General features: G+C 39.8%; 2 protein-coding genes across 5 annotated transcripts; one reads left to right on the top strand and one right to left on the bottom strand.

Moving 5' to 3' along the window:
- The first annotated feature begins 16,062 nt into the window (after positions 1–16,062).
- Positions 16,063–64,256, top strand: TRPM5 (transient receptor potential cation channel subfamily M member 5). The gene is made up of 25 exons (XM_063317893.1): positions 16,063–16,115; positions 19,105–19,255; positions 19,962–20,142; positions 21,929–22,092; positions 22,295–22,466; positions 24,110–24,174; positions 24,877–25,068; positions 26,212–26,314; positions 27,167–27,285; positions 28,189–28,539; positions 29,948–30,079; positions 32,740–32,863; positions 36,822–36,967; positions 39,293–39,405; positions 41,175–41,267; positions 50,660–50,918; positions 52,090–52,208; positions 53,308–53,440; positions 55,742–55,916; positions 56,708–56,876; positions 59,089–59,267; positions 60,350–60,482; positions 61,089–61,161; positions 61,896–61,986; positions 64,111–64,256. Exons 1-25 carry the CDS (start codon positions 16,063–16,065, stop codon positions 64,194–64,196), a joined length of 3,576 nt encoding a protein of 1,191 aa, XP_063173963.1. The 3' UTR covers positions 64,197–64,256.
- Positions 64,257–65,549: 1,293 nt separating this feature from the next.
- Positions 65,550–70,455, bottom strand: TSSC4 (tumor suppressing subtransferable candidate 4). Of its 4 annotated transcripts, none has more exons than XM_063289349.1 (3): positions 70,380–70,401; positions 69,122–69,233; positions 65,550–67,365 (listed from the first exon to the last, which is right to left on the bottom strand). In XM_063289349.1, exon 3 carries the CDS (start codon positions 67,273–67,275, stop codon positions 66,223–66,225), a length of 1,053 nt encoding a protein of 350 aa, XP_063145419.1. In that variant the 5' UTR covers positions 67,276–67,365; positions 69,122–69,233; positions 70,380–70,401; the 3' UTR covers positions 65,550–66,222. The 4 variants fall into 4 exon arrangements, with proteins under 4 accessions (XP_063145419.1, XP_063145416.1, XP_063145417.1 ...); XM_063289346.1 differs by lacking the exon at positions 70,380–70,401 and adding an exon at positions 70,344–70,363; XM_063289347.1 differs by lacking the exon at positions 69,122–69,233 and having other exon boundaries at positions 70,380–70,455.
- Positions 70,456–72,089: the final 1,634 nt, after the last annotated feature.

Here is a 72,089-nt window from a genome sequence, read left to right as displayed (position 1 = left end):
TGGGGCCCGGGCGTTTTGTGCGGCCCCGCCTCTCGCTTCCCGGGGTGTGGTGTCGGCCGCCTGTGCCGTCTGCTGGCTCTCCGCTGGCCCGTGTGGGTTCGGTCCTTCGCTCGGGGTGTGGGCTTGTGCGGGGACGTCGTTGGGTGGCGTGGGGGGCATAAGCGCCTGGAGCATGGTCCGGAGTTCCGTCAGCTGAGCCCGCATGGCCGCGAGTTCAGCTCGTGCCTCCTCGTCCACAGCCCGCGCCGCCGCTGGGGCCGGTTCCGTTGGCGCGTCCTCGGGGGTGGGTTGCCGGTGGGGTTCATCGTCCCTCCGCCGCGGGTCCGCTTCCTCCTCCGTCTGATGGGTGTCTCCGTCGTCCTCCTCCGTGTTGAGCACCGTGGGGCTGTCGCTCCACGCCCGTTGCTGGGGTGCGATGTGGGGCGCGGGGTCCTCCGCTGGTTTCGGAAGTCGTGCTGCTCCCTCCCGCGGTCGGGTTGCCTCCGTCGCCATCTCCCCTTGGGGTTGGAGCTGAGGCTCGGGTCGGGTGGGGTGGGCGTCCATGGCTCCGGGAGTCCGCGGTGCCTCTGGCCTCGGTCGGTCCTCCTCTGTCTCTTGCCGCGCGGCTCGCCCTCCTTGCCCGCGCCGTTCCGGCCTCATCTTGCTGGTCTTCTCGCCGTCTACTCCTCCCGCGGCTCGTTGTCGTCCGGTGGGGCTCGGCGAGGCTGAGTTTATGACTCTCAGCTTTATGTCATGCGCTGCCTACCTCTGAATAACGTTCAGACGCTGGTTTGCAAAGCAGGTTCTGGTTTATTTCAGGTTAGGTACAACGTTGGTAGAAAAAAGCTGAGAGTGACAGGAGCGCGCCGGTGCGGGGTTTAAATACCCCGCGCCGGTCAGCGCCCCCTCGCTCTCGGTCACGTCACCCCCCTTTGTCCCATGCGTTGCCCTGCCATTGGTTGAGGGTTTCCGGGATCGCCCATCCTCAGGTTTCCATTCTTCTGCTGATTGCTTTCAGCTGGGCGATCCCCGTTGTATTGCCGCTGATGGCTTGGGTGGCTCCGTGATTCGTTTAGCTATTGTTTGTTAGCCGTTAGTCGTTGTGGGTTGATGGCTACTTAACTTGTGCCCCTTCACTTATTTCCTTGTCATTGTCATGAGTGCCATTGCGCTGATGACTTTAGCTCAACGGCACTCATGACACTACTTAAATACAATAAATGATAATATTTGAGGTCTGAGTGCATTAGATTATTTTAAAAGGTTTACGATTAGTTATTCACTAAGTTTCAATGAATCTTTAAAGCTGCTGTGCAGAATCTAGCTACCTGCGCTGTGACTGCAGACCACTCATCTTTGAGCAGAAACTGGAGATATTCAGTGCTGGAGCAACCAGAGTACCTAGTAGTCACCCGGAAGATAAATGTTGTTCGAATGTCTCTATGGAATGAGCATCGAAGAAGGACACGTGCAGTGGTTTCTGCCTCTCTGGAATCACAGGGATAGAGCCTTTCAGTCAATGGTATCTTTTTATATTTGCCCTCTAGGACTGCTGAGGGGAGTGAGCTCCCTCCTTTCCATGATACATGTTGTTTAAGAAGACTACCCCAGATCATTATTTGAGTGGCATATCTTAACAGTGGATAACCTTGAATGCCTGGAAGAAAAGCTATTCAGGCACTTAATATGGATTGAAATCTACCTACTTTTTGACGGTTAGCTTGAGGATCGGGATGCTGAAATATAATTGCCTTCCTAATTTTGTTGTATAAGCCAAGAATATCTCTATCAATATTTAGTGCTAGGCATAAACGAGCCAGTTTGGTCTAGTGGTTAAGGCAATGGGCTAGAAACCAGGAGTGTGAGTTCTAGTCTCGCCACAGGCACAAAGCCAGCTGGGTGACCTTGGGCCAGTCACTCTCTCTCAGCCCTAGGAAAGAGGCAATGGCAAGCCACTTCTGAAATCTTGCCAAGAAAACTGCAGGGACTTGTCCAGGCAGTCACCAGGAGTTAACACTGACTCTAAGGCACCAACATAAAATAAAACAAAAGCTATGTAAGTCCTTTTCAAACTAGCTTGCTAATCAAAGCTTAGTACTCTCAAAACAGCTGTCATAAATTACGAACAATTTCAGCAGGTGCTCATGAAGCAAAGATTAGAGTTACAGGAATTAAAATCCTGTCCCTAAAACAGTATGTTCATATTCACTAACATATATCACTTGATCCTTTTACCTAATAGGTGTGGCTCTATTTAACAAATTAGATTTCAATTTTTAAAAAACAGTTTGTTCCTTTTTTGCCCACCAAAATATTTTTGGCCATCAGTGAGTTCTATAATTATATCCAGGATGTCTTTGAATACATTCAGTGTGATGTATCTGTGCAACATTCGTGTAACTGACTTGTGGATTAATAACAATTTGTAGAACCTGACTGTGCAAATTTATCTCCTATCAAGCAAAATCTTTTTGGACATGAGACTTTATCTCTAGTGGAGGGCAAAAAAAGGAACAAGAGCCAAGATGGAAAACTGATTGATGATATTGCCCTAATTTTAAAATTTACTACTCTGCATTTGAGAAAGGAATAACCATTTAATGTTGCTTAAAAGCTGATGACTTTTCTATCAGTGCTTTAATATGTAAAGTTTGTTTCATTAAATAAATAGGGAGAATTCACAAGTTGATTTTTCCATTTAGGATATCAAAATATTTTGTACTGTTTTGAAGCCTGTTAGCGAAAGAAGATATGCAATGTTGAACAAGTGATGAATTTTGCAAATAGTGGGCTTTTTTTGCATATATCGCTAAATAACATTCTTGGGGATCCCTCTAGTGGCTAAAGTGGAAGAATAAAAATGCATCATTTCACAAAGCACAATCTGTTTTGCATAAAAAGTAAACAAAATGCTTGACTCATTTATGACATTAGCTTCGGAGAATGTTTACAAAGATTTCTCCTAACTGTTTATATACAGTTTTGATAGTTTACACATACAATTACTAATCAGAAACAACTGTCTTTTATATTTGTTAATTCTGGCTATTACACATAAGATGCACAGAAACTACATATATAATAGACATAAATTTCTAAACATAGTATACACAGAGATTAAATGGTTACTTACACATCCATTTACTGCAGAGATGCAAGAACACAGCCAGAAATGAATTATACTGCAGCAGTAGTAAAAAAAAAAATTCCATAAAGAGGTTATATATATGCCCTTGCAGTTCAAAGAAGTGGGTAGAATAAAGTATCCTAGACTGAGTCTTAAAGCAATTCTTTTCCTAGGGGAAAAAATTAGGAGATTCTAGAAATCATATAGAGAAAGTTTAGTATCTTATATAACAAAATGAAAATTAGTAGCTGAGAAAATAGGTAGGTTATTGGCATTAAGAGTCATTTTGAGATGGGTTGTATGAAAATACAATAAATAAATAAAATAAATTAAGTCAGGTTGTAAACAGACTGTCAAACAACTATATTCTGGATTTGCTGATGGATCATAGGCAAAGATACATTTATAAAATGTTTCTCTATTTTGAAAGTTGCTTCGATTACAGTTGGACGTTGGACCTAAAATGAATAATAAAAGGCAGAGTTGCAAACATTAAGAAAACTGCAAAATTGCCTTTTCCAAATGGGTATTCTCCAATCCAGTTGGATTTCTACTCCCATAATGCCACACCAGTATGGCTGGGAATGATGTGAATGGTAATTAACATACCTTGATACCCCCAGATTCAAAAGGCTGTGCTAATTGGTTTCTCACAGGTATTGCAGACAATGTCAATTCTATAATTCTTAACAGTGTAGGATAAAATTTTCAGAAAAGTTAGAATATTATAAGAATAAAAAATGAGATAAAGTTTCTTTAAAAATCCGTGCAGATTTGGAGCTGTATACCTGTAAATGGATGTTTAAGTCATCATGAGCCTGAATGGAGTTGGTGACAAATAGATCCAACAAACAAATTAACACACTTCTTAAAAGTCCATAACTGTGTTTCACCAGACATGGGTCCCTATAGTTGTTCCCATTAGCCTATACCACACAGTCTATGGGCAGGAATAGGAAAGATATAAATTGAGGAAAGTTCAATCTTGAAGTTGCAAAGCAGGAAACAATATTCCTTTTACAAAAAGAGAATATGGACTAAATGTTTCCTAGATTTCTGTGGAAATAGGCACTCTAAAAAATTATCTTCATATGGATTTTAGAACTATCTCAGATTAAGCTCCTCCAATAATTTATCCAATTTTGGAAAATTAAAAAATGGTAATGTAGACTTTGGTTTATTTATGTGCCATAAAGTCAGTGTCAACTCTTACTAACCATATAACAGATTTTCTCCAGGATACCCTGTCCGCAAACTGGCCCCTCAGGTACAGACTTACTATAGTGTAAATGCTATTAAAGAGAGCCAGTTTGGTGTAGTGGTTAAGGCACCAGGCTAGAAACTGGGAGCCTGTGAGTTCTAGTCCTGCCTTAGGCACAAAGCCAGCTGGGTGACTTGGGCCAGTCACTCCCTCTCTCTGCCTTAGGAAGCCACTTCTGAAATCTTGCCAAGAAAACTATAGGGACCAGTCCAGGCAGTCACCAGGAGTCAACACTGCCTTGAAGGCGCATATACCCAATTGTTATTAACATTTAAAGTGTTCTGTTTTTATATTTTTAAAAAATGATTTTTTCTACAAACCTTGGACCTAGAGAAACAAGCTATTTTTTATACAACAGTCATATCTACAGGCACAATTAAAAACACAACATACCAAAATAAACATATCACTATAAGTATAAAAAGGCATATATCATAGACAACTGTTCTGAACTATAGTATAATTTTGTAAAGCTATCCCTCTCTATGCTTTTCTTTAAGAAGCTGAATATAAGGCAATTCAAGATAAAGCCTTTTTTTGTTGCTTTTCCTATGATTTCTGAATACAGTTTGAAGTTGGCTATGATTAATCCGTTCTGCATACACAAAAACTTATAAATATACATATTTAGGCAGAATTTTCCCTGCAGTAAGCAGTTTGGCAACAACCTTCAAGTGTGAGATTTCCATTACAAAGACCATAGGACTGCTGTCACAGATGGATGTCTCATGTTGTTTTTCCTTCCGTAATGGCAAGTTCAGTGTATAACTGATCCCTTCTTTCACTTTCCCAATCCTAGGAAGCAAGGTATGCTCAACGACATTATACAAAGAAGAGGTGAAGGTGATAGTTTAGTCATCAGAAAAGAAATTCACCAAAATGACAGAAGCATCAACAAATTTTTACAAATGTGGAAGTGATCATCATATTGATGTTGTACAGGAAGTCCTTGTTTGGCAACTGCAGGTAGTCCTCATTTGGTTTAGTGACCGTTCGCAGTTATGACAGTGATGAAAAAGTAATTTTGTGACCAATCCTCACATTTACCACCTTCACAGGTCTGTAAAGCAAAGGAAAGCTGAAGTAAGATCATAAAAACAGTAATGGTTTTGCTTAATGACCACTTTGCTTAATGACTAAGTTGCTGGTTCCAACTGTGGTCACTAAATGAGGACCACCTGTACTCCAAATATCCATATGACTGCAGCTAATGGCTTACATGGTGACTGCAGATTGGTTCAGGAAGAGTGACAACTGCAAGGAAAAATAAGCAAAGCAGAAAGAAAGCTACATTTTCCATATCCTCTGCAGTGGACCATTGTATCTCTGCAGCCGGAGTAGGCAACAGTTTTCTATTTCAGAAGAAAAAAGAAGGGAGAAAAATCAGAATATATCCTATATAGCAGGGAGGAGGCGTGTGTGTGTGTGATCCTGAACCACACCAGCCTACCAGACCTCTGTACTTGAGATTTGGGCTATCTGGTATTTGGGCAAACAACCCTCAACTTCCACACCCACCCTTCCCATCCCCTCCTGCCCCTTGGAGAATCGATGTCATGAGTACGGATGGTGAGCAGGAGGGGGCCCCTATCCAGGGGGAAAAACGCATGCGTAGTTTAGGGGCTTTGATCTTTCCTTCAAAGAAACTCAGAGCAGACCCGCCTTGAGTTTTGGGTTTATCTGTCTGGGTTTCCCATGGTCTTTCAGTTTGGCAGGATTTTCTGTCTACTAGAGTAGGACAATAAACACCAGAGACCTAGATACCATCTCAGCGTGGTTCTTCGCTCTAAGATAGGACATCAGTCTCCTTAGTTGCAATGGCATGTGGGAAAGACCTTGGGAGATGGGGCGAAGACAAGCTTCCTAGGGGATGGACAGATAAGAGGGAATGTAGCCGGCAGCTGCATAGTGGAAGTAGCAAGAGGCTCAGAAAGGACCCTTTCTAAGTTCTCAGGCTGTAAAGGTGACGGTGGGAGAATGGTACTTTCAGACTTGCACGATTCTGTTAATGCAGCCTTACAATAAAGTAGAATTAGCTTATCTGGTCTTGTTCCCTGTCTGGTAAGGCTGATGTTAGTCCACTGCAACATGGATAAAATATGTTTTGTCTTTTGTCTCATTTAAAATTACAGCTCAGCAGCAACTTTTAGAGGACTCTGAGGGTTGAACCCAAAGCCTGGAGAACCACCTGAAGTCAGGTTATTGCTTTTCCAAGTGCTTTTGATGATGGCAATGAAACAGCTTTTGATAGTTGTTTGCCCGTAAGTGCTTTGGTTACAAGAAAGAAAGATTTGCCTACTTTTTGCATGTTCATTTATTTGACTGGTTCTCTCACCACCTTGAAACCAGTTATTTGATTAGATTCTTTTCCCACAGAGACAGACGCTGGCCATTTCTACCACCATCGCTGCCACAAGAATCAGAAGCAAAGCAAATCTGAGTAAAGCAGGAGCAGCCCCTTTCATAATACAAAAAGAAAAAGCAATTATGCTTTAATTACCCTGCGCAGCTGCAGCATTGCAAATCATGGCTACTGAAAAGAATTGTCAACAGGTAAGACAATTATCATTTTTATTTATTTATGTATTTACTATTCCTTCAAGACAGTGTTGACTCCAGGTGAATGCCTGCTCAAGTCTCTGCAGTTTCCTTGCCAAGATATCTTTCAGAAGCGGTTTGCCATTGCCTCCTTCCTATGGCTGAGAGAGCACGACTGGCCCAAGGTCACCCAGCTGACTTTGTGCCTAAGGCGGGACTAGAACTCACAGACTCCCAGTGTCTAGCCTGGTGCCTTAACCGCTGCACCAAACTGGCTGTCTGTTTTTAAATATACAGAATTTAATTAGATCTTTTTTTTTAGCAGCAAGCTTTTGGGGGGATGGGGCAAAGACTGACTAAAGCAGCATTGTGGGTCACAGCACAAGTTCTATCTTTTTTCTATATGCATCACAACATTGCACGCATACCCAGAAGGTGCATAGCTTGCAGTGTGATGCCATGACTCTGCTTTCACCATTATAATAAAAGTAGCAAGACCCCACAGATTCTGTTTCTTAGGCATACAATTTCATGGGACTGTAATTTATACCTGCATACCTGGGAGTAATGCTCATTTAACTTAATAGGTCTTATACTTAAGAATACATAGATATGATTTCCCTGTGATTTTCCAAAATGATGGAGGTGTTATTTGTTTGTTTCCTTGGTTCCTTGGATCCTTTAAACACTGGGCAGAAGTATAACAACAAATACAGACAGATGATAAACTCATCATTTTAACCATTTCAATGGATTTACTAGCCTATCTTCATTTTTATCCCTTCTTTAGCTGATCATAAAACCTCTAGCTATTGCTAGTCTTATCTATGTTGTTGCTAAGAGTCTACAATGACTTGATGGCACATATTCAATCAATCAATCAATCAAATTGCTGTATCTTGCTACAGAAAATGTAGCAATATTTAATGCTGTTGTGTCACTCACATCTAATAAAAGATAGACATAGAATATATCCAACCTTTTGGGATAATGCTTTAAGCATGGAGGTATAAAGTGACAGTGGCTGTCTGCTACCATGAATCACCTTAATGACCAGTTTAGCTGAAAAAAAAATGGTCCATGCTAACCAGAAATAGTAATCTCTCAGGTTTGGACAATAGGCTTAGAAAAGCCACAGATTATGATTAAAAATTTATATAGGACAAAGGATAAAATGACAGCATGTTTAGTCATGCTAACCAAGCCCAGCAGCTTAGTATATTATGTGAATACAGGCATATTCTCCCAGTTTGTTCCTCTTTTGACATTTCAGGTTTAGGCCAATGGTGCTGAAACTAATATATCATGGAGAAAGTAAGATAATTAGCATAACTAACATATAACTAATATATAACTATATAACTAATATATCATGGAGAAAGTAAGATAATATTTTTTGCTTGTTTGATAACGGCTAACCGTTATCAAATTCATAATAGATTGTTCTATTTAAATTGTAATTTTGGTGAAACTGTAATGTTTCAACTGTAATGTTTAAATGTTTAAAAGGTTTAAAATTCTGAGTAATGCGTTTCTACCAGATAGATAAGATATTAATGTTTTAATAAGCTACATTAAAAACTGATGTTGGAACAGTGGCTGGAAAATGAAGAGATATGGGTAGTAAAGTATGAGATACAGATTAAACTAAAAGCCTTCAAAATTGTTTGGAATACTTCCAGAAAGTACTCAGTCAGGTTATTCTAAAAAGTGGGTTAACAGTAGTTAAATTGTCCTAGATACTTAAAGTTCATTTTATCAGAAATCAATGCAAATGAATGGAAAGCAAACACAAATAACCTCAACAACTATGGGGCAATGTAATTGTGCCATGTTACTAAAATATAATAACTTACTAACTGTTGCAAACTAGTCTAACAAGCTGACACCAACTGGAAAACAGAACAGCTAACACCGCCTACGCGTAAGGACATGACTCAACCTAAGCCAGACCCAACCATGACCTCAATCAATCTTTATGTAATTTACTTATTATAATTTTGAAATAGGCCATTTGGCACTAATGATCATGCAGATAGTAAGTAGTAAAAAATAATAATAAAACCAATTTTGTTATATCTTTTTATGTGAGATACCTTGTTATTTTCATTTAATTTCCAGTTGGAGTTGTTAAATGATAATATTACCCTAATACATCCCAAGGCTTCCTCATTTTATTTAGTTCTCACAAATACTGTAGAGGCTTGTAATGCACTGCATATATTTAGCTTAACAGTAGCAATCAATACACAAGGGGTGGCCTTCAGCTGGTTCAAAGAGAGAACAGAGACTTCCATTTTGAATGGACTAGCTATTAAAAATTAATACCACAAGTCCATGTGGGTTGAAACCAGCTAGCTCTCTTTACTAGAGTAACAGAGAAGTATTATAGAATGACTCCTTCAACTTATTCTGGGCACAGGATATAAAAATAATTTCCAGTTAGTGAATATGGGATTTTAAATGCAGCCAACCTTGTTTTTTCAATACTTTTTCAAACTTTTCACACTTTCTAATAAATATCCAAGTTAGGTGAAAAATGAAACTAGCCTTGGATAGTGCCCTTTTCAGAACTCAGCCTGAACAATCCTGTGCTTCATTAGTTGCCCGTGAAGGAATTAATATGTCTCGAATTGTTTGGTTTTAGCTGACAGAATGGGAGGGCAGTGCCAGCTAGCTCCTAAACCCTAACTGAAATAGGAATTTCTCTGGCATTCCAGTGTAAGCAACAAGCCCGATCTCCATCCTCCCATCTCTTCTCAAAAGCTCCATGTGAAGAGCTGCTATTTTCCAAACAAATGTTTACAGCATTCCTTGGCCCTTGTTCATGAGCCCTGTACTCTGGATCCTGGGAGGTGACTGTTCATTCTCACTTGGGATTCTGCAAGCAGTCACTGGGTCATCAATAGCTTGGCTGGGGTCCCTCTGCGGTGTTGGGCAAGCAGAACATTTTCTGCTGCTCCTGAAGAAATGAGGACAAGGACCAGGACCAGGACCAAACCTTCCCTCCCTGGCCTTGGCATCCATTTCATTGAGTACTTGAGAAAGGCATGGGCATTATTTCTTTTAATATTTTGTGTTTGTTTCGTTCACCTCGGTGTGCAGTATAAATATCCAAATGCAAATACTATAAACCCACCTGGCCTCTTCATTTCTAAGAGAAGCAACTCAACACTGTATACAAAAGGTAGATATTTGACTATTGTTGTTTTAGCACAACAATTTGCTTATGTGCTTTTCTTATCCTGAATTGTAGAGCATAAAAGAAGTGTGTGGAAGTGTGAGTCACCTGACTAAATTGAAAATAAAGAGGAGGTAGAAGTTGGACAATTACAGAATACAGAACTAGACATCTAAACTTTATGTTATATTAATTTTTTTATTTATTGTTTATTAATTTTCAGTGAAAATTAATGTCTGTGGCCTTACACAAACATGCTGGGTTTAGGGATTTTAACTTCCTCCTTCCCTATTTTATTTCCCAGAACTACCTTTTCTCTATCACTCTTCCCTTCAGGATTTCACTTGCATATACTTTTCCTTCTCAGCCCTGTTTATCAGTAATCAGGCACTCTTTAGGAGTTTTTAAATTCTTCCACATTTGGTCTTATTCAAGTTCCTTCCCTCATTTTCCTCCTTGTTCTTCTCAGCAGCACTCCATTCTTCTCTTACTGGATCTTGTGGAGTATGGGATCAGGCTTTCCTTTCTGATGAGTTGATATTTACTTTGAGCACACAGAAGTTGTGCTTTTGTGAGCATTCCCATGCTGCTGTGTTCCTTTCCTCTGTAGTTAAGTTACTGAAGAGTTTGTGATCATACCTTAGAAAAGCTAATCACAGAGCGGCAAAATGCATCCATATGGTCACCCAGAGAACATGTCCATCAAGTCACTACAAGTCAGGCTCAGTTCAAGGGAAACTCAACTTTAGGGTGAGAGTCTTAACTGGTAACAAGCACACAGCTGCATTTCCTCCAGAAGAACTGCTTTGCCATTGTACCTCCAGGGAGGTTCAGTAGTTCACAGAGCACTACAATCATTTAGAATGATTGCTTCTAAATAGTATTGCATTGTGTTGAAACAAAAGGTGTTGTACTACTTATGCAAGTGCCTGTGGGCCCAATTCAGTAGGCTGATTCTTAGTATTAAAGCCAATAAGAACCTGGGACCCAAAGTATGTGAAAGAATACCTTTCCTTATAACATTTAAACTGTGCATTAAGATCTGCAGGGAAGACTTTTCTTAAAGCCCACACTGACTCTTTTGAATAATTCAACCTAAAAAAACAACCACCTGTACTGTAGGGCCTAACTAATATCATCTGGAATAATACCATAGCAAGAATTTTGCCTGTAGTTTATTAACTTCTATAAAGTACATTCACTGAGAATGTTTGAAAAATGGATGTGAAAACTGGGAAGAGGGAGATTACAACAAACCTGGATTGCTATGGAGATATATTTCATAAGTAAATCTGAAGAGGAAGTATATACAAATACCATATCTCTTTTGCATGAAGAAGAAAGACCATGTGCATTATGATGACAAGCTTTGTTCAGGCAGCTTCATCTGCTTTGTTTTTAAAATGGAGGAAAACCCCTGAGATCTGATTCCTTTTGCATACTAGCGCTTACAGTAAAAGCTGGTTTTCTATAGAAACATTGACATTGCACTAAGCTAAAGCTGTTTGTCAAGGCTTGGTTGATTGTGACAGAGCAACCTTGTCATGATCAGAGGGACACACTTAGTGGCTTTCAGGGGACAAAGGCCACAGCAGGCAGAATGTAGCAATCACTGCAGATCATGATTTTTCTTGTGGAGTATGGGATGGCTGGGGTTTTAGATTTTTTTTACTTCAAATGTATACAGCCTTTTTATTCTTTTCTATCCACCTGAATGTTGGAATGTAATTATGGAAAAGAGCTAAGGACTTTATCCATCCATCAGAAAGATAAGTCTCTGAAAACAGAAGAGAACTACATCTGCTGTGATAAGATAAACCAACCAGAAACAGTTCAGCTTCAAAAGCGAGATGGGTCTGTGGAGGAAAGAAATCTTGGGAAAAAAATTCCTATTGGCTCAGAAAGTTGCTGATTGTTAGAAGTCCTATCAGCCAACTTCCTCTATCCTTTATAGAAAATTTATAGCTAGAAAGCTTTCAGCTATTGGCTCCCAGCTCTCTGCCTGAAGTCTCTGACAGAAGAATGCCCACTCTTTGACTCAATGATGCCCATGTATGTGGGGAGGTGAGTCAACATTACCAAGATGGTGGATGGAGCCTCATGAGAACTGAGCTATGTGCCTCTGAAACCTCTGACTTAACAGTCTTCAGGAAGCTGCTTCCAACTCTGCTGTGTTCCTGGTTTATCTAGGCTTAGTTAAACTGCTGGGGTTTGATTCTTTGATTGACCATGGATTCTGCCTCATCTCCTGCTTGAACTTCATGTATAAACCTTGGTTTGTTTTCTGTTTAGCTGTGAATCTCCAGCTTTCTGCACACTTACTTCTTAAACAGCCCAGCCATGACAAGATTCCACACATGCAGTGAAGATGAAAGCTCTTTGGACATATTATTTCTTAAAGTAGTTACACATTTCCTCTAATGACTTAGAAAAGGTTAACTATATTGAGGTTTGAATGATGCACACATTCAATCATTAATTCCGCACACCCACCCCATCACAGGTTGCTCATGTGAAGTCCTTCAGATTGCGAGAGCCCAAATGACCCCGTATAATTTCCAGCAACCCTGCACCCAAGAAAAATTTTCAGAACATAACTGCAACTGAAATATAACCTTTTTCTAGGAATTGAAATTCAAAGACTTGGCCAGCAGAAGTTTTCAAAAGTATTTGAAAGCTTTACAGTTTTCAAGTATTCTTCATGAGGCATGATGGTTAGAAGATAGGGAAACAAGGTGGGAGAAAAGAAAAGAATGTGGCCGGTCCTGTCTCAGACTATATTTTTAGATAGCAGGAAAGGAGAGCTTACAGATATTCATATCGTATCTTACCAGGTACAGAGTGGTACAGAAGAAGAAATAAGCAAATTTTGACAGCCTTCCATTTCTAGTAGTAGAAATTCCAGCTCTTAAGGCAAAACTCTTTCCATCCTATCAGAAAGTTAGGCTGTCTTGGGGTTCGTCTTCCATGACATGCTATGGCATAAAGACATCTGACTACCCATTTGTAAAGGACGTATCACGACATGGCCTTTTCCTCATTCTCAGCCCACCATAGAGGTAATTTAATTTGTGTTTAGCTGTCCCAGTTTTAAATGGGTATTTTCCCTCTTCTCCTGACACAAGTCTTGCTTGACAAACTGTGTGCAACTCCTTGTTGACTATGTGGTTGATTTTATGGTCAGGGGCTGGGATCTGCCCAGTTCCCTTTAAGCCATGTTGCCTTATCTCCGGTATATTGTTTTCCAGGAGCCAGTTTGCTTTTGGCAGTAGGGCAATCTGGTTCTTAACTAATACCCCTGTACCAAAAGCCATCTTTTCCCACTTCTACCAGCCCATCAGACATGTAAGCCAATCCAAAAGCTTCCAGGGCTGCATAGGGAGGCAAAAGAAGTAGGAAGAAGAGATGTTTCTCTACCAAGTCTCCTGGTACACAGAGCTCCTCTACGGGATCAAAGACCTGAAAGATCACTCCCTCCCCTTTTGGCCTATGACAGCTGATCCCAAGGCTGCTAGGCCTGGGCAGAGTGTCAAGACAAGGGTGGGGAGCCAACTCTCTGTCAAGTCTCTGGTCTCACAGAGTTGATCATGAGGTATACCTGGCAAAAAGAATCAGTTCCTTGGGGTTAGTGCCTGTTAGTCAGTCTTAGAAGTGGCTGACAAATTCTGTTGGGGTGGTGTAAGAAGCAGGGGTGACCCCACAGCACCCGTCATGTATTGGGATATACTAGATATGGGTTTAGGGTTCTTTCAGAAGAGAGCTAAACATATGTATGAAAATAGTTCTAGAAACAACTCACAGCAGTGATACCAAGGCAAAGTGAGAAGGAGCTCTCTCACTGCACCTAACAGCCTCTCCCCTACAATCAGCTGTTTTTAGAACCATTTTTAAAGACACATTTAGTGCTCATCTGAATACTACCTAACAGGGGCTATGGGGGCCATGTAGTGAAGTAGGATCTCTCCCACTTTACTGCACTGCCCTACTGGTGCTTGTCAACTGCTTCTTGGACTGGCAAACTGATGTGCTGAGCTGTTGGCTTTATGACTCTATGTATCAGCTGTAAGCCCAATGTCTGATCCACAGGGTGATGGGGGAGGTGGTGCAGTTGCAACAGCCACTGTCATGAGCACTGATGGTGAGCAGGAGGGGGCCCCTATCCATGGGGGAAAATGCACGCATAGTAGTGAGGAGTTGAGCAGTCATTCGAAGAGACACAGAACAGACCCGCCTTGACTTTTGGGGTTTATCTGCATGAGTTTTCTCACGCTTCTTCAGTTTGTTAGGATTTTCTATCTAATGTAGCAGTAATAAAACACTAGAGACTTATTCCTCATCTCAGCGTGGTTCCTGCCTGTTAGGACAGCCACTCTGTCATGGGTTTAGCAGTATTCCAGAATAGCACTAGATTCTGTCCAATAGTGCCAAAACTATGCTGAACACATATGCACAAAGCATATGCAAAAACAGGGCAAGTTTTGACAGATGGCTATACTCACTGGTATCTGTCAAACCTCACTGCTTTATCTACCCCAGCCCCAGCCCCAGCCTGCCTTAAAGAGAGTTGATACTTTTCCCACTGGCCGTTGACATTTAGTGGAAGGGCATACAAAGCCATGGGAACCCACCAATCACTTTCTTTAACTTCTCCTGCATTAAAGCGGTAAGGACAACAAAATCTACTGGCCTTGTTTACTAAAGCAGAATAGGATTCAACAATCAGGGCAATGAAATTTATGTTGGCCTATTTTTCTTGATGACTCAGGGAAAGGGGAAATAAACATGGACGCAGACATGAGGAAGAGCACTTTTTAGAAATTAAATGGAAAGTAATTTACTGGGTAGACTCATCATCAGCATCTTACCAAATGCTGTTCTGTGCTGCCACCTGCTATCTGTCCTTGAATACTGCAATACACTGATTGAATGAAAAGTCAAAACAATGGTGTTAATATTGGGATGGTTCCTGGAGCGGTATTTTCACACAAAGCTGTGTTCTCTGAGTGGAAAGTAGATACTTACACACCACAAGTTCTGTACTGTGATCTATACTTTATATAGGGCTGTAGACGCTGCTTCAGATGTAATGTAATTCAGATTTAATCAGCATTTAGATTCAGGTCCAGTGGAGAGAGATTTTCCTTTCCCCTTAAGTCAACATGCTAACATTAACATTGCTTAGTAAATGTTAACATGTTGACTTAGTGGAAAATCCTGCCTCATTTTCCCCCCAATTTTGGCCTGTATCTCACTGTGTTCATTTGTGATTCATTTTGATTTGAATCATATGGCCGTCACCAAAGCCTAGTCAGATCATGGGGTAAATACAGGCAGGGATTATGGCATGCCTCTCAACAGACATCAGTTTAAGAGAAAAGTGACACAAGAACAGTGACAACAAAAAGCTCCTTCAAAGACCAACTTGCAAACCTGCCCGCTAAGAACACGTAGTGTCACTTTAGTTATGTCTTTTGGAAATGTTTAACTAGTTATTTGGCAATGTCTATTTGTGTAATCTCTAGCTCCAAACATCAGGAACACTGCTGATTTATTTCTCCCTTGAGAGGGAAAATGTGTATGCAATCTTCTACCAAAAAAAAAAAAAAGGATCCATCAGTCTATGCTGAAATAAACCTTGTGACTGAAATCCACCATGATTTGGTGCCATCTGTCATTTGTGCAGAGTGCCAGATTATTCCTATTTTATCTTTAATTAAAACTCAGTACAGCACTTTACCCTACCAAATCACATTCAAATATACCTGAAGACAAAATTATCCACCTCTCTGCCTTAAAATATAGTTCCACCCTTCCTACTTTTCAGAGCAGTAAAAAGTTCCAGGGTGCTTACTCATTTGGAAGGCAATCATTGGAAGCTTAGGGTGTTTAGATTATTTGACACATAAATAATTTAGAGGCATAATTTAAACTCTCCAGCAGACAGACAACTATAATTCCTATCCACATTAAGCATAGATGGTCCAAAGAAAGAGGTGTTGGGGAGTAGGAGATGAAGAGGCCAAAACACTGTGAGTTAAATCAAATATTAAGTTGACATTTATGGAGCAAAATTTATGCACTTCTTAAGTTTAAGTAACTGAACATTTGATCAAGCTGCTGACATTGTAGGGCCTAAAGATAAGCAGGCCACATTCTTCCTTCCCAGATAGTTGGATCCAGACAGTCATTTGTAAGACAGAGCCATGAAATCAGTGGGACTTAAAAGAAGATAGTGTTAGTGTACTTCCCATTGATTTCAGGGCATTTACATTAGGTTTAGTATGACTAAGCCTGGATCCAACTTATTATTGTATTTGGGCTGTCACACACATAAATAAGAACAGGGTGGAGGGAGTATTCAGCATTTTAACTGCCATAGTCCTGGAGTAGAAAGCCAATGGCCCTCCAGAAGTTGCAGAACTACAACTCATGGTAAATCCTTGCCAATGTGATCAATGGGATGGAATGTTGGGAGATACAGTTCAGTGACATTTGGAGTGCCACACTTGATCTATGTATGTATGTGTAGATAGATAGATAGATAGATAGATAGATAGATAGATAGATAGATAGATAGATAGATAGATAGATAGATAGATAGATAGATTTCTCTCCACATCTTCCTTTAGCGCCATGTACCTTTGCTGAAGATGTACTATGTACAATGAATCTCCAAACTTTTTCAGGGGTGGGGGAAATGCTTGAGAGCCTACATGGAGGGGGAATTTGCTGCATGGAGAGGGAATTTACTCTGTTACAGATGTTTCCCTGGTAGCCAGATACTTTTTGATACTGTGGAATAATAAGAGCCAGTTTGGTCTAGTGGTTAAGGTGCTGGGCTAGAAACCAGGAGACTGAGAGTTCTAGTCCTGCCTTAGGCATGAAAGCCGGCTGGGCGACCTTGGGCCAGTCACTCTCTCTCAGCCCAACCCACCTCACAGGGTTGTTGCTGTGGGGAAAAGAGGAGGAGGAAGGAGTATTAGGTATGTTTGCCGCCTTGAGTTATTTATAAAAAATAATAAAGGCGGGATAAAAATAAATAAATTTTATGCTGCTATAACTTGATTTTTTTCTTTTCCATTTTCCCCAGACATTTGTTTTCCAAACCTTTAAAAGGAGAGAAAGCATCTCAAATGAACAGTTGGTCTTGAGGAATAAAGTGTAAGTTTTTTTGTGATGATCTGAGAGAATACAATAAAAAAGGAACACACTTATAGTTCTACACGTATGAACACATACATACATACATTGTCTATCTTGCAATTCCCTTTTAGGAACACTATGCAAAATACAGAAAAAGGCTGTAAGCTACTGGACGAAAGAAATTAAAGTGGAGTAGAAGAGGGGGGAAAATGAAAGCTAAATCTAGTTTACACTAGCACAGTTCACTTGTTATACTTTTCCTTGCATCACACCCTTTTTCCACCCACCACTTCCACACATGGCTTCATATTTTGTCTTCTTTAAAATTCTCACCTCTTTCTTTGTGAGGATCTTATCAAATCCATCCAGCTACGACTTTCTCTGTCTTCTTCTCCCACTCAGTCCATTTAAACTTCCTGTGTATCTTTGTTTTGTGATTTAATCATTCATTCATTACTCTTGTGGCACAGGAGAAGTTGAGTCTCAGACTCATGTTTTATACTCATGTTTCATTCTGTTTAGGTATTCCTGCCAATTGCATTACTTGATTTCTGACCAAGACCAGGTAGTTTTTCTTTTGGCAGATACAGATTCAGCTGTGATACATAATATGATCAAATTCTGTGCTGTGGCTTATAGTGTCTGCCAAAAGTTATTTCAAGAACTAATTTACTGATGACCTAATTAGGCCCAGAGCTTTATTTGGTTCACACTGCTACCTTTTTTGTGATAATGTTTCTTCAGTTTTGTTATGTTCTTGTTTTGGACAGTTCAATGACTATAATAAAGATCATGATCACATTTATTCAATGCCCATTCATTCTTGACTCTATCTCTTCTTGTGTTACCATGTACATTTTAATGTACCCCATACCCATTATATTCAACTTGTTTTTGCTTTTCTCTGGCAATACTCAGCTCTCACATAACAAAATAGCCAGACACAAATCTCATACACAGCCATTTTAACTTCATTTACCCCTCTTATTTTTCAACTTGCAATATTCTATACACTATGATTGTCACCAGATGGGCCAATAGCTACTGACCTCTACAGCCTATCATGGCTTTGATTAACTGAGAATTTCACATAATGTTTGGTAAAAGAAGTAGAAAGTAGACCAGGTTACTAGCCTTAGTCATATTTGTGCCACATGCAGCATTCTCTACTTGTGATAAAGTCAATATTTATTTATTTCTTTATTTATTTAATATCCCGCCTTTATTATTTTTTTTATAAATATCATTTAGTTTTGCCAAACTTCAGTCTAATTCAGTTTTTCACTAAGCATGTTTATGCTATTGTATGCAAGCATGAATCAATAATCTAGAAACTTTGCAAGCCACCATACTGTTGTTATTGTTTGTTTGTTTGTTTATTTATTTATATTTCAAATTTCCTTCACCGCCCATCTCTCCCAAAAAGGGGACTCTGGGTGGTTTACAGTCAGAATTAGAACACATAAATTACAATATAAATAACTCTATAAAAATAAAATAAATATAAAATATAAAATCCAGCAGCGCGGATCTTGTTTGTTGGGGAGAGATCTATAAAAGCCACCCCCAAGATGAACTGGTGCCCCCCCCACCCCAAGTGAGGTGGCAGAACCAGGTTTTTAGGTTCTTCTGGAAGTCCAGGAGCGAATGGGCCTGTCTCACCTCCGGGAGCAGAATATTCCAGAATTATTCCTACAATTTTTTATTATTTATTTTTATTTATTAATCAACTTTATCACCACCCATCTCCCAAAAGGGACTCTGGGCAGTTTACAATTGCATTCATTTAAAAAAAAAATACCATTGGAAAAGTTCTATTACAGGTATAAAGTTGAGTAGTTCAGGTCATTGATTTTCTGAATCCAATTCTTTCAGAGAATCGAGTCAGAACAATGTTTCTGAAGCACTCTTGAAGGAGAATACACAGAAGAAACTGTGCAATAATGAAGAAAAAGAAAGTAGAAGGGAATTACCATATTGTACTGGAGAAATCGACTTCTTGGCTAATGGAAAGAAACGGGGAAAGGTACCATAAAACCTCTCAGCATGATCAATATCCACTGGAATATTATTGCTATTCTATATTGTGACTGATTGAATCTTTCTAAAAGAGATCCTTAAACAGTGATTTGTGTCAATGCTCATGATTTAGGCTCATTCAGAGTTCTCTTATTCATGGAAGAGACTGAGATCCAGTAGTGATCCCACAAAAGAAAGGGAAGGGAATATCAAATCACTTTGCAGGAAATTATTTTCTTACATGGTGGATCTATTGGGAGACTGTTGAAAAATAATATGGAATTGCAAAACAGCTACTTGATATCTACAAATGCCTTCTCCAATCTGGTGTTTGATTTGGCATGTATTGGATCAACTCCTGGAATTCCCAGCCAGTGCGATCTCAGACTTTGGCCTTGCAGTTTGGGAATTGTGGGAGAGGAAAGACAACATATTGGAAGCTACCAGAGTGGTAAAGCCAGTCTCCACAGAGTTTGCCCTAGTTTTCCAAAAGGGTAGATAATACATGAGGCTGTTACCTTTCTTATTTAGAATAGTCCTTTGTGTTCTTTCCAGTCTCACAGTCACTTTGACAAAATATTAGAGCTAATCCCTTAAAAAATGCCCACAATCTACTAGTTACACTCACATGTGAGACAGAAGCTGGCTTGTGGTTTCTACAATCCTATTGTTTCTTCACGTGTTTTGTCTGGATGTCCTTTTCTTGATGATAGTTTCTTAAGGTTCCATGTACCATCCATCCTGGAGTTATATTTGACATCATGAATAGCAAGTGGAACCTTCCTGCTCCCAATCTGATCGTCTCTTTTGTTGGAGAAGAAGAACACTTCCAGATGAAACCTTGGTTACGTGTCACACTGAGAAAAGGATTGGTTAAAGCTGCCCAAAGCACAGGTTTGTTTTGTTCCTAAAAGAAGACCATTGCTTTCAGTGAGCCTGTTCAACAGAAAGTAGAAGGGAATTACCATAAAGGACCAGATTTCCTAAAGACTTTACATATTAAAATAGATGGGAATCTTCAAACCTTTCAGCTCTTGTTGATTCAATTTACTAAGCTTCTGAGAAGGCTCAGACCTATTAGAAATGGGATTATTTCAGTAGCAAAGCCCTAATCAAGTTTTGTGTGTTAACAGAAAAAAAAAAAAGAACATGGGATCCAAGGGTCCCTTATATCTGTACTGCAGCCCCTGAATGTCAGCTTTGCTATGTTCAGGAAGGAACGTCATTTCTCATGCACATCTTTTCTGTACAAGAAGATGATATCTATCTGAAACCTGACAAAGTTGTTTGGTAGCATAGGAGCTACTATTGCAATATATTTCATCACATTCTTTCTCAGCATCACATTTACAGGTACTCAGAAAAATAAAGGAGCTTAGTTGAAAGACCTGTACACTCATTCCGATGAAATTTGGTACTCTTCATCCCCACAATAGTTTAACTGCAGAGTTCATTCTCTGCTGGGGGAAAAAAGGTGTGTGTCATGTTCGCCGTAATGACGTGGGTATTTGTACATGCACACACATGGGGGATATGGGGGGTCAGTCCCTGTGGCTCTGTCAGATGGGCTTCCCTAAACCATTGTCTGTTATGGCAGCCTCCCACAATCTTTGATGAGTGGGCCTGACTTTACAGAGAAAACTCCTCTCTGCTTCTTTATTCTGGATGAGCAAAAGGGGACTTCCTCTTACTCTTCTTGCCCTTCTGTAGCCAGCTGATGTGAAATGGGCTAAATTCTTCTCAGAAGAAGTCAAATTGTTTGTTATGTATAGTAAAGTAAAGGAGCTAACTGAGAATTGAAGACAAGGGAGAAAGGAAAAAGGGGAAATGATCATGAATCCTATAGCCTTTCACTCACAGCTAATCTTCCAGGCGTGAACACAAACACGCACACTCCCCAAAGAACATAGTAGGATACCTAGAAACAAGCAGCTCAGATCAATCCATGATTTTTTTTTAAAATCCTGATTCTTATCTAGCTCCACATTCTCTGGATGGCTATTTCCTTCTGATTCTCAATTTGTCTCCAGACCGGGGTGTGTTTTGTACCTAGCAGGAGCCAGACTGGGAGTGATGCCATCTATCTGTGATGGAAGGGAAGAGAAGAAATGCAAAATGGAATTGCCCCTCCCTTTTTAAAAGATCACCTGAGAGAAAGGGGAAAACTTTCTGCTCCTGGTTGATAGCTCAAAGCTTGAGTTTCCCAGGCTTTGCTGGTCTCTGCTTCTCAGCTAAGTTGGAAAATTTAATTTTGATTGATTACCTCTTTCACATCTGTATCCCTGGGAGCATCCCTTTTACTACATAACCACTTGTGTTTTTCCTATGATAAACTATGGGGGAATAGAGTTGTTTTCCTGAATCTTATTTCGGTTTGAATTAAACTGGGCTATCTCTAGAGCAGTATTTCTCAACCTTGGCAACTTTAAGACGTGTGGACTTCAACTCCCAGAATTCCCCAGCCAGCCTGCTTTAGAGATTGCTGGCTGGGGAAGTCTGGGAGCTGAAGCCCACATGTCAAAAACTGCCAAAGTTGAGAATCACTGCTCTAGAGTGATCCATATTAGAAGAAGCTCTGCACCAAGCTCCAGATTTAATCCCTGAACTGGATTAGGTAATGCTACATATCCCTAGTTCTTAAAATTATCTAATATCATGATTGAAAAATAAATAATTTCAGGTGCCTGGATCTTTACAAGCGGCCTGCACGTTGGAGTAACAAAACACATCGGGCAAGCAGTCCAAGATCATATGTTGACAACCACATCTACAGTGAAAGTAGTTGCAATAGGAATAACATCCCTGGAGAAAATTCAGCACAAAGATCTTCTGGATAATGTCAAGGTACCCTTTTTTCATTGGTAAAAGTATGGAAAAGATATGCATAGAGGATGCCTAAGAACATGTAGTGTTGTGGAATCTTGCTAAGAAGGATTTCATTTGATAGAAATGATTACATGCAATGTATGATTTAATCATATTAACCAGACATGGGACAGAAGAATGATTTACTTTTGTGTGAGAAGTTACATCTTCTTTTTCATAGAAAGACAGTCTCATAAACTACACAAGTGATAATAATGTCCAAGGGCCTTTGTACTCCCTTGACGACCATCATTCCCATTTCATTTTGGTGGAAGAGAGTGAGCCAGATGGCACAACAAAGCTACGACTCACCTTGGAGAAATATATTTCAGAACAGCATACTGGCTATGGAGGTAAGACAAAAAAGCAAGCAAGCAAGGACCTTATTTGCTATTTGGCCACTATTTGGGTTTCTGACATTTTTCGGAGGGGGGGTCGTTTCTCAATGGTGGGACAAGGCCAGACTTACTTTGCTTAGAAGAGAATCACTGAAATTAATTACCCAACTCATAGATAATATAAATTTGGTACTTTTCATGGATCTAGTCTAAGTTGCTGCAGTTGCTGTTTTTCTTAGCATTTATCCCATAGGGTAGCAGAGTCCACTTGTTTTGCACTGTCCTCACCAAATTTTTACAGCAAAACTTATCAGTGCATAATGTGATTAGGGGGGTTGTTTATCAACCAGGTTATTTCAGAGCCTGACACTGATTTAGGCTGAGAGGAAGTAACTGGCCCAAGGTCACCCAGCTGACTACCATTCCTATGGGAGGTTTACAACTTGGGTCTCCTTACTCCTAGTCCAGCACCTTAACCACTGCACCATGCTTGCTCTCTTGAATTTATTCTAAATATGGTGTTAAATATGGACTTAACCCTGTGAATATTTATAATAATTGTCTAAGATTAAATGCATGTTATTAAATATACAGTAGAAAAATATAAGAGGGGAGAAATCAATCAAATTCTAATTATTTCCACAAAAATAGGTTAATATTCCCTACTTTGCCATGAAATAGTAACTCATAATACTTTACTAGCCCTGCCCCCCAATAGACAAAAAGAATTGGTGGCTGCATAGATAAAACATAGTGGCAGTGGTGTCACCATCTTGTACAAAGTAAATAAGCCTATCCAATGCATAATCCAGGCAATAGTTAATCAGAAGAGGTTAATATTAAATGTATAATATTATCTGTAAAAATTTGCACTGATGATGACTCTGAGTGTTGAACAAGTTGTCTAGGCATCTGGCTCTGGAACTGATCAGATCTTCTACTTTTATGGACCTATCATGTAACAGTTTTACATGAGACCATCACAGTGCATCTAATAGAGGCAGCTAATACTGTACCTGTATGATTTCTTTGGTTTAGAAAAATACAATATTCAGTCATTGTTTGTGTGTGCATATGTTCATAGACTTATGCTCATTTGCTCATAGACACACACAGAGAGACAATGCAGTCATGAATATGCAGAATGTAACTGTTTGAAGAAGCTAAACTGATCAGGAAGGACACAGTAAGGGATGAGATATCATATCTGGTAGTTGCAGATAGGAAGGAAAAGCTTGTATTAGATATTTCATAGAATGCCATTTCCTCTCCAAAGATGGTGTTCAAATAAAATTAGTCACTTAATGATATTGATCATTGCTAAGCACCAGCACTTGTTATCCTTGGGTATTGAGTCTTACTCATCACTGCTCATGCTTGGAGAGATATCTACCTACCTACCTACCTACCTACCTACCTACCTACCTACCTACCATCTATCATCTTACTAAGCCAAAATCAACAAAACCCATCACAGCATTAAGCAATGTGTGAACCCTATAAAATATCTTATAAGCCCTTCTGCTATTTTGTAGCATGATCAAATAGAGATGATATTGGGTACAGGCCGATTAGAAGCAAATCATTAGCAGAATTAATAAAATGTACTCTGCATTTTGTGAGAGATTTATTACATATTTTATAATATATTAACTCAGGAACAGGTAGCATTGAAATCCCAGTACTCTGCTTACTTGTGAATGGAAGACCTCACATTCTGGAGGTAAGACATGAACAATTTTGTTTCAGTAAGAATTCTAAGGGACTACCTATGCAAAAAATCTAGTGCTGAGCAAGAAATAGAGACCTCTGAACACAGATGCCTACCTGGATGGGCTGCTTAAAAGTGAAATAAATATATCCATTTGTGTAATTCCTGTAAGGTCCAGTTAGAACATCTAAAGCAAGAGACCAGAACTTTTTTTTCAGTTCTTTATGTAGTTAAATAAAATTATGAGAAGAGGAAGAAATAAGCCTGGTTATATTGATCAAACCCCAAAGTCTGCCATTAGTAACTGTCTAAGTATGGAGTACAGGAAATGCTATGTAGACTTAATAGTATCAGTCTTAGCTCAGCATCAACAGAGTATCCTTGGGTACTGCGTCCTAGCAGTGATTATCATTGTCAAGACCTTTTTTTAAAAAAATGTTTACTTACTTAATGTTTGACCTGATCTTGACAGGTCGTTTGTCATTGACTTCATTGGGATTTTAAAACTTCTCAGTCTAGCCTGCAGCTCTGCAGTTTCTTAGTCTCCCATCCAAGTTACTGACCAGATCTTGCCCTGCTGCTACCTGGCTGGGCTTGATATACTGTAAATTCCACTGAATTAATGGGGCCTACCTCTGAGTAGATCTGTACACAATTATATGGTTTTCTTTTTGCCTAAACATATATGAACCCATCTGTTTTTGTTTTTGACAGCAAATTTGCAGGGGGCTGAAAAATTCCGTCCCTTGTCTTATCTTGGCTGGATCTGGTGGTGTAGCTGATATTTTAGCTGCGCTGATGAGTGAGCCACACTTAATTGTGCCACAGGTAGTGGAAAAACAGTTAAAAGAGAAGTTCCCCACAGAAACTTTCTCATGGAATGACATTGTTCAGTGGACTGGAATAGTAAGTTTATTTCTTAATGCATCAAATGCTTTTAGGGGCTGTGAAAAGTGTTTGGTGAATGCCTCCATTTCTTCTATTCTTGGTTCTGTCTGTCTGAATCACCCAAATCTCCCTCTCCCCTAAAAATCTGGTCTTTCAGGAAAGAACATGCCCAGGACATCTTATCTTGGGAAACATACAAATTATGCAAGATATCAATAAATATACAAGTAAAATATAACATCCTTAAAAGAACATAAGCTAAAATGCTGCCGAGTATCCACATCTTGAAAACAAGTGAGAATGAAAAATAGGGGTCTCTGTATGGCCTTCCAAATACTGTCAAACTAAAGTTCCAGCCAAAATGGAGCTGTAGCTCAGGCACTATGCGACAGCTATGTATGTTCCATACAAAATCAAAAAGCCAGTAGCTAAGGGATCCTGCATGCACATGATCACAGTATTCTGCTTACTTGTGAATGGAAGATCTGACAGTCTTGAGCTAAGACATGAACGATTTTGTTTCATTAAGAATTCTCAGGGACTACCTATGCAAAAAATCTAGTGCTGAGCAAGAAATAGAGACCTCTGAACAGAGATGCCTACATGGACGGGCTGCTTAAAAGTGATATAATTCCACCACTATGCAACCTATGCAACCCAGGAGAGAACATTCCACCCTTGCAACCAATGCAAAAAGACCCTGTCTCTTTCACATGATGACCTGCTGTGATGATGGACTCAAAAGCAGGGACTTGGAGGCTTATTCCAAGGCCCAGGAAGGGTCATATGGGTGTAGGCTGTCCGTCAGATGACTTAACAATTTTCCCATCTAACTGGCTGCCAGTTTAGGTGCTATACAGACTAACCACTTGTCTCCTACCACCATCTGAGCAACTGCTTTCTGAACTAGATTTAAAGGCAGCTCCATATTAAAACAGTCTAGTTTGGAAGTAATTAGAATAAACTTCAAAAAGCTTGACTCAGTTACATGCCCTGAGTATTTCCAGACAAAGCTAGTACTTATTCTTCTTTAAGTGGGCCCCAGACACCATGGCTTGCTTTAGTTTTGCCTCTCTTATCCCTTGGCATGGAATATAGTCAAAGCATGAATAATCTGTAATTTTAACTGTTGGAAACCAGTTGTCTGCTTTAACCCTTTAGATCCAAACCATTATCACCCAGGAGCAGCTTCTAACCATTCATTACTTCGAACAAGAATGTTCAGAAGAATTGGATACAGTTGTTTTGAAAGCACTGGTTAAAGGTAACGTACTTTTAATCAATGCTATTTATTTGTTAAAACACAAACGAAAATCTCACTTGCTTTATTCATGGACTCCTTCTCTTAAAGATAGTTCAAATGATGAACCACGCAAGATAGAAATCCATCAATATACAAAACAATTCCAATTCAAACAATTCAAAAATATTAAACTGCAATTTTAAAAATGTTTACTTGAAAATCAAAGGCTTGCTGAGATGGGAAAGTGACATAGCCATGTTTTATATTCCAAAAGAACTTTGAGCATTGCCGTGATGATAGATTGATTGATTATGCGCTTTCATTGTAGCAACATAAAAGTAATGTTGGACAATATGGGATACAAACTCATACCTGAAAGTGAAAAAAGGCACATGCTCACGCCTGAGTCTATTTTTTTCAATATAATCTTTTATTCTGTATAATAATATTTTTAATATATAAACCATGCATATAGAACAGGAAGGTTGAAATTTAAAAAATGCACAATTCTAGCTGGACACTTTTTACACATTAATTGATTGCTTCTCTGATTTAATTAAATCATTTTTTCTGAGAGAATTAAGCACCTAACCAACTCTGCCCAGTGAAAATCTATGGGCTTTAAAGTGTTTAGATCAGGCTAAGCTGGCAGATCTAAGACATAACTGGCAAATAAAGGACACCTAAAATAGTACGGCAAACCATTTTAAAATAAATCAGATCAAATACAATATATAACTGAAGCACATTATTTCCTTGAGAGATTGAGGCTACAAAGCTGTGTATACACTTACTTGGGAATAAAGCCATTGAATTTATGAAGTCTGAGTAAACCTCCATTATGAATTTATTCCTATTTTATGTTTGTGACAGCCTGTAAGAGTCATAGTCAGGAAGCCCAAGAATATCTTGATGAACTCAAGCTGGCTGTGGCCTGGAACAGAGTGGACATAGCTAAAAGTGAAATATTCAGTGGAGATGTGGAGTGGAAGGTAGATCCTTCTTCTTAAAGTATATGTTTGAATTCTTTATAAAGTTTCAGCAATATAGGTCTATTATATGCTTCTGAATTGTGACTTGGGAATCTATGAATTGGAGCTATTGTATAATAAGTCCACCTACATTTGAATGTCTTTGATATTCATTGGGAAATTCTCTGTAATGGCTCCGATGCATTTTGCTAGTTATAGCAGAAGTGTGTTAAGGGCCCCATTTCTTGGCTATACTAACGTCTATGCACTGTCTACTTGGCAACCATATATATTTATTTTGTACTTTTGTTTTTAATTATTTTAACTGTTTTATGGTTTTTATGATTGTAAGCTGCCCAGAATCACTTGTTGAGATGGGCAGCTATAGAAAACAAACAAACAAACAAACAAACAAACCAGTTGATACAACTTGGAGGGTTTTCACCCAGGAGATCCAGGCTGCTCCATATAGTGAATATAATCAGGTAATGGCGCATATCCTCAGCTTAATCATCTGTGGGTGAATGTGTTGACAGTATAGTGGGATTTCTCAAGATGCAGTGCAAGACATTGCCTTGAGGGCTGCATAGTCACCTGTAATATGGAATGTCTGCACGTTGCACCATTCATACACAATTTTTGCATGGTAGTACTCTTCAGTTTATAAGCTTTTTAACTGAACACTTTTCCTCTTGCATGATGGATGGAAAAATGGAAGTTGGACAGAGAATTTCTTTTGCTTGCAGGCTTGTGCTTGTCCAGTTGTAGCTCAGTTCAGAGCACATGATATGCAGTATAAAGCAATTTCCTGTAGTCTTCAGGTTTCTATGCAGCATAATGTTGGAAAGGATGATACAGTTCCTAAGTGTAATATCTGGCGGTATCATTGTGATGGCTTTTTTTTCCCATTTGTTATTATTCTAGTCATGTGATTTAGAGGAAGTGTTGATGGATGCCCTGGTGAATGATAAGCCAGAATTTGTGAAATTGTTTATTGATAATGGGGCCGACATATGTGACTTCCTAACATATAGCCGGCTTCAGAGACTATACTGTAACATTTCCCCGAAGTGTCTCCTCTATATGCTTCTACTTAAAAAACATGAAGAAAACAGACTTACTTTGGCTGGAATGAGTGGACAACATCACAAGGAATTGGTGGATGCGTGCCCTCTCTTCACTCTTCATGAAGTTTCCAGGGTACTGAAAGATTTTCTACATGATGCCGGCAGAGGTTTTTACCATGACCAAAAACCTGGAGGGAAGAAGAAAGTGGTGGGTTTTTTTTAATGATATGTGAGCACAATACCTTTTGGGATCTCTTATAACACTAAGGGCACTTCAATACTTTCAGAACAAAGAAGCAAGTAATGGCGGGGTGGTGTCCTCAAAAGTAGAGCCACGGGGGCAACGGTCCCAGTGTGACCTTGAAATCCTGTCTACAAGGCCAGCTCCTAGTGTCAAGGTCCTTGGGAAATAATAACAACAGTAACAGTAACAGCAATAGTAATTTATTAAACATGTATGTTACCCAACTCTCAATGACTCTGGGTGGATAAGTAGGCAGATATTGGAAAAATGAATGGACAAATCACATCTTAACCTAAATAGGCTCCAAAAAGTGCCATGACAGTCAAAAGCATAGCTTCTCACCCCTTGTCCCTCCCTCCATCATGTGCAGACTTGGTATGTTGCTATTGCTTCTGACATGAAGCTGTGAATACTATGCAGAGAATAGAATGCATCAGGAAGACTTGTTTTCAGTTATACAAAAAGGTCCATTACATCACTGTTACTGTGGGCATGCTCTATCTTTAATGGAAAACAAACCTGTCATTCATCCCGCTGAATTCCACCACTGAAATATTTTTTGGGTGCCTAAAAGAAGAGATGGAAGAATGGCTTGTTCTCAGTTAGGTTTAGGCCCATGCTTTGCATGCTAGGCCTTGTGGAAGCTTGCTTGAATTTTAATGAAGGTAATAAATTAGTGTCTGGTAGAAACTGCTTTTTTTTTTTTCACCAGCCCAAAACAGAATCTGATGTTCCAGAAAGCTAGGTCTTACTGTTAATTTCCATTCCTTTATATGATATCCCATATAGGACGTTCCCATACCTATTTTTACGTATCTAGGATACAGCAGCTCCCTTAATTTAGTGGAATGAATTGTGCCATAATCCTGCCAACAACAAATTTAAGAGAGCTGGGAGACCTTTGTGTGCATGGGTGTTTTAATTTTGATGCAGATAGAAGTGCTGCGTGAGACTTGCAACTGATACATGACTATATTAGAAAGTCATCCCAATATAAAGGAATATCAAACATATAGGTATGCCTGGTTTGCTCTATAGCCATGTCATCTGCAGATGCATCATACATGTCAAGACGCCTATGACGATTTGATCAAAATGTTTTCCCCCACCCCTTATGAGAAAAAAAATGTTTAACATAAATGAGAATGGCCAAAAAATTCAGAAAAAAGGTATTTTAGCATAGCATAAGTTCACTGTATGCCTGGGTTCTTATCAAGGATTGTTCAAGAACAGAGAATTTCTGTTCAGAAAAGAGGTTCTGTGAAAGACCCATTTGATTTGTCTGTTAGAATTACATGTTTACAATAAGTCAGCTGTGGCATCTTAAGGTTAAAAAAAGGTTTTTGAAGTGGTAAATTGCTGATTTGTTTAGGACAAGACAAATGCAAGAAAGTTCCCAAGCCTCTTGGATATGAATCAGAAAAGTGAAAATCCTTGGAGGGATTTATTTTTATGGGCAGTGCTTCAAAACCGGCACAAGATGGCGCACCTCTGCTGGGCCATGGTAAGCTTCAAGGGGCAGGGCAGATAATCCAACCCTCTGTATGTGTATGTGTATGTATATTTATGTGTGTGTGTGTGACTTAAAAGGCAATCGTTGTGTTTGTCCATAAAAATATTTCAACATTTATAGTTGGGCAATATTTTTAGAGGGACCAACAAAAACAAAACAAACAAAAGAATATTACGCAGCTGTTTCTCACCTATGGATTTTGAACATATTTCACTCTATATCTTCCTTTGAGGGGTGCATAATGGCTATTGGGAGGTTAAACTGTTATAACTTTGATCTAAACACTCATTTACAACTTGCTTTTTAGGATAACTCTTTATAAGGCAGTCTATAACTTTTACAAACTATGCAAATGAAAAACAAGATTTATGTAGAATTACAGCGTACAAAATATCATGGCTGAAAGTCTTCTTAATATATTTAAAAATCAAAACTCACAGTTCTTTCAGGTACTTTGGCTGGCTGAACCCCTTCTCTGTGTCATCCTGCATAAAAACTATTTATGAACACTGTGTGAACAGTGGTGACATGCAAATATTTGTTTCAAATACAGTCAGTGGTTTATTTTTGATAAACCCACAGACAAACTCATTTATTTAATTCACTGTGCTTTACTTGGACCAATGGGAAGGAAGAAGTCAACACCACCCCAGTAAAGATTGCCCACAGATTTGGTCAGGGAGTGCTAGAGGATCTCTAAAGGATTTACCATTTATTGATCTTTTTCTATCTTATTTGTATATTGTTGGTGATTTTTCTTCTATAAGCCACTTAAGTTTGTATGGACCAAAATGGCATAAAAACCCTTATGAAATTAATAATGAAATTAATTAATAAATCCCAGGATGAACCCCAATTCAGACTAAGGGAAGATTCCCTCCCTCCCTCTCTCACACACACACACATGCACCTTGAGATGCTGTCTTCTCCCAAGGGCCATAGTCTAGCAGCCTGATTACTTAACTAACTAGATTAAAAACATCACTTCTCTGTGAAAGTAACCCAAGAATACTTCTTTTGTGATTTCGTGGTCAAGCAGGAAATCTTCTGGTATTTCTGTTTCTGCACAGTTAAGGGTAAAGGTCTAAAGACATTGTTTCCTTTAGTTAAAAACAAAACAAAACAAAACAAAAAAACTGACACAACGTACAAAAACCCCAAACCAGAAGCCCTATCCTGCCTCTGCTTGAGCTTTCAGATTCTTTGCAAAGCTTGGGTGCTTCTGTCATGGCTGAGCAGGAACCATGAGAGTTTAGATTTACAGTTCCAGTAGAAGGAGAAATCTCTGAGAGAGTCTTTAAAAACTAGCAAAAAGGAGAAGGTTGTTGCAAGTTCATCTTTGAAACTGTGGTTAAAAAGAACTGGCTGCATTAAACAAAACGCCCTTCTAAATAGGACTTCCAGATCATAATGGGATCATGCAGTAAAAAGGAACCATCAAGAACAGTTATTTCTAGTGGCAATTGGTTTTAAAACCCAGCACCAGGAAAGCCACACCACCAAGTCTGAGGCATCCAAAATGTCCAGCCAATTTAGTGCCTCTATAGGGCACTCAATAGGAGTGAAGCTATGCTTTGACTTTGGGGATTTGTTTCGTATAGTAAAGTATTTAAAAGCTACAAATACTAGAAGCTGATTTTGCTTTTAGTGCCTCTTCTGCATAGTGCTACCTCCCTTAATATTTTTAGGGGGTTGTGTATGAGGCTTAAATCACCTATAAGCAGGTTAAATAACATTTACACCTGGTTAATTGTCCGTGAGAATCCGAGAGGCCTCTGGTTGGTCACAATGAGAAACAGAATGCTGGATTAAAATGGGTCTTGGCCTGATCTAGCAGAGCTTATGTTGTCCCTCACAGTTTCTTTGTTTGCCTTATTTAACACTACCTCCTGTGAACTTTTCTCCTTGGCATGAGTCTTGTCTACTGTAGCATGAAGGTTTAATACGGTGTAGATGACTGGGCCAAAAGTGTTATGATCTTTATCCTACTTGTTCTCATACAAGAAGGATGTGCCTTGGATGCAGCCTTTGAAAAATTTCAAGGCTACAGTTTGCCAGACTGAAACGTCTCTCATTATGGTTATTTCAAGCTGAAACCACTTAGGGAATTGTCATTATGGGACCCACCTTTCCTTTTCAACTCTTGACCAAGTTCACTCTGCTGAACATAAGCTTGTGCGATGTATAAGTCTTTAAAGGGCCATGTGACACCTAGTTAGAGAGCCAGTGTGGTATAGTGGTTAAGGCACCAGGCTAGAAACCGGGAGACAGTGAGTTCTAGTCCCACCTTTGGCACAAAGCCAGCTGGGTGACCCTGGGCCAGTCACACTCTCTTCAGCCCTAGGAAGGAAGCAATGGCAAACCACTTCTGAAATCTTGCCAAGAAAACTGCAGGGACACATCCAGGTAGTCGTCAGGAGTCAACACTGACTCAAAGGCACACACAATATGACCCAGTTGGTTTCGCTTCACTAATCATGTGAGTATAACAATGCTTTCTGCTTGATAAAAGGCAGGCCATTTTGACTGAATTTGGGAAATACAACATTTGAATAGCGTAGGCAATACATTTTAAAAAACAACCACCACCAAACCTACCCTTAAGGGCCTCAAGACATTAACAGAGTAGTTCTATATGTTTTCTTCTTCAGGGTCAAGAAGGAGTCGCTGCAGCTCTGGCTGCCTGTCAAATAGTGCAAGAAATGTCCCGCCTGGAAACAGAGGCAGAAGTGGTGCGCAGAATGAAAGAAGCAAAATATGAGCAGCTTGCAGTGGGTAGGTAGATGCAGCCTGCCCAGGGATTCATGCTCAGCCTCTACAGGTCACAGTCTGTCAGATTTCCCTTCTCACAATCAGGATTGGTATATCAGAGCTCCAGTTAGTACTATTCATTAGAAGGATGCTTAAGGTTAAGGTAAAGGTAAAGGTTTCCCTTGACGTAAAGTCCAGTCGAATCCGACTCTAGGGGGCGGTGCTCATCTCCGTTTCTAAGCCTTGGAGCCGGCGTTGTCATAGACACTTCCGGGTCATGTGGCCAGCATGACGACTCGGAACGCCGTTACCTTCCCGCTTAAGGTTACAACACAAGAATTTTAATGAGTACCATACTGTCAAACAACAATAGGCAATCTAAGGTAGCAACGTTCTGTTCTGTTCTGTCATGCTTCTTCTTTTGCTGGTTTTAGTAACTGCTGTTAGAGTTCTAACCAGTGTAAGAAGTTATTCTCATGTTGCTTTGGAACCAATGAGATTTCTTTACCCATAGTATGTGCTTCTCCTGCAGTGTGACACCAACAGTACAGAAGTATTCAGGACTCATGAAATATAGATTCCATTGTTGTCTTTGTCTGCCTGTTCTATATTACTATTATGTGCAATAGTAAATAAAAATGTGTATTATTGAGTCAACTGAGCTGAAAGCTATCGGTTACCACAGTAAATCAAGAAATAACCATTTATTATTGCTAAAATGGCATTTTTTTATACCAAAAGTAGGCAAACTTTGAGAGACTGGTGAGCATATCTGGAATTCTGAGAGCATGTTGTGGTAATCTTACAAAATGGCTGCTGAGGGGTGCTTGTCTATTCAGTCAATGGCATTAAGATGATGGAGGTGGCAGGTCCAAAAACAATTTCCAGAAGACAACTTGGGGAGATTATTCTCTATCCTCCACTCTAGCCTGACATGATACACCCTGTATCTTCATTTACCTTTGTCATATTTCTTGAAGCACATTGCCAAACAAAGCAGTATGCTGTAGTCCCCAATGCAGCTTTTCTTTTTAAAGAATATTTATTGAAGCCACATTTATTTATTTAACCAGAAAATAACTTTTTAAAAATGAGCTGGTGGGACATAGAATTTGAAAGAGACCATGTTGTCTACCTCTAGCAGAAGTTCTCCTGGGTCTCCATCTCCATCTGTGGTTAGAGATCCAGGAATGAAAACAGATGACTTGTGCAAAACATGTGTTATACTGCAAAGCTATAATACCTCCAACCATAAGCATCTCTTCCTGAGCATGATGACATCAAAAGGACAACATTCCACCCTGTCACACTTCATTGTGAAGTTATATGTAAGTAAATTAGGGAGTTTGCATCATCACATCACAACACACATTTTGTCACTTGTCCCCTCTTGTTAAACCCTCCAGTGTGTTCATTTGTACTTTATCGATCCTGGCTTGAATGAGATCTTTCCAGTTTTCTAAATATGAAACAAAAATTTCCTCTTTCTCCTTCCTCTGGACTAGCTGCTGTCCTTTCCCTGCATTCTTTCTGCCCCTCAATGAAAGTAAAGAACCCCCTTCTTCAAGATAAGCACTGTTTCCTCCTATTGTTCATTCTAGGTTTGGAATGCAAATGCTTTGAGAACTTCCTTCTTTATAAAGTAAGAAGAATTGTGTGAAAGTAATATTTAAAAACAGACCATCTCTCAATTACCAGGGAGGATGCAGCTGAAGTTTAAGTTTTAAAAATCATTGACTTCTTTTTTTTATATGTAGCTTCTATGTTTAAACATTTATGGGATGCAGTATGAAATGAACAATCTTCAATGCATTTATTTTATCTGCTTTACTTCTTTAGATGATAAGACAGTCCAAGACTTTTCTGTAGAAGAATATTCACATGAGACCATCCAGATGTTGAAAGAATTCTAGAAGGGGAGTTGTGGGGTTTTACCAGCTTCTGCTGATGTTTACTATGGCTGTGTGTAGCTTCATAGCTTTCACTGATGTTCACCATGGCTACATGTAGCTTCTGTTGATGTAGACATCAACAGCTTCTTTTAATGCACATCATGGTTGAATATGGTTTCCGAGCTTCCACTGATGTAAACTATGATTGTGTGAAGCTTCATAGCTTTTGTTGATGTATATCACAGCCATCTTTTGCTTCATAACTTCCACTAATGTACACTATGGTTGTATTCTTGTTGTAAGTGCCTAGAGCAAAATGCCTCCTTATAATCTTTGTAGTTTGCCAACCAGATAGAGGTCTCCTTGTGAACACTAATGCACATTCATAGAACTTATCTTCATTAAGGAAGATTCCGATAGGGCCAAATTTCCTCTTTAGAGCCAAAGTGGACAGAGGGGACCAAGGTGCAAGTCCCATCTCAACTGTGGAAATTCACTGAATGACTTTGTACTAGTTACTGTCTCTTTGCTTAATATACAGGATTGTTAGGGAAAACAGTGTTATGTATGTTCCCATTACCCCTTGGAAGAAAAGTTGAGTATGAATCTAAAAAAGAAATGAATTTGTTGAATTTCAATGGGAAAAAAATGGCATAATTGTTAAAAGTGACTCACTTATGGTACAGAAGGGCTGCAGTGAATACAGCCCTTTGGTAGAGCCAGCTGTAGCCATTTACTGCCTTTAATTTGTTGGATTAATTTTGCTTGCCATGTTCTAAAGATGAGGATGTACTTGTCCTAGTGCAACCATCTAGTTCCTTGCTTGTTCTCTGTGGTTTATTTCAGCCTCCCCCAGCCAGGTGCCTTCTAGAAGTACAGTACTTGTAGACAGCCATAGAGATGGCCTTGAGGGAAATATTCAGATACTGTTACAAAAACAAAAGGGCAGAAGCATTCCTTAAGTCCTGGGAAAGGAGATAGTATTAGGAAGGGATTCAGGCTGGTTCCTCCCTGATTCACTGGGGTATAAGGGGGAGGGAAGGCAAAACACAATCAGACTTGCAAGGGACTGTAAATCTAGCCCACCTCAATAAAACTTAGTTCTAGTTTTCTCATGGAGTCTGTTTCTTGATCTGGACAACTTCAAAGGGTTGAGAATTTAACTACAAACCCATCATTCTTCACCAGGAAAAGAGTTGTCTGTTTAGATTCAACAAGTCAGAAAGACAGCATTAGTAGTCTTGAAAGAAGTGGCAGTGAGATTGGTCCTCTAGATTGATAGCAAAGTGGTTAGGTGGTTGGGTGGTATTATTTCTTCTTGGGCAAGGTATTTGAGTGATTAGCTGCTCTGCAAATCCCATCAATCTTACTAAAACTGGTTCCATTTCAGTCTAGGTGTTGCAGTAAAATGGAGCTGGGTCATCGTTGTTTTCAAAAGGATAGGGAAAATGGACCTGAGTAATTCTCTAGAGTCTTTGGGCGGTTTTCTTTGTTTTTAACCATGGCACCTCTTTCTGTATAGTCTATATGAACTGGGGATTATGGGCTGGATTAGATGACTATTAAGGTCTCCTTTAACTCTGTATTTCCAGCAGTATTTCAGTTTAGCGGTTTTACTCCAAGGGAAACACAGTTATCTATTCCATCCAGCCCTATTATCCCAATTAGTGTAAAGCAAAAAAAGAAAAATATAAATATAAATATAAATATATAAATAATATATAAGTGATACGTATGTAAAATAAGTCATAGAAATAAAACCAATATGCTTTGATTATCGTAATTCAGTTATCATAGGCTTCATTTTTACCTATACTTCTGTAATCTGAGAATGGGCGATCTGGGGAGAAAGCCTCAAAATAATTAGGAGCAGGAGGTTTGTAATGTATCTTGTTATCTTGGAACCAGACCACTTAACGTAGAAATGAACAATGTCTGTGCCAGGCAAGTATATGAAAGGGCATAAATGAACTCTGTAATTTTGTCTGGATCAACATCTCTACTTAAAACATGTGTACTTAGATTCAAAATCATAGTCCTAGTACATCATTCTGTCTTCCTGATCTGCATGTTTGCTTTTGCTCTGGCAGAGTTGTTCAGCGAATGCTACCATGACAGTGAAGAGCGAGCTTTTGCTTTGCTGGTGAGGAAAAATCGATTTTGGAGCAAAACTACTTGTCTCCACTTGGCCACAGAAGCAGATGCCAAGTCTTTTTTTGCACATGATGGGGTACAAGTGAGTACAGTTCAAGGTGTCCCTCTCTTGAAGCTCTTGCAAAAGGATAATCCACATTTTAGAAGAAAGAGGAGAGAACACTGTTACACGTGTACCCAGTTTCGGCTTATGGTTACTCACTCGTGCATATGTAACCTGTAGAGGCACATGGATCTCGCAGCCCCCTTGCTTTCTACCTGGGTTTTCCAGATAGGTGCAGTTAGAGCATATGAAACACAGCCCTGGTCAACAGCCAGGAAACAATTAGAACCACATGCAAATCACTTTCAGTCGAACACTGAGGCACATAAGATTCTTATGGAATAGACAGAGACCTGATGAATTCAAATCTTTTTTGGTTACAATGTACATTTGCTCTTTCACATGCTCATCCCCACTGACCCACCTTCTTCTCAACTAGGCTGTCCGGGCATTAGCTAGAGGGACAGAAGCCATCAAGTCCAGATCCAGAACAACTCTGAGTGGGCAGGCTTCAGGACCCCTTTTAAAGGCCTTGCTTTGTTGGTTCACAAGTCTGAACCAATGGGATTGGGGGGTTTCCATGTGCTCAGCACCCAGCTTCCTTTGTCCATCTTCTGATGACATTCCTCCTTTGCTCCTCAACAACTTGCTCCTTTCTTATCTACCCCCTAAAGGGACCTTTTCCTGGCTTTTATCTTCTCTCCATATGTGCCTCCTCTATTTTTAGGTTATGGCAACTTCAGCCTACTCCCACATTCTCACATATCTTCCTCTGAACAGTGGAATCAGATATTAGGGTAGCCGGTGGACGATACTTCAGGAATACTGGAATTCTGACTTTTGGAATTAAAGACATCTATTATGTTTGGTGGAAGCAAGCCCATAAATGACAGCAATGCCATTGTGACACGCTGCTTTCTTAAAAACAACAAAAACTCTTCACCTTATAATATCTGGGAATAAAAAAACAATTGATAACCTCTCCAGGAGAAAATATTCTCAGTGGGATGTAAGAGATAATGTAATTCAGCACTGTGGATTTAGGGGAAAAAATGTAACCACTGTACCTGAGCTATTTTTATAGGCAATGCAAGTTACTATGACTAGTGCTTCCTTCAATGGCTGACTGCTTTCTCACTCATACTGTATTAACAATGAAGATTGTCCTTTGTTAATAAGGACCATAAATAAGCAAGACAGCACTATTATATGAGCTATCCGTTCATCAAGAGTCCTAAGGTAGCCTGTAAGAAATTAAAACATCATAGACAATGAGGGAGATGTTTTTGAAGAAATAAGCAAGAACCATTACCTGGGGAAAGAGGGCTGAAACATCCTTGAAGTCTTGGGAAGCAAGCTAATACAGTATTCAGAAGTGACTCAGGCAAACACCTCCCTGATTCACTGGGGTAAAAGAAGGAGGGGAAGAAAAGCAGAATTAGACTTGCAAGATGCTGTTATTATAGCCTATCTTAGTAAAGTACAGTTCAAGTCTTCCGGGAAAGTTGATTTTCTGGTCTGGGGCTGATAAACACATATAGCAAATGTTTAAATGCACCATACTGAGGATTTTACAAGTTACATAAATATAGATACAAAGGAACAGAGAAGCCATTTCAAGAATCTAACAGCAGCGGGAGTCATCATTTTATTTTATATATTTTATTTTTTTAAATAATTTATATGGCCACCCATCTCACAACAGTGACTTCTTAAACAGAAAAATGGTCTACCTAAATAGACTCAGCAAATCAGCCAGGTATATGTCTCTGTACAGTAAAGCCCCAGATATGCATGTACCTCCCAATCCTACTTTTTGCCCTCCCAAATTATGTCATCCAAAATTGGCAGTAAGTTGCAAATTGTAGTGGTCTGATTTTTCACTTTTTAAAAATAATAAGCAATAAAATAGGTATAAGACCCTCAGAGGCTGATTAAAAAAAAAAGCAGGGACAGTCCTCAGCTACAGACAGAAGAAATCTGATTCTACTAAATAAAAAGCTTCACAGAGATAATGCAGGACTAGCTAGCCTTGCAAGCTAGCTTTAGGAAAAGTAGGTGGGAAGAAACAGATACCTTGACTTTGCCTCTGACAGTGCAATGTATGTCTTGCTTTTCTTCAAAACTATTTGTACTCATTCCAGAGATCTTCTTGTGGTGAGGAACCTGTGAGATAGATGAAAAGTTGAAAAACCCATTTAAATTGAACAGCTTTAGTCTCTTGGGTTTAATAAAAGAGGCAAGCACCATGATTTATTTTAAGGTTTTCTTTTTTTATTATAAGTTTTTATTGAGCAAAATCAAATGTATTTGTATATCATTTGTTTCTTACATCCATTCAAATCTGTCTTCTCTAAATTTCAGGCGTTTCTGACAAAAATTTGGTGGGGAGACATGTCAACATCCACCCCAATTTTGAAGCTGATCTGTGGATTTGGGTGCCCTTTCCTGATTTACACTAACTTGATTTCATTCAGGTATGAACTCTAGATTCTTTTGTCTCAAGAGGAAGAAAAAAAAGAATGTAAACGTAGTGACTGTAATGATATGTTGGAATGACCTTGGGAGACAAAGGAAGAGCCGCAGCCAAGACAATGATCTGATAAATGAAATTTGCGTCCAAAGGAAATTTGATCTGAAAATGAAATTTGAACCTGAAAGAAATTTGAGCCTCAGCCTAGACAAGTGATCAGATCATTGTCTAGGCTGCGGCTCTTTCTCCTGTCTCCCAAGGACATTCCCACATACCATCACAGTCGCTATTTATTTATTTATTTATTTATTTATTTATTTATTTATTTTCTATCCTGCCTTTATTATTTTTACAAATAACTCAAGGTGGGGAACATACCTAATACCCCTTCCTCCTCCTATTTTCCCCACAACAACAACCCTGTGAGGTGTATTGGGCTGAGAGAGAGTGACTGGCCCAAGGTCACCCAGCTGGCTTTCATGCCTAAGGTGGGACTAGAACTCTCTGGTTTCTAGCCTGGAGCCTTAACCACTAGACCAAACTGGCTATATGTTTAGTGTGGGACAGGAGGGGTACTTTCAGACTTGCAAGATTCTGTTAATGTAACCTTACAATAAAGATAAAGCTAGAACTCCTTGGTGTGCTTCTTGTCTGGACTACTTTGCAAAGCTAACAGAGACCTGCTGAAGTGGCTGAAGTGGCAATAGAACATGCTCCTTCTGTTATCCTGAAAATAAAATATTCTATTTCCCCCATTTAAAACGTGTTTATAGAGACAGCTCTGCTCCTTATATGTGTAGTCAGAGTATACTTCAAAAAGTATACTCAACCCAGATTTTTAAAAATCCCATGCTACTGGAGAAACCAAACTTTCTGTCACACACAATCTAGCCCTCTGTTCCTGATTTCTATTTTCCCTTTAAAGATTACTTATTAGGCCAAGGCATCAGTGGAAAAGGTTAGGACTTTGGGGAAAGTGATAATTCCAAAGAGCATAAGAACATTTGGCTCAGGGGAATTACTGATGCAAGAGTCCACCCCTGCTATATCTGATTGGCTCTGGAAGGGGAAGGGCTTGGGGAATCAAGAGCTGGTTGGGATCAGAGTGAGATACTACATTCAGGTTACTCAGAAATAAAACTATTTCTTATCATTTGGAAATAGCTCTCTTCATCACTGAGGCAAGTCATCACAGGCAGGAATCAGGTTATTTGATCTTTATGACAGATAGAAATTTATTTTATTTTATTTTAATTTTCTATCCCGCCTTTATTATTTTTATAAATAACTCAAGGCGGCGAACATACCTCTAAGCTTCCATACCTAACAACCTAAATTGCGCTTCCAGGACCTCACAGCTGTTTTTTCCCCCATGTCCTTGGGCAAAAGCATACCATAACATGCCAGCTCCACACATACATTATCTACCAGCCTATTTAGATGCCGTACAATCTATGTAGGTTTATTTGAGTTGCCTATTAACAATCTCAGAAGTATGATTCTGCTAGTATTCATTTGGATTTGTCATTTATGCTGATGTGAATCTAATTTTAATGTAATTTAATGTTAATAAGATAATTCATTATTTGTTTTTATAGTATTGTTATTCTTGTGTGCATTTTTTTAAAAAGTATGGCTCAAAAATGTGCAAAGAGAACATCTGTTACTGTAGCTTCGCTGTATAAATCTCAACAAGGTAAATCATATCCTTGCTTCAACTGTGAAACAACAAATTTGTTTCCAATATCATGGACTAAATTGATTTCTTTGCAGTGAGGAGACACAATCAGTGGAGGACCCAGAATCATTAAAAGATCTTGACACCCTTGCTATGGAGAGGACATTGCTGTCCCCCACCAAAAGAAAGTAAGGTCCCATATTTATATAATTTATAAAGTTTACTTTAGAACAAGCAAAAAGAGAGAGGGGAGAGAGAGGGAGAGATGACACATTATATAAACCTACTGTCATGTTCCCGTTCCGATGTTTATGGTTCCTCGTAACGTTTCACATGTCATATCTGCAGTTGCGTGCCTGCCTGGCCACGCTGGTAAATTTCCTTTGTGCTGACTTGTGATCTTCTGGAATGTATGTTTGGGTTATCTCTGCTGTTCAAGGTTACTTTCTCAGGCCGATTCTAACGGTTGCTAGCATCTGGGGTGGGTGGTTGCTATGCTAGCCTGAGGGGAGGGTTCGCAACGGGAGCAAGGCTTTTTAAGTTTGTAATTGGCGCGCTTTTGCTCATTCTCAGCTTTCTTCGTACTTTGCATACTATTCATTCAATAAATTAGTTTTCTCTAGTAATTACTGATGAGACTCCTTTTATTGGAATAGGCAATCATTACATAAAGCTGAGAATCTTTAATATCAGTCTGCTAGCATCCATCCAGTTTCCTGTGAGGAGTTTAATTAGCGATGACTGAAACTGCCCCAACCTCAACCACCGGCTCGGGGGAAAGTCAGCTCTCCAGAGGTGGGGAACAAGAGCCCATGGGACCGCGGAGAGAGGGGACTCTCACGCCAGGGTCAGATGACCTCTCCGAGGCAACGGATTCCAGTTGCGATACGGAGAAGGCAGTGAAGTCAGTGGTAGTCAAGAAGACGGAGGGACCCTTGTATGGGTCGCCACCAGCCCCAGCCAAGCCGGTGTATTCCTCGCTGTTTCCGACTGTGCAGATCACCAAAAGGACAAGAGCAGTGACACCTACGGAGATGGAGACGGAGAAATCCCAGCAGCTGGAGGCGAGGATGAAATCCATAGAGGATTTGTTGGCAAAGTTAACCTTTACCAGGGACACTCAGAAAAAGGAAAAGATGGGAGGTGAAGAAGGTAGTGACTCTCCTGACACCTCTGCGTCCCCAACCCCCCCTTCCCCCGTAGACAAACAGGGAAAGCAACGGAAATATTGGGGGGGAGGGCCCCCGCCGAGCAGGCCTCCAAAGAAAGCCTCCTTACCTTCCCCAAGTAGGGAGCAGAAGGAGAGAGGACGGAGCCGGGAGGGGGGGAGACGTGTGAAACTTCGACTGGCAGAGGCTCAAGAAATAGCGCCAGAGGGGCAGGAGGAAGAGCCACCACAGCCACGAAGGGCTAAGCACAAAAAGAGACACGATAGCCCAACCCGGGTCCGATATCGAGACTTTAATGTGAAGTTTAATGGGGATCCCACAAAGCTGTCATTTTTTTTGACGAATGCACACAGCTATATGGAAGAGTTTGGGAGCGTGTTTCGTTCTGAGCGGGCTAAGATTAATGCTGTCGCGACCCAACTAGAGGAGAGGGCAGCAGACTGGTTCGTGAGACTGGTTGACATGGACGCTTTGGAGTTGGATTGCTTTGATGATTTCATGTGGGCAATGAAAATGCATTTTGGTGATCCTCTAGCTGAGGAAAAAGCAAAGGTAGCCCTAAGGGAGTTGGTTCAAGGCTCCAGATCAGTCTCGGATTATGCGCTGGAGTTTCAAGCACTCTCCGGCAAAGTACAGGATTGGTCTGCCACCACCCTTGTAGAGATGTTCAAAGATGGACTAAGACCAGATATACTACGATGGGCGGTTGTACGGGACGACCCAGCAACGCTGTATGAGTGGATACAATTGGCTGCGAAGGTTGAGCAAGCCCAAGCTAAGTATACTCAAACTAAAAGAGGTCCCAAACAACAAGCGATGGGGAAACCTACAAGGCCAGCAGCTACTGCTAGCAAACCAGTGAGACGGTCGTGGCAAGAAGAAAAAGAAAGCCGTTTTGCCAAAGGATTGTGCCTGCGGTGTGGTAAGGAGGGGCACCTGGCAGCTGCATGTCCCCGCAGGAAGCCAGAGGAACGGAGAGACAGATCGGGGGGGAAATCACCAGTGGCACCGAGGAAGCTGAAAGCGACAGTAGCAGAGCTGGTGGAGGATGCAGACTTGTTTTATGGTGGGCAAGACGAAAAAGAAGCCTCCCAACCGGCGGAAAACTCCAGCCACCTGCTCTAAAAAGCGCCAAAGAGCAGGTGGAAGAAGAGGGGCGCGATCATGTCTCGGTGAGTGGAAATTTCCCAACGTTAACTGTGAGACTTAAGCTCGGTTCCCCTACAAAAACTGTGGAACTATGGGCTATGATTGATTCTGGATGCTCACGTTCCTTAATGCATCCTGATGTAGTAGCTGCTTTGGAGTTACCCACCTTCCCGTTGAAACGTCCCATGATTTTCACCCAATTGGATGGATCTATATCGGGGGGAAAACCAGTCACCCAGTCTACAGCGTTAGTGGCTTTGCAACTGGGTAGCCACTGGGAAAAGTTGCCCTTTGTAGTTGCACCGGTGGGTGGTCCCTTGGTCATTCTGGGGATGCCTTGGTTTGTTCAACAGAACCCTAGTATAAACTGGGTACACCGAACTGTTACTTTTGCAGATGGGTTCTATAAAGCCCCTCCTGGGGATGATGAGGAGGAGGATACCAATGTGGGGAGGGCAGCACTGTCAATGCTGCATACCCTCGCTGTACCATTGGAAGGGCTCCCGGACCAATACCAGGACTTTGCCGATGTGTTCGGGGAGAAGGAGGCAGATCGGCTGCCGCCTCATCGGAAAACTGACTGTGCCATTGAAATTCTTCCCAATGCCAAGTTGCCCAAACCAAGGGTATATGCAATGACCCCAAAGGAATTGGCTACTCTTCGTGAATTCATAGACAAAAACTTACAGCGGGGCTTCATAGAACCAGCCAATTCACCAGTGGGTGCTCCAGTACTCTTTAGATCAAAGAAAGACGGAACTTTAAGACTATGCACGGATTTCCGTGGGTTAAATGCAGTCTCCCTATTAAACAAATCTCCCCTCCCGGTCATCAAGGAAATGTTAGCCCACTTGGCGGGGGGGAAAATCTTCTCTAAATTGGACTTAAGGGAGGCGTATTATCGCATTCGCATTTGGGAGGGGGATGAATGGAAAACAGCTTTTAATTGTGCATTTGGGGCTTTTCAGTATAAAGTGTTACCGTTTGGATTGGCTGGGGCACCTGGGGTTTTTATGCAGTTGATAAATGAGGTCTTGCACGACCACTTGTTCAATGGGGTTTTGGTTTATTTAGATGATGTGTTAATATATTCAAAAACCATGAGGGAACATGTGCAATTGGTTAGGCAAGTGTTAACCAAATTGAGAAAGGCTGACTTGTATGCCAAGCTATCCAAATGTGCATTTCATCAAACACAAATTGATTATTTGGGGTATAGGATTTCAGATAAAGGCATTGAAATGGATCCTGCCAAAATTGAGGCTATTTTAGTATGGGAGCCCCCACGCACACGCAAACAGCTGCAATCGTTTCTCGGATTTGCGAATTTTTATCGTCCATTTTTGGAAAAATTTGCTGAGATTGCCTTACCCCTAACCGAATTACTCAAAACAAAGGGTGTGGGAGACACCCGCAAATCAAAGAATCCAGGGGCACTCCTAAAATGGACGCCTGCTTGTCAACAGGCGTTTGACCAACTCAAGCGACTGTTTACCTCTGAACCAATCTTGCAACACCCCGATCCTGACAAACCATTTGTGGTGCAAGTCGATGCCTCAGACTTTTCTATTGGTGCCCTCTTATTGCAAGGCAATGAGCAAGGACAATTAAAGCCTTGTGCTTATCTGTCACGTAAATTCTCTGAGACAGAGAGACACTGGCATGTTTGGGAGAAGGAGGCTTTTGCGGTGAAAGCCGCTTTGGAGAATTGGAGGCATCTATTGGAGGGGGCGGCACACCCTTTTGAAGTGTGGACTGATCATAAAAACTTGGAGTCCCTTACTGCCTCTCGTAAACTCAGCCCTAAGCAAGTGCGATGGGCTCAGTACTTCAGCCGCTTTGATTTTAAACTCAGATTCATTCCGGGAAAGAAAAACTTTTTAGCTGATGCACTGTCGCGCCAACCCCAGGATTCAGGAACAGCCCCAGATGTGGTGGGAACCCTCTGGACAGATTCCCAAATGGCACTAGCAGCAGTCACTCGCAGTCAGACGCGAGCGCAGCAACCTGACACCCCTGCCGGTCCTAGAGCGATACATGTATCCGTTCCTGCAGATTTGCAACAAAGGTTTCTGGCAGAGTTGAAATCGGATACTTGGTTGCAAAACAATCAGAGCGCGGTTACTTTGAAGCAAGGTTTGGCATGGAAAGATGATCGCCTCTATGTGCCTGTAACCTTGCGCAAAACCGTGCTATTCAGGTCTCATGACGATAAAACAGCTGGGCATTTTGGCTTTACAAAAACTATTCATCTAGTGCGTCGACAGTTCTGGTGGCCAACCCTCCGGCGAGATGTAAAAGCCTATGTCAAGTCTTGCCCTGTCTGTGCTACTGCAAAACGAAAAGGGGGGAAACCCCAGGGCTTTGTGCAGCCAGTGGCCAATCCCTCCCACCCCTGGGAGGAAATCTCTATGGATTTTATTGTGGATCTACCTCCTAGCCAGAGAAAGACTGTCATTTGGGTTGTTAAGGATTTTTTCTCGAAGCAAGCTCATTTCGTCCCTTGTGCGTCTCTACCATCTGCACAACAGCTGGCACGCCTCTTTCTAGTTCACGTGTACAGATTACACGGTAGCCCCGCCCGCTTGGTGACCGACAGAGGAACACAATTTACTTCACGCTTTTGGCGGGAATTTATGAAACTATTGGGCACTAAACAGGCGCTATCCACGGCTTTTCATCCCCAAACAGATGGGAATACTGAGGCGGTTAATGCCACGTTGGAGCAATATTTACGTGCTTTTTTGTTAACAAGACAACTGGGTAGACCTCCTGCCATTTGCTGAAGTTGCTTACAATAATGCTGTGCATCAAAGTACTGGGGCGGTGCCCTTTCGTACTGTATTTGGCCATGACTTTGTCCCTATTCCTGAATTGCCTCCACCGTCTACTTCGCCCACCTCCCCGACCGATTGGGCCTCACAACTGGCAGATTCCTGGCCAAAACTACAGCAAGCTTTAGCCGATGCTCAAGCCACTTATCAACGACATGCCAACGAAAAAAGGGCACCACAACCTCTTTTTCAAATAGGGGATAGAGTATACCTTTCCATCAAATACATCAAATCCCCTCAACCATCCAAAAAACTGGCACCCAAGTTCATAGGTCCATTTCCTATTGTTGCTCAGATTAATCCTGTTACCTTTAAGTTGGACTTACCTCACAATCTCAAGCGCTTACACCCTGTTTTTCATTGCAGTTTGCTTAAACCATTCGTGGAGTCTACCTATTGGCATCCTGAGCCGGCTGCACCTCCCCCCATAATGATTGATGGTCAACAACATTTCGAAGTCAAGGAAATACTAGACTCTAGACGTTTCCATTCCACTCTGCAATATCTGATTCGCTGGAAGCATTTCTCTCATCCAGAGTGGGTCCCTGCACAACATGTGCACTCTCCCCACTTGGTTGCTCAGTTTCATGCTGCTTACCCTGATAAACCTGCGCCTTAACAATTAAGTTTTTTTTCTTTGTGGGGGGGCGGTATGTCATGTTCCCGTTCCGATGTTTATGGTTCCTCGTAACGTTTCACATGTCATATCTGCAGTTGCGTGCCTGCCTGGCCACGCTGGTAAATTTCCTTTGTGCTGACTTGTGATCTTCTGGAATGTATGTTTGGGTTATCTCTGCTGTTCAAGGTTACTTTCTCAGGCCGATTCTAACGGTTGCTAGCATCTGGGGTGGGTGGTTGCTATGCTAGCCTGAGGGGAGGGTTCGCAACGGGAGCAAGGCTTTTTAAGTTTGTAATTGGCGCGCTTTTGCTCATTCTCAGCTTTCTTCGTACTTTGCATACTATTCATTCAATAAATTAGTTTTCTCTAGTAATTACTGATGAGACTCCTTTTATTGGAATAGGCAATCATTACACCTACATAGATTGTACGGCATCTAAATAGGCTGGTAGATAATGTATGTGTGGAGCTGGCATGTTATGGTACGCTTTTGCCCAAGGACATGGGGGAAAAAACAGCTGTGGGGTGTTAATAACAACTAGAGAAAACAAAAACCCAAAGAGAACTATCTGGGAGATTTTTAAAGGACTTTAATTCACATGTACTGCAGTAACTGACTGTAAGATCAAGATTGTATCTCTGTTTTTGAAGAAAATGGAATATGGAATATGCAACGAGCACAACATCTGTAAAGAATAATAACTTCAGTTGTTACTGAGACTTAAAGGAATGGTATATTTTCTTAGTAGAACATGCTGTGGCCGAAGAGTGAGACCTAAACATTTCTTAAATGATAGTCCATAGAAAACCCAGACAATGACCTGGGCTAGCCTATTAAACAATTTTATTACTTGAGTTATGCCCTTTTCTTTTGTTTTTTGTTTTTTTTAAGTGATGAATATAAGTGATGATAAACAATGATCACTTACATATACAGTAGACTCTCAGTTAACCAGCACCCATGGGGATTGGTAGATGCCGGATAAATGTAGTTTCTGGTTGCTTGAGAGTTACTATTAAACCCTAATACTCACTAGATGGCAGCAGAGAGATACAGGTTGCTTGAGAGTGCCAGTTTTTTTCCAACTGCTTGAGAGTGCTGGTTGCTTGAGTTCTGGTTAACTGAGAGTCGACTGTATAACATCTCTTTGATCCTGTATCAGCAGATTGTAATTGCAAGGAATGAAGCAATAAAAGTGAAGTTAGATATTACCCAAAAGATGCTGGAAGAACATTGCTTGAGGGGCATACAGAATGTTTTTTTTAATATATTTTTTTCAAGAAATAACTGAGATAGTGATATAGTTCTTCCATTCTAAAATACTTGTCTCTAGAAACATTTTTTAAAAGATGCATTTATTAATCATAATTGCTATGATCCTCCAACCATCTTAATATAGAATGTAATCTAAAATTGATGAAAGATGTACTTTTTCTTACAATGGAGAAGCTATACTTTACTAGACATTTGGATCCCTCAGTTTGATATAGTTTAACGGTTAGTTTTATGAGTATGAAAATCTACCTGCACAAATGCTGTAGAATGTGGAGAAAAATACAGCATGTCAGCACACATCCACAAGTCATAACTGTGTGGTTTCCCGTTTGCATATATTGAAATATTTCATAGGGCAATAGAGCTTTCCATCGTTATGTCTTCAGAATTTAATTACTGTATGCCTTTCTGCAGAAATCAGTTTGCAGAGCTCTAGATGTTTCAAAAAATTTGAAGCAGTCCTATTAATGTTCTCCTCCAAAGAGAACAATAGCAAAATTGTGGTTATAGACGTTTGATCATTGGGAATGTTTATCTCTGCAGCTCCAGTTCTCAGTGAACATGCAAATCCAAGAAACTCTTGTGTTGCTGTCTGAAATATATTCATTGTCCCTAAGCTCCACTGAAATCAGTGATATATAGAGCCAAGCAAATAAATAATTCAGGAGATTGTTGGGCTCAGCCCCTAGTTAGGATTCCAATTCCTTGGTTTACTTTGGCTAAAGTATATACATTCTTGGTGCATCACTTAAATATTTTTCTTATAAATAGCAAGATCTAAATCCACCAATCTACCACCTTGGGAAGCTTGGATCCATTATTCATGTACAAAGAAAGGGTTTGTGTTTTTTTAAGTATGCTGAAAAAAAATCAAGCTTTAATCGTCTCTAGATAGCTTGAATTCTGCTTCCTTTACTGTTTCTTTAATGGTGAATTTTAACACAATATTCATCCTGTCCACCTTTGCTTCTCTCTGAGAATCCTGCAGTGAAATCCTAACTGCAGTTTTTTTTAATTTTAGTTTGTTGCTATGGGAATGGTTGGGATGAGGACTCATATCAAATGTATATATAACCTCACTGCAGACTTGCTCACACAGAGCTCAGAGGAAGAACACTTTTCATAATGGCTATATTTAATGTTTAATAAGAGTGCCAGGGGAAATTAAAAAACTGTGGCAGGAGTCAGTTGTCTTGAGTTTCATTTGAAAGCCTTCTTTCTATACACATCCTTCACTATAGAACCAGCTCCTAATGTTCATTATCATTCATCAACAGTCGCACTATGAATTACAGAAGAGCAATAGAAATATAAAATAGCCAGAAGAGGTGCTATATCAGATGAAATCCAGCAGAAGCCTCATTGCGAGGTGTGTTAATGAAAATATGCTATCCTTAAAGCTGTTTGTCCATTGGAGAGCACTCCATGGACCATAGCATCATCTGGATCTTCTCATTTAGCCTCCAGGTGCACCTACAGAGGCTTCTTCAACCCTGGATGCCCTGGCATCAGAGTTCCAATGTCAATAAAGACAAAAAGATGGGAGGCTGTTTCACAGAGAGACCCCTCTGCCCCATTGTAATCCTGTGCCTGTCAACTCAGAAGTTGACTATGTTGAACTATGTTGCATTCAGTGAGAGTTACTCTGGAGTAAAACTTAGGCATTTTGAATAGATTTACAGGGTTAAAATGTGAATGCTACTGGCCCCCATAAAGCTTTCATTAATAAACTATTCACATACTTAGATGTTTGTTATCATAAATCTCTTCTGATTATGCTTGCCTCATTATCATAAATGCAGTTTAGAAATGCTGTTTAGATGTAAATTCCTTTTTCAATTCATTAAGGGTCACTTCAGAGAGAATGTTGTGCCACCACTATTCATAGATATGTAAGACTTGCTGTGAGATTTGCACTCATCAAATCCTTTGATGCTATTTGCTGTTCCTGAGAGATGGATCATAGGAACTCGTTCCTGAAACATTATGAAGTTGTCTCAATATGATCTGACTCTCAGGGGAAAGTATTTTTATTTTTTTATTTTTAGATTTTTTTTTATCCTGCCTTTATTATTTTTATAAATAACTCAAGGTGGCAAACATACCTCATACTCCTTCCTCCTCCTATTTTCCCCACAACAACAACCCTGTGAGGTGAGTTGGGCTGAGAGAGAGGGACTGGCCCAGAGTTGAGTATGTATTGATCAACTTACCCCTGGAATCAATGAGAACGATCTAAGTCATTTCAGTGAAGTCAAGATTTTACTGGTTTTCATTAATAAAAAGATGTATTAAATATCACTGTACTTCGTTAAGGTGGGGAATAAAGTAATTTACATATAGTAATTACAAAGCAATGGAAAGGAAAAAAAAACCTATCTGGATTCAGTTGCTTCATTTTTATGGAAGAATGTGGGAAAATAGCATGATCAACATCTCTCTAAAGCCAGTCTGAACATCTTACAATACAACTGTACTTTGCAGACCTCTGTTGAGAAATGCATTGCTATGGTCTCTTCTTTCACTTTTGCAGGGCTGATGCCAAACTAGGAACAAAACCTGCTTCTGAGAATATAGCCCGGGCAACATTTATGTTTACACGCTGGAAAAAATTCTGGACTGCTCCTGTCACAGTCTTTATGGGGAACGTTGTTATGTACTTTGCTTTTCTCTTTCTATTTGCCTACGTCCTCTTGGTGGATTTTAAACCACCTCCACCTAAAGGTCCATCTATCCAGGAGAATGTACTCTACTTCTGGGTCTTTACGCTGGTCTTGGAAGAAATCAGACAGGTCAGTAATTTGTTCTGTGCTGTCAACTGAGTTGCTCAATATATCAGGTTAGGCTGGACCTCTCTTTTTTTTTTTTTACCCTAAACCAGCTGAAGATCATGGCAGGAAAAGCAAGGAGAAAAGTGCAAGTATTTTGCCATATACACAAGGATCCTGACCCAGATTGTTGCTCCTGTGCTGAAATAGTTATACAGCCAAGGAAAAATGTATAACATGAGTCCTTCTAATCAGTGCTTCTCAACCTTGGCAACTTTAAGACCTGTGGACTTCAACTCCTAGAATTCCCCACCTGTGAAGTCCACAGGTCTTAAAGTTGCCAAGGTTAAGAAATACTGATCTAGATTATTAATGACTTCAGGAAGTAGAAACCTGCAAGTAGTTGATAAGAATAAATTATTGCATCACTTCAACTATTTCAAATCCTTTCCTCTTCTTCCCCTTTGAAGGGAAACTGTTTATATCTGCAATTTACAACTACAGCTGTACAAAAAGCCTTGAGCCACAATCAATATTTTAATAAGGTCAATTCATTAAATACATTCAATTTTGGCAAAGTAAAAATAGAATGGGATTTAGGACTAATTGAATAGTGATCCCATGCAAATGCTTAGCTTCGTCCATGCTGAGCTTCAAATGCAGCAGCCATGCCTTCACAGCTGTGGAAATGTGGTAGCTTCAGTGATGTATTGCTCCTGGGTTTGTTACCACACAAGTATTTCCATGATGTATCAAACTGGTTTATGAAGACTTTGTCAGAACTCAAGAGCATTTAAGTGCTGGGTTCCCTCTCCCCCACAAAAGACACAATCTGCTATAATCACAAAGCCTCATAAAATGTTGTCCAATGTATAGTTCAGAATTTATTAACTGATTTTGGGATTCCATAGATCCCATCTAGGGGTGCCAAGTTTAGGCTGGCATGATCCACGTGGCTATGTCACATGGGCCATCCAAACCCATAAAAATAATTTTCCAGGCATTAGGATGCTCCGGAATGAAAGGCCTTTTAGTTATTCAGATGCATACAGAGAAGCCTAGAAAAAAAGTGGTCCTTACTTGATCAAGAAATAGCACTGTGGTGGTCACATATTTCATACTTAAATTACTTTTGAAATGTTAAACTATTGATGAGGAAATGAAAGTGTTTACCATAATAGTTGTTAACTTGCAGAGTTTCTTTACTGATGGAGGCATGGATCTAATAAAAAAATTCAAGCTGTATGTAGAAGATAATTGGAACAAGTGTGATATGTTGGCTATTTCTTTGTTCATCATTGGGATCACTTGCAGGTATGTGGATTCATATGTCCCCCCTCCCTTTTTTTTTTAATATGATAACACAGGTAACAAGAGGAGAGATAATACTGTGATGAGAAAAAATCCAAAAAGACACTAAGTGGCCAAGCATAGATATCTACCATAAGTGGAAAATCTGAAAAGATCACCAGTTTAGAAACATGAATGGCTTGGGGCGGGGGGGGGGGGCAAGAAATAACTATTCAATTCTTGTAAGACTTGGAGGATACCTGGAGAAATTCCATCAGTGCAAACCATAAACAGGAGAGCTGTAAATATCAGCGGTAATACGTGGTAGACGACTGCTATTCTTCATAGCACAGTTACTATAGCTCTTTTCCAGAGGCAACAAGGCTGTTTGTTATTATTTAGCTGCATTTATTTGAGTTTTTAATCCAGCCATCGTCACTGTTGTGCAAGATGGGCTGCCATATAAATGGAATAAATAAATACATAAACAAATAAATAAATGGTGCGCAATAAGGATCTTATCATGCCTGAAAAACTAGCACTGATTGCTAGTTGCTTTCTGGGCAACTGGTGATTTGTCATGGGGGTGGCTGGTGGCGTAGAGTCCTCCCTACCGAATGTAATCTCTCCCACTTGGATTTTATATTTATATTTAGTATTTTAGTATTTTGGTTGTTTATGTTGTAATTTTATACGTTGATGCTTTTAGAAGGATAATCTTATTGTAAACCGCCCAGAGTCCCCCGTTTTGGGGGGAGATGGGCGATGATAGAAATTTGAATAACAAACAAACAAACATGAGCAAGATTAGCAAGAGAGGGTCCTGTAAGGATCCCCCCCACCCCTTTCAGAAGATTGCTCTTTGGAGAGAGCATTATTTGCAAGGTATGGGGCATAGACTCTTGGGAGCACAGCTTTACACCTCTATTTAGAAAAGGAGTGTTTGAGCTGTGATGTTAATAGTGATGTGTTTGTGTTTTAATTGTGCCTTGTTATTGTGTTCCTATTTTCTTTTACTTTATTTTTGCATCTTTTTCATGATAGCTGCCTTCATCCTCTTGTCAGAATAGAAAGGGAAGGCATACATTAAATCTCAATACAGGAATGTTTCTTTTCCCCCCAGAATGTTTCATTCAACCTTTCATGATGGTCGAACAGTACTAGCAATTGATTTTATGGTGTTCACTCTGAGACTGATTCATATTTTTGCCATTCATAAGCAACTGGGCCCAAAGATTATCATTGTGGAAAGAATGGTAAGTACAGCATTTCAGAGAGGAATGAAACCAAACTGGGTTGGACTTGGTTTTCAATTTAGCAGGCTCAGGGGAAATTATGCAGTGTCCTGTTAATTTCAGATAGGTCTCCTAAGTATTGTTAAATATAACATATGATACAGAATATGCCTTTATTAATAAGTTGACTTACTAAGACATCCACAAGAGACCTGAGGAAGATTTCCTTGCTGTCAGTATGCCATTTGCCAGGCACACGGTAAAGGCGCTTCCCCTCCCATGCTCCATGTCTTCCCCTCTGTATTTAGAAAACTGCCAAGCTGCTGCTTTTTTGCTTTTCATTGTGGGTTCATTTTACTTTTTATCTCAACTTAACTTTTAAAACTGTATTTGAATCATTGTTTGCTGTCTTGAATTTTGTTCTGAGGAGAAAGTCAGTATATAATGTCAAAGAAATACAAATAATTTATGCTCTTGGGAAATGTTTATATTTATATTATAAATACAATATAAAAATGCTTACAATATTTGAAGGCACTTCTGCTAGTTTGGAAGTTCTAGAAGTTGAAACAAAAGAAAAGCCCTAACTACAGCAGAAGGAACTTCTCTTGCAAAAGCAAACATTTTGGGGGGCGGGGGTGTGTGCCTTTGAGTCAGCCTTAACTCCTGGTGACTGCCTGGACAAGTCCCTGAAGTTTTCTTGGCAAGGTTTTTCAGAAATGGTTTGCCCTTGCCTGCATTCCTATGGCTGAGAGGGAGTGACTGGCCCAAGGTCACCCAGCTGGCTTTGCACCTAAGGTGGGACTAGAACTCACGGTCTCCTGGTTTCTAGCCTGGTACCTTAATCACTACACCAAACTGGCTCTCCTTTTGAACATACCCTCTTGGATTACATTTTGTCAAGTTTTTTGAGGAATCTAATCTGCAAAGAGGTTGTGTGTTCAGAAGATGGTACTGTGGACTGGCTGTGATCTCCAGTGGTGAATAAAAGGCACTCTGAATATATTTCAAAATGAAACCAAAATATCTTTCAGGCTTCAGTTAAACTCTAAATCAGGGTTTCTCAACCAGGGTTCCGTGGAGCCCTAGGGTTCCATGAGAAGTCATTAGGGGTTCCCTGGGAGATTATGATTTATTTAAAAAATTATTTCAAATTCAAACAACTTCACATTAAAGAGGTAAGTTTCATTCTTTATTTTTAGTTTAAGGACATTGTTAATGCAGGCCTACACATGAAACAAATACAATAATTTTGGAACTTCTGGCCTATATTTGAGCCTGAATGTGCAGGGGTTCCCTGAGGCCTGAAAAATATTTCAAGGGTTCTTCCAGGGTCAAAAGGTTGATAAAGGCTGATCAGAATCAAAGCCTCCATGTGATTTATCACATGCTGAATCTGTGGTAGTGGTGTATAGATCCAAAGGAGCTCTCTTTATCATTTGAAGTTTAGTTAACTGCTAAACTATCAAGTCTTAGAGTTTCACAATATAATTTTATAATAGATAATTATAATATAATATAATTATTATATTATATTATATTATATTATATTATATTATTAGAATATAATTTTATAATTTTATAATAGTAGTGGAAAGATTCAAGAAGTAAAAATGAAAAGGGTATCATAAGGGATTAATCTCTTCAATAGTACTTGTACATGAAAGTACTCATGTAGGACTTTGCCATAGCATGTTATCTCTATTCTGCGACAAGGAATGTTTCATTTTACATTTGGTATAGTATTTGGTACTTCTAACCACAACAATAATCATAATAAAAGTATTACTACTTATATCCCAAAATGGATTTTGGGATATAAAAATGGCAATCATCATTCTCATCATCCTAAAGTGGCTTATAAACAGTATAATCGATTAAATAAAAATATTATCAATGTATTTTAAAATAAATAAGGAAAGAATATTCTCAGAACCTTCCTATAAGACAATTAATGACTCTGAATAAACATGGATTAATCTAACATGCATTAGACTTTTTAATTCGGCAATTTTTGCTCAATATGACCAGACCTGAGACTATCAACTTTGCATTCTAACATATTCGTATTCCACACATTAACACAAACTTGTCCTTCCAAAAAAACAAAGTCCTAGTTCCGTATGAAAGAGGGTTTTTGAGGAATACATGGTGACAAGGCAGCCTTGGGCATCAGAAATTCCATTGTGATTCTCTTTGAATGTTTCTAATCCAGTTGCTCCCAATTTGGCTCTTCCAGATGTGTTAGGACCACAGCACATCTAGAGGGCACAAAGCTGGGGAAAGACAGTTTCAGATTTCAGTTCTGTATTTCTTTTACAGATGAAGGATGTTTTTTTCTTCCTCTTTTTCCTGAGTGTGTGGCTTATTGCGTATGGTGTGGCCACACAAGCTTTGCTTCATCCTGATGACAATCGTGCCGAGTGGATTTTCAGGAGGGTCCTTTATCATCCCTATCTTCAAATATTTGGACAAATTTCACTGGATAAAATAGATTGTGAGTTTAATTTACAGTACCTCAGCAATGCTCCCTTTTGATTCAAGGGGCTTTGGCAGATGATGATGATGATGATGATGATGATGATGATGATGATAATAAATCAGTCAACAGCATTCTCATTGCACTGTATCTGAAGTCATCTGTACTGTAATGGTTTTACTGCATTCATCATGATTAATGGGATAATTCACCATGATAAACATGGAGCAATTCTCAAAACTTACCATGGTGCTGATTTGCACAGTATTATAAGTTCTATCTCTGAATTGTATCAACCAGCTAGAAACATTTAGTCCCATGTGGGCGTAGCCATCATTTATTTAAGACAGAACTGATAAAGGCAGCAGCAGGAGGCAAATGTGAAAGCATTTTGGCTGACCTATGGCAATGTTAAATATAGTTTACCCTATTCCTTCATTGTGAAAATCAGTCTAAAAAGTTTGGACTCAGGTTTAGATTAGATTCAGCGGTATCAGTGAGGTTCATGACAGATTCCTCTGAGCCCTTTGTCTCAGCTGGGGTGTTTCTTCAGAAACTCTGACAGGAATGGCAATGTGTTCAGTTGTCCTCTCTTGCTACACCGTTTTGTTTGTTAAATTTTGTTCCACTTGGAGGCTCTGATTCCTAAGCCTGTCCCTTATAGATGCTGCTGCTCAGTGTCAGCTGCATCAGTTCAACTGATTCCTTGGTAAACTCACTGAGGTGAAACCCTGTTTTAGCAAATCATTCTGAAGCCTTAACAGTTTCTACCATTTGCTCTTTCTCTTCTCTCCTCTCCTCTTCCACAGCATCTCGCATGGATTTTGGAAACTGCACATTTGGTCAGCAGAAGAATCAGACGGCAAACGACTCTTCATGTCCCAACATCTACGCTAATTGGCTGGCCATAATTCTCTTAGTAATTTTCCTACTGGTTACGAACGTGCTGCTTATGAATCTCTTAATTGCCATGTTCAGGCAAGTATAAAATGAGGGTGTGCAAGGAAATATAAGCAGCCTTCTGTGCAATGGCCACAGATAGAATATATGAAGAATAATGTCAGTGTGCATGCACACTCCCTGGGGGTTATCTTTCTTGAGTGTGTAATAGATGGAATCCAGAAAAGGTTTTGCACAGACATGCAGTGATGCAGTAAAAACACTGATAGTGCCCTTATATATCTATTCTGAAATAAATCCTATTGGGTTTAATGGGATTTACTTCTAGATAAATGTGTGTTGGACTGACACATTAATGGTCTGCTTCCTTAGCACTCATTTCAGTGGAATTTGGATGTTCCCGCTTTCTCACAAAAAGAATTGCTGATACAGTCAGTGTGGTTCTCAAGCCATTTAAAATAAAGACTTTCACTAATGAAGTCTTTAGCCAGAAAGTGTTTTTTTTTTAAAAAGCAGACTCTTGATTTCTATTACATACCTCAGTTCAATATACAAAAATGGTCTAACATAACAGAGGGCAACACCTTCGGAGAAAAACTCTCTTTGCTAAGTAGCCCCATCACACTAATATTATTGAGCATACTATTAATATGTTTAAATAGGTTACATTTGCAAAGTTTAAGTTCTTAATAATGTTGCACAGGTTGTGTAATAGCTAATTTGTGCAAATGGTTAAATAAATAGTCCTATCTCTGGAAATAACCTATTTAACTTTATTCTCTCTGGATATTAATAAGCAATAAATTTTTATAGCTTATGTGGAGTTCTAGACATTTCTAAGACCTTTTATGAAACATACTTGCCATCTTGGGACTTCCACTGAAAATATTCACCATGACCTCACCAGCCAAGGGTAAAGGTAAAGGTTTCCCTTGACGTAAAGTCCAGTCGTGTCCGACTCTAGGGGGCGGTGCTCATCTCCGTTTCTAAGCCTTGGAGCCAGCGTTGTCATAGACACTTCCGGGTCATGTGGCCAGCATGACGACACGGAACGCCGTTACCTTCCCGCCGAAGCGGTACCAATTAATCTACTCACATTTGCATGTTTTCGAACTGCTTGGTGTGCAGGAGCTGGGACTAGCAACGGGAGCTCACCCTGCCGCACGGTTTCGAACCGCCGACCTTCCGATTGGCAGCTCAGCGGTTTAACCCGCAGCGCCACCGCGTCCCCCTCAGCGCCACCAGCCAAGAGATACAGTATAATACAAAGTAGCTGGATAGCCTTCTTCAGATAGGCAGAAGGCCTATGGATGTGATCTTTCTGGTCTATTCATGTGATCGTATTATTGCTGCCTGATCTGAAGTCCTAAATAGCTCAACATGTTCCTTCCAGTATTGGGTGATGTACCTTTGGAACACAAAGCACCTTTCACCAAGCATAAGAAAGAAAACATAAAGTCTTGCCTAATTAAACCAAGGGACACTAAAGCAAATTCAGCTTAAAATATTCTACAGTCACTCGAAACAGCTATTCTCTGCCAGCAAATGGATGTATCAGATGTAGATATTAAATACTTGGATATCCCCTAAATGGCACTTGAAATATAAAACAAGCTGATGAACACACAGGTATTGGGAGAGCTTTTAATGAAAATTAAAGCCAGTTTGGTCTAGTGGTTAAGGTGCTCGGCTAGAAACCAGGAGTCTGTGAGTTCTAGTCCTGCCTTAGGCATAAAAGCCGGCTGGGTGACTTTGGGGCAGTCCCTCTCTCTCAGCCCAACTCACCTCACAGGGTTGTTGTTGTGGAGAAAATAGGAGGAGGAAGGAGTATGAGGTATGTTCGCCGCCTTGAGTTATTTAAAAAAATAATAAAGGCAGGATAAAAATTAAATAAAATAAAATAAAAAATAATTTTAAAAATGGTGAAACTGTTTCAGGTGTAGTCTCATTTGTCCTATGCCTTAAGTACATCAATGCTTGAAGTTCACAAGTAGCAGAAGGTTTACTGCTTTCAGGCATGATACAGGGCCCTCAGTTTCAATTCAGATCAAACACAATGCCCAGAACTGCCCTTCCAAACAACTACAAAAATAGATTATCATGGTTCATACAAAATGAATTGTCTAATTCGTTTTATCTCAGCAGAATCCAAATGTATTCACTGTCATTGCACTGAAAAAAGCTGGCAGACCGCTCTCTCAATTAGAAAAAGATCAAAAACTTTACACATTTGAAAACAACCTTCTGTTAGAGAATGAGATATGTTGATACAATCCTTCTTCCTTTTAAGTTACACTTTTCAGGTTGTTCAAGGAAATGCAGACATCTTCTGGAAATTTCAGCGATACAACTTGATTGTTGAATACCATGGTCGTCCTGCATTTGCTCCTCCTTTCATCATTATTGACCACATTAAACTATTTCTTAGATGGGTCTTTAAGAAGACAGAACACAAAAAAGAACATCTGGGTAAGCTGTAGGCAAAGTGGTAAGAACAAGCTGAGGCTAATTCATGTATGTATGTATGTATTCTCTGCCACTGCTTACTTTTACCCTTTTAGCATGGGAAGGGATAGAAAGTTTGGTTAGCTTCTGAATAGTGTTTTGAAAATCAATTACATGCAATAGTATAGTTCATTTCTATATAATTAGCTGTGGGTTACTATTTTTTTTAATTGAAATGCTGTAAGGGATGAATAACCTTTCCTAATATGGTGCCCTCCAGACAGTTTGTAATCCAAAGTATCTGGGTCGTCTTACATTATGGAAGACTGCATTAAAATGGCATTATTTGTGATTATATTAAAACAAATTTGTGTTAAAAACAAAACTGAACTAAAAATTAAATTTAATTAATACAAAAATAAAAACTCACAATTTCTTAAAAATATCAATAGAAATTATTACTGCTGTAATAGAGAACAAATGATGAATATCTGCAAGATCCAAAGTTACAAATGCAGACTACTTTGCTGCATCCCCCCTGCAGGAGATTCTTCAATTCTATTGAAAGTATATTAAAAATACGATTCCACATTTTAAATCAATATAGGACATTTGTCTACATCAGGGCTGTGAGGGAGCACCCAGAATGGAAATTAAAGTTGCCCACAAATCCTCCAGGGAAGGGATGGAAAACTGTGTGTGGAAACAGCTCAACCACTGATGCAAACAACTCTTTTTTTCCTACACTGGGGATGCAAGAGCGGTATCCTCTGCCATGTGTGCTTCATCTTACCGAGCTTCTCAACTTAACAAGGAACAGCACTGACTAGGACAGCCATTGGACTTAGACTAGGAAGTTCCTTTCATATTCACATTCTTAAAGTGTGTATTCAAGTTTAAGAGAGCTCTATGAATGCTAAACTGGGCATGCAGCATTACTGGGGTGCATTCAATATTCTTTTGATTATAGCTTAATATTGAAACTCTATAGAAAACCAGTAACAGTGATGATTCTGCTACATTCTGGTTTTGTCCCCCCCACCCCCCACTCTCTTTTGGCAACTGCTTCCCTCTCTTGTCCCAAATCTAACCCTCCCTTCCTTCAGAAAGAGATCTTCCAGAAGGTCTGGATCAAAAATTAATAACCTGGGAGGTGCTACAGAAGGAAAATTACCTGGCAAATCTGGAAACAAAGAAGAAAGAAAGCAATGAGGAAAAGCTGAAGAAAATGTCAGACAGGTAAGCATACATGGTTCAGCAAGTTAAAATGTAGTTTGACAGTAATTCAACATATTCACATGTTTATAATCAGGTCAGCAGCAAACATTTTATAATGGGAGGATGGCTTTATTTTGTTTTCATTCTTTCATTCAATCAAACACTCTGCCTGTTTCCATTTCCTTTTTGGAACTGTTAACCCCACCCCCACATGCAGCTTAATCTAACATTGTTGTTCTTCAATCCAACCCACGTTAGTGGTGAACTGCAAATGTGTATAAGCAGATCCTTTCCTAGGTAATAGGGGTAATCCCAGCATTCAAAAATGAACATGTGTTATTTGGAATACTGTTACCTCCATGTAAAATCTATGCACATGGAATTTGAACAGCGACCACTCAAGATCCAAGCAAGAAAATATGAGTTAGTAGGTGGATGGATTCAATCTTACTAGTCCATTTCCTAGATGAATAACTAATTATTAATTCACTGAAATTATTTGTAGTAGAAACTTTCCCAAACATCTCTTGGATGTTACTTGTGCATGCCCTAGTGAGCTCTTCAGGACCTCCTCTAGTGACAACTTTCTTGTTCTGACTCTATTGCTGTTTGTTCGTTTTAAAACAGGGTGGACAACCTTTTAAAGAATTTTAGTGGTCTAAAAGAGCAAGAGAAACAGCTTAGATCTTTGGAATCACAAGTAAGAATTCTACTTTTTATGCTTCAGCAGTACAATTTTTTATTTTTCATACATAGTAACATATATATCATGGATTAAATTGTATATGTCTCCAAGATTAACTTTCAGAAATCATGCCTGGATAGGATTTCATGCCTCAATATTTTTTGTTTGGGGCATGTTTAGGTGAGGGGGATAAACAATAGTTTATGGCCTTCTCTGGGAGGAGGAGACTTCATTGATGCTTACAGAAATTATGAAAACTCTGCTATAAAATGTAGTCCATGGCGTAAAATCATCTGCCCTTCTCTAGTGGGGAAAACCTCTAATAATTCCAGATGGTTTTTCATTTGTCTAAACTTTGTTAAAGATTCTTTTCTCTGTTGAAGTGGAATAACAGGTATACCTTCAAAATCTTGTTTTACATTCAAATGACACTTCTGGATTGTAAACCAGAAGTTCATAGATCCAAAGGTCTCAATGTGACCAAAGTGCCAAGAAGAAACACCACAAAAGCAAATCCACTGTATATGCAACTACCCAGAAGTAAACCTACTGAAGGGTCAACCCTTAGTAAATGGGTAGCGTTTCAAAGTCTAGCCTATGACCACATTCTCAGATTCTATGACTGCATCACAAAAGACAAAACACGCCATCAGCTTTGCTTTCACAGATCTTTTCTATAATTAGCATTATAATTGCAGTATGTCATTGGAATAGTAATGGTATCCAAATAATTTGTTTTTATTATGCAGATTAGCTATTGCACAGTTATGCTTTCTTCATTAGCAGATACCTCAGTGAAAAACAGCGTATTTTTCGACAGGCCAGCTCTGAACTATACACGTGAGTAATGTGCTGACAGAGATTGGGAGGTGGAGGTGGGGAATGCAAAACAGAGTAAAAAAAAAGACTAGATAGACTCTTCTACAGAAATTCGGGTGTGTATTGTGTATTAGTCCCTAAAAACAGACAAATACACAGTACACACCCGAACTTCTGCAGAAGAGTCCATAACTATGGCCGTGAGTTCACATATTGCAGTAAATCACAATGGAGTTTGCTTGGTTTAGGCTGTGTTTTGTGAATCCAGCCATTTTAATTCATGTTTAACAAGTTATGCCAACAAAACGAATTATGTTTTATTCAATAAACTATGGTTAAACAAGCCACGGCCCTTAGGAATGTGTAAAGCTTGTTATTTTCTTAATCAGTATATTCTAACAAAAAGCCACAAGGATGTAATGGTTAGGAAAATCTTGCCACTGCTCTTGACTGGCTAAGTAGCTCACAACAAGCCCTCTTTACTCCACCTCAACCTCCCATGTGAAAATGTGAGGCGAATGTTGGCCTGCTGCACAGAGGAGAGACAGTGACCTCTTTATGCCAGTCATTTTCCCATTAGATCCCAAACTCATTGTGCAAGAGCATGGTGAGAATTCAGTGGGGAGAGGTAGCCACACAGGCCACCTAAGCACCTTGAACAGAGGACGGCATAACAAGCAATATAATGGAGCGTCTATCTTCAAAAACTCATTCTAAGAAAGACTGAGACAGTTCTACAGTTTACCTGAAGGTGGTTGTCAGCTCTTCAAGGTAGATTAGACTGGGAAACCAAAGTCATGCATGCAAATACTCTTTTATTATAAGGTGATAGTAACAGAATCTTGCAAGTCTGAATGCGCTTCCTCCCTCCCTCCCTCCCTCCTTGTGTGAACTATGGAGGGTTTTGTCTGAGATACTTTCTCAGGTTTCTGTTCTGCCCTGGACTCAGGTTTTTTATCTGGCCTTTGTCTTGGTTGCAGCTCATCCTCTGGTTCCTCAAGGTTATTCCTTCTGACCATTACAGTGGTCTAGAAAAGTACAGCCCAACTTGGGGCCTGCTTAGCTTCCGCAAGGCTGCTCCATTGCGTGCCTTCAGATGCTTGTTTCCACAGGAGTAACATTGGAAGGAGAGCCAGTCAAGGCACCAGGCTAGAAAGCGAGAGACCGTGAGTTCTAGTCTCACTTTGAGCATGAGGCCAGCTGGGTGACTTGGGCCAGTCACTCCCTCTCAGCCCTGGGAAGAAGGCAAAGGCAAACAGCCTCTGAAAATCTTGCCAAGAAAACTGCAGGGACTTGTCCACGCAGTTGCCAAGGGTCAAAACTGACCTGAAGGTGCCAAAACAAAACAAGCAACCCCTCCACCACCACCTTTGGAACAGCCTTGTGACATCTTAAAAGTTACCTTTACAGCTATGTTTTTCTGCACTAAAATGCATATGCCATACAAGTGTTAACTTTAAGGTACTGCAAAGCCTCCCTCAGGTATCATTCTCAGCAGGCACAGAAGGGGCTTCTGGGCATCAAGCTTGGGATATGACAAGAAATGCACAGACACAACAGCAGGGACTGGCCATACTGCTAGTTAATTTTAACACCTGTTACTGAAGGAAAAAAAAAAAACTTCACACTTACCCTATTATTATGAGTGTTATGATAGCTCACATAGCACAGGAGCTCCCAAAGTTTCCGGCATTATGCCTCCTTTTGGATATGGAAGACCTCATACCTTCTTACTTCTCACTTAAACCAGGTAAAAATAAACACAACTTCTTGGTAATATGTTAAAATTAAGCACAACTGGACTTTCTTATAAAAAAATTAACATGTAAGCTAACATAAAAATTGAAGTGTTTTCCACCTGATACTCAAGCCACTCTCTGAATTGAGAGCAATCCTAAATGCATCTGATGTAGTGGAATTTGGTCCATAAAAATATGGACTAGATTAATCTTCAAGGACTGCAAGTCTATTGTTTTCCCATTGTTGAACTGAAATAGAAAATATGTCAGATTTTTTTAAAAAAAGACAAGCTAGCTTTGATAAGTAGAATTACAAGAAGTAACTCGTTCCAAGTTTTGCTATAGCTGCTCATTCTTTATATAACCAGTATTTTCATTTAAGTTTTCATACGTTTCATAAATACAGGCACTGACCTAATGGCTGTACCAGAAAATGATGGGGCAGACACCAGTCGGTTCGATGACGTGATGTACATCGATAACGGATTGTAACAGATCAGGGGCTTAATTCTCTGTATAATTTTGTCAACTCAATTACCTAATGAGTATTTTCTTTTAATGTCAGAGCGCTGCTATCGTAACTACATAAAGCCTTTCTGATTTTAACATTGTGTCCAATGTGTTTTAAAATACTGTTGTTTTCAGTAGCCCATCTACTAAAATCTCAGAAATATTACCTCCTGTTTCTAGTTTCAGTCTTCACCATTAAAATAAATCCTACGTCATGTGTGACTCTGCAAATTAATTTAGGCCAGATCTTCCAATATTTTTATAACAAAGCAACATTTATATCAAATACCTTCTTTATGTACTTTTCAAACTATTATCCTTCCTGGATACAGTTGTACATAGTAATCATTGATCTTCTTCCCATGTTTTGTGCTTTTCCTCTCGAACTTAGCTCTGTATGACTAGTATAATTAGAGTTTCCAATCTTGGTATTTTCCACTGATCAATCCACATGGGTCACAGTGCTACCACTTCATTACCCGTATTTCTTTAGTGCTATTATAATGAAAAATAGTTTCAATCCAACTATTAAATAAGCCTGTTTTCTGCATAAAAATAATCAGACTTCATACAGACTACCTGTATCCTAATAGTCAGGTAGTCCTCATTTAGCGACTGCCTCGGACAGCAACCTGTTACATTGGTGCTGAATAAGTAACTTTGCAACCAATCCTCACATTTATGACCTTCAGTCGCTAAAGCAAAGGAAAGCTGAAGTAAGATCATAAGCACAGTTGCAGTTTCATTTAGCGACTGCTTCACTTAGTCACCAAGCTGCCAGTCCCAGTTGTGGTCACTAAATGAGGACTACCTGTAAGCAGTAATAAAAAATTCTTTTTCCAACCGTATTTATGACCAAAGTTTGTGCACCTGACGACAACGTATGCTGGAGCAAGAGCAATGCTGGCATAGCTGTACAAGAGAACTTTATCTGAATGAGATGGCAGCAACCAGTGATCTTCGTAGCATCTGTCATGTGTTCACTCAGTGACCATTTTGCTTAACAACCAAGTGTTGGAATGGAATGCAGTTGCTAAGCGAGGAGTGGGTTTACTACACCCACTGAAGTGGCTAACCACCAAAGGTTAGCATTCGTCAATGAAAAGATGACCATCTTCCTTATATGCAAAGGCAGAAAGTGTGACAAGTAGAAAAGGGCTAATGGGTACAGAGGGGCACCATAGGAGGAGAGAGAGGGAAATACAGCGAGCTCTTGATACAAAGGACTAGTTGTTAACATGCAGACACAGAATTTGGAACCAAATGAAGCAGTCGTTCCCAAGTTTTATTGATTTACTGACACCAAAAATATGAAAAGAATGTTCTGTTACAAAGCCTATTTTAAGCTCCTTTATTCCTATGCAAACCCAATTAGGCTGACACGAATCCCTGTACTTTAGGAGCAGCTCTCAAATATGGAGGAAAAGACCTTTAGTTGTCAGGGAAGTTTTGGCAATTCAACAGTCTGATCCAATCAAGTCTAGGTATGAATTTGTTGGCTATACTTTAATTTTAGAAAGCATCTCTTCCAATTCTGCAAAACTTTTCCTATGATCTTAACATATAGCATGTTTACATCTTCTCATCTCTACCCAAGCAGCATATGAGTTGTCATTTTTCGTGCTTTTATATAGTGTGAAATAATACTGGTTAAACCTTTGCCTCATCTACACTAAACTGACAAATCTTGCATCTCATCCACAGGACATGTATTGTCAGTTATGAGTTGATGGAGATACTAATATTGGTCAAAAGTTTTGTATGAATAGCCGAGCCTTCCTTCATAGGCAGAAACTCTGCAGGTATTGTTGGACTATTTCAAGGCAAAACGTCTTATAATTTTTATTGTAACACACAGCAGGATTTCGTTGGAAAGGGCAAAGTTACAAGTATTTTAAGTCACAGCTCCAAGCATGTTAAGGAAAACAAATTGCCCAAATTCATGCAAACAATGAAGAAAATATTTTGCATAAACAATCACTGGGAAAGACAAATATATTGCTGGCTTTTAGGATTCTTCTTCCTCTTCATCATGGTTAGCTTTGGGTCGGAAATGTTTCCTACTCCTTTTCTTGCTACCATGGAACCCCACAGTTGACGTCACATTCTCTTCATGCACCTCTGGAGAACCTGTGTTAGCTCTTTGAGCACCCAGTTCTTCCAATTTCAGCTGCTCCCAACCTTCCACTTTTTTTACTCTGCTCCCTAATGGATCGGCTACAACTGTATCACCTTTATTCTGGGCATCCAAATTACACAGAGGCCTTCCTTTGACCTCTTGGTTTGCATTAATGATGTTGGCCTCCTCCTTTTCCTCCGCTGAAGCTACTCTTTTTCTTTCTGACCTGCCTAAGCCTGCCTTTGTGGGTTTGGTAAAGACAATTCTTCCTGCACCAGAGCTAGAAGCATCCTGGTTGAAAGATGGTATGTAATTTTCAGGACATGTTGAGCTTTGTTCCTTTCTACCCTTCTTCAAGCCACTCAGGAACTCCATAGCAACTGATCTGTTGGTATCATCACTACCTTCTGCAACATCCTCCAAACTATATTTGGTCCAGCGTTCTGGATGGGCCACATAATCAGGTACTGCCGGAGAACTTTTAGAAGATTGAACTGGCTCATGTTGTCTTCCAAAGCTTTCCACAGGCATCTTGTTTGAAATGCTGGGTGGTGGCAGAGGGCGTTTAAACCGTCCATCGATGACGTTGTCTTCAGCCATCAAGGGCACTGCCTGCTTGGCTGCTCCTTCCAGACAATCAAAAATATTCTGGCTGCGCTGTGAAAAGCTTGAACTCATGCCCTTCAAATGAAATGGCTGAACAAATGATTTTTGGCTGCTGTGCAAAGAGTCACCACTCTTACTTGATTCATAATCCACATCATCTGAAGGAAGGGGCTCCTCAGGGGATACAGCATCAACTTCAGCACTGCCTGCAAACTCAAAATCTTCTGAATCGGAGTCACTCAGGGAAATTGTATCTGAGGGAAGGATGCCTTCATAATCTGCGGCCCCACCAGTCACTATACCCACAAAGGGTTCACCTGCACCTTCGTCTCCCATCCTTGATAATTACTTGTTTATACTACCTTGACCCAGGTCTTTCTGCAGCCAAATAGGTTTTTCAGCTGATTTTCAGAGGGTGTTTAAAGCCTACAACAGGAAGAGTTAAACACAAATATGTAAAGACACATTACTGACAACTGCTCCTTCATTTACATCAGCAGATTTCAAGGCCAAAAGCTCTCAGACTTTAAAACCAAAAGGGGAGAGAAAAAAAATTAACACAGAAAGTTTAATCTATTGTTTCAGCTTGGATCACTTTTGTTTTTTGTAAACAACACTGACACGTTGTATAAATAGAGTCTAAGTAGATTCCGTTATAAGATTTCTTGTGATGTGATTTCCTCTATTAATTGTTAAATAAACCTGTCACCTGCCACACTATTATGGCTTTACAAGATAGAGTACGAAGTCTAACCTGTTTCTGCTATTCTTTCGAGATTAAATGCCATCAGTGCATCTCCTTTTACAAAGTGCAAACATCCAGTAATCATACTTTTGAAGAAACTCTCAGCTGGTCAATTTTTAGTGTTTCAGATTTCAGCCCAGAGAACAGAATTTCATTTTAATTAAGATTTTGTTAAGAGTGGCAGGCAATCAATCAGTACCAACCTACCAAGAATTTACATTAAAGATCAGCTACCTTAAATAAAAGCCAAGTTCTTGCTTACAAGAAATGGAAAAAACAAGTTGAGGAAAACTATGGTCTACTGCAGAATACTCTCCAAAACTGTAGGACAGAATTAAAAACTTATTAGTATTAAATAATCTATCATTATCATACTTTGCCTTTTGTTTTAAGACAGAGATTACATTTAGTATAAACTACTGGCTTCCTTGGTAAATTACATGTTCCCTTTTCTGCATTTGTAATGCAGTAACTTCTTTGCGCTGATGTGGAGCCATTACCACGTGGAAGGAGCGTGCACAAGTCTGGGACATGAAGTGACTTCATCTTCTTTTGACCATTCTCTAAAATGGCTTCCAAAATGATATCTGGTGCTCCAAGTTAATTACAATTCTGTAGTACTTTTGTGTGTAGACAAACATTAGGTTTGTTGGGACTATCTCTCTGTTTCTGAAGTCTGAAGGTCTTTTCAGGTACTTAAGCATGTTTAGTAGCCCAACAGCACTAATGTTATCATTCTTTAGTGACAGATTCCCCAACTTGGGAGAGCTGTATTTGACAAGACCAGAATGTACTTTATGGTGATGGTAAACAGGCACAGAAGAACCTACTAGCCACTCACCATCTGGAGTTTGAACCAGTATTCCATCCTCTGGGTCAGTAAAAGCCACCAAGGTTCTGAGATCCTGTACCCTGGCAGTAAGAGGTTGGACACATCATCAGCGCAATCAAGAAATGTGGAGTTTCAATTTTCTAGTATATCAATAGTACATGTCACTTCAGTAAGTGTAGTGTCTAGCTTTGCAATGTTAGCATCTACAAATAATCCTTTTAAAACTGGAAAGCAAAGATATTTATTTTATTTATTAATCCAATTTACATCCAGTGGAATTTTGGGCAGCGATATATTACTGCACATTAGGCACAGAGATCAGGTACTGCACCTCAGTGTTTGACTTACACAGCTACTTGATCTGTAGGACCATTTAAACCATCACTAACAACAAAATAACCCAATTAAATTACCCAAGCATAAGAATATAATTGGAGGAGAACAGAAGAAGCAAACCAGCTTAAGAGCTTTGTTTTCCAGGCACTAAGAAAAGTAGATTAAAGAAATGCACATTACAGCTTCTTGTTTCTCTCTCTGATCCATTCACCTCCTCCCCCCAAGTTGGGCAGTAAACAATAAAATTGTTCCAGAGAGAAAAGACTCACAGGATGTTTGCAGCAATCTGATTGCAACATATTTCAGACATAATGGCTTTTCTGTGACTGGAGAAGTCCCCATGAAAATCGTCCATAGTTGTCTTGGTCCTTGCTATCTCAACTGTGGGAAAGCCAAACAGCATATTATCTTTTTCTTTCCCATCAAGCTTATGCTATTGAAGTAAGTTAAGTTCTGTTTTAAAACCCTTATTAAAAAAAATAACAAATATATTTATCTGATGGGGTTCAATCCATGACTGCAACATATCCACAGCTTTCAAGTCACTTTGGGCAGGTAAGAGGAAGTGAGGAAAACATTAATGGGTCAAAAAGCATGTCTTTCTTACTAGGAAATTTTTTCGAAGGCAATGCAATTCATACATCAGTTATCCTCTGCTACAGAGATATTAATGTACATATCTAAAACAAGGAAGCAGGCTGGCTTGCCAGACATATACCTGTATAAATGTGCATTTAATAATCAATAAATCAATCACACTAAGAATTCTACTGAAAAAGCAATAATGGGATTTATAATGGGAAAAACTGCCCTTCCCCTGTTTTAAAAACAATACCAGTTAAAAGGCGAAAAATATAAAATAAATGAAAAGTTAAGGATCTGTTATTCAATAGCTATTATTTATGTGAGCAGGGCCACCAACCTATTTTTATTTTCTATTTATACTCCAAATTTAGTCACCGCCCATCTCATTCAAGGAGCGACATACAAATATGAATGTTACCAAAGATCTGTTAGATACTTTGGACACTTCAACGTGCAAAGCATTACTGTACGCTTATAATGATTTCCTAGAGAAAAGGGAAGGGAAGGGATGTTCCTTCTCATGTAGAAGTATGGCCTCTCACCCTTGGGAACTGACTATATCATTCAACGCAGGTGGCCTGTAAGAGAATTTATTCTCTTGAGCCTTAGAAAAGACCGCAGGAAAAACATCTGAATCCACCGGCTTCGAAAAATTCACTGTCCCAAGAGACAGGACGAGCAAGAGAAACTATTTTTATATATATCTATAAAGCCATGCGACGTCACAGGCGGCCAGGCGCTGCAGGCAAAGGCCGGAGGACAGCGGCTGCTTGGGAAACCCTCTCAGGGCTTCTCGGCCTGAACCAGCCCACAGATCCTCTTCTCGCGTATCCTTCCGCCCACACATGCCGAGGACATGTCCCCCCGCGCGTACCCCCTAGATCAAGGGGACCAACGGCCGCTTACGCAGGAGCCCTTTCAGACGTGCGCGAAACTCCTCACCTGCAAGGGCCTCTGTTTCTCCCACTTGCGCGCGCAGCCTCGCCGCTCGATTCCGCACTCGGCGTCGTTTTCCCGGTGCTTGATGGGGTGAGAAGTTTTCTCTCTCCGAAGAGACCTATGGAAGCCTACGCCGCTGTCGAAGCACTTGAACAACATATCCCAGAAGTCATTTCGCAGCCAAACCAAAAGCTCTTCCTCCAATTATTTTCCAATGTCTTCTGGGAGTTGTAGTAATTTTTTATTGTCGCCCAAGCCAGTGTATCCGAGGAACTCCTTAATAATTGGATGGGAGAACTATTAGGAGATCTCAGAGCTGTGGACTAGACTGTGAAGATGAAAAACCACCCTGGAAGAAGGTTTCCACCTTTTTTATTTTTGTTTGGCAACTAAATGGTGAAAAGTTCTGAAGATTGAAAAGTTTTGCATATGGTTTTGTGATCTTTGGATTGTACATTGCTATAATTATGGATTTTGGATGAAGGAGACTGATGGCAAGTAAAAGTTCAGTCTCAAAATCAATTTATATGTTGTGTTGTTGTACTATATCTTGATAATTGATGCACGTTTCATATTTTGGATATCAGCATCAAAGATTTTGAGTCGGCTTCTAAGGCTTTATGAAATAATTCACTGCCAGTTGCAACCCACATTCAAAATTTAGAGATCACCAATACATACTGGCTGTAATCTCTACCTCAAGATGTCAGGATTTTAAATAATAATAGGCTATAATATCAAGTTGTTCTGCTCTGTTCTCTGTTAACTCCAGTCTGCACAACACTGTAGGAACATTGTGCACCACTGTTTTAGCTTCGTACTATATTTTTAGTCTCTGCTCGCATAATTTTATTGGATAGTTTATTTTTCACAAGTGTAGGAAATATTAGCAATGTAATTTTTATGTATTTTTAAAATGCAAACATTTGCACTGATAGGTTTTCCACATTTCTACTCCACTGCAATCCAGAGACTTTCAGTGGCTTATATAAAGTATAAAAACATATAAAATAGCCACAATATAACAACTATAAACATGGTAAAACAACAACACCTAAACAGAAAACTACAAACAATAAAAACAGGAAATGAAGATGGCATAGTAAGAGTAGGAGAAGATTCTTTGGAACAACTCCATCCTGAAAAGATCCAGTATGTCAACAAAGAGGGGTGGCTGGACTGATCTCAGCTGGGAGGCTGTTCCAGAGTTTTGATGTTGTCACAGAAAAGCAGCATCTCTTCGCTTTAGCCCCCAATCCTCTTGAAGATGTGGGACTGATAATAGTTTCTCTCTATTTGATCTCATTGGTCAGGATGGAGTAGGTGGTCCTGCAGATATCCAGATGCCAAACCGATGCAGAGTCTGCCAAACTAGCATCATCTTCTCCCAATGAGAGGAGCCAGAAAGTATGCAGGCAACTACAATTGTAGTTTCTGAATAGTTTTTAAGGGTAGCTGCAAGTAGAGTGTGTTACAGTAGTTAGCCAGGTGGTGATAAATTGATGAGTTAGCATAGCTGGGTCCCCCTGGACCAGGTAGAATCACAACTGATGCACCAGGTGAGCTGGGCAGCAGAGAACCACAGTGTGTCCACAGCAATTTCAATACTCTGCTCTTAACAATTTAAATTTGAAAATACACAATCTTCTGTTTTTTTCTTCTTGTGCTACTCTTTTCTTAAGGGCAGGGATAATGCTGGAAAATCCCTGCAAA

This window comes from Candoia aspera, chromosome 1, assembly GCF_035149785.1.
Source record: "Candoia aspera isolate rCanAsp1 chromosome 1, rCanAsp1.hap2, whole genome shotgun sequence".
Classification (NCBI taxonomy): domain Eukaryota; kingdom Metazoa; phylum Chordata; class Lepidosauria; order Squamata; family Boidae; genus Candoia; species Candoia aspera.
This window is presented reverse-complemented; position numbering and strand designations above follow the sequence as displayed.

What these genes read in the sequence shown, in the direction of transcription:
- TRPM5 (XM_063317893.1), top strand. Translation starts at nt 16,063, where the DNA reads ATGGTCCAAAGAAAGAGGTGTTGGGGAGTAGGAGATGAAGAGGCCAAA. An exon ending in TCTTGGAAGAAATCAGACAG is followed by an intron (nt 50,919 to 52,089) that starts GTCAGTAATTTG and finishes GTTAACTTGCAG; the next exon opens with AGTTTCTTTACTGATGGAGG. An exon ending in TTCACTGGATAAAATAGATT is followed by an intron (nt 55,917 to 56,707) that starts GTGAGTTTAATT and finishes CCTCTTCCACAG; the next exon opens with CATCTCGCATGGATTTTGGA.
- TSSC4 (XM_063289347.1), bottom strand. Translation starts at nt 67,275, where the DNA reads ATGGGAGACGAAGGTGCAGGTGAACCCTTTGTGGGTATAGTGACTGGT.